This window comes from Microtus pennsylvanicus, chromosome 14 (assembly GCF_037038515.1).
Source record: "Microtus pennsylvanicus isolate mMicPen1 chromosome 14, mMicPen1.hap1, whole genome shotgun sequence".
NCBI classification, from domain to species: Eukaryota; Metazoa; Chordata; class Mammalia; order Rodentia; family Cricetidae; genus Microtus; species Microtus pennsylvanicus.
The window spans coordinates 42,230,215-42,302,303 of record NC_134592.1 but is presented as its reverse complement, the minus strand read 5'-3'; the positions used below and the strand labels follow the sequence as shown (position 1 = coordinate 42,302,303).

Below are 72,089 nucleotides of genomic sequence, written 5' to 3'. Positions count from 1 at the left end.
TTATCCTTGTTCAGCTCATGTGTAGGTAGTAATATTGGTAAGACTTTATGTCGGAGACACAATCTTACAGCAAATCTCTGTTCTTCTGACTCACAGTCTTTCCTTCCCAGGGCTCCCTGCACCCCAACAGCTAATTGGACTTAAAGGCTATTCTATAGGGGGAAATTGTGTCTGGTACTGTAAACCTGGCCAAATGCCTGTGGTTCTGGAGGTCATAGGCCCTATTGCTGGTGTTTCCCTAAAGGGAGATGATATCAAATCACTTTCTAGATAGTTATCCTTGTACCCATAGACTAGCACAGCTCTCACCTCTCATCAGGGAGCATCTTCTGTGCAGCAGGCTCCCTAAATGGGACATGTGTGCCACCCTCCCCCAGGCTGGTGGTCCTGGGCATGAAAGCAGAAAAGAAAGCCATGAAGAGCAAGCCAGTCAGTAGTACTGCCCCTCTGGCCTCTGCATCAGCTCCTGCACAAGGTTCCTGCCCTGACTTTCCTGGATGACCGGTTACAAGCTCGTAAAATGAAATCAACCCTTTCTTGCTCAGGTAGATTTTGGTCTAAGAAAACCTACTTAATACAATATACATACATAAAATTGTCAAAAGATAGACAAAAATTTAAAAAAACAAATTCATTTTCTTCATAAGATTTTTTTCCCCAGAACATTCAAATCACTTAAATAGTGATAATTCTGTTTGGGGTTTTATTTTTGTTGTGACATAATAAAATTTCTTAGTAGACTGTCAAGTTTGTTTTCTTTTACTTAAAAAAACTAAGCAAGAAAATGAAGATTTATTTAAAATAAGACATTAAATAAAACCCATGTACAAACTTTAAAAAGCTGAATTCTACCACAAACACAAAATGTAGAAAATATAATTTTAAGATTACCTGAAATTCTTCAATAATACAACCCAAACTGATATAGACATGAATAATTTGCATTAGTATAGATTTTGCTTTATTGATAGAGATTTACGGTCAATTTTGTTATATGTATAAATGTTTCTGATGTAACTTTTACTTGATAACTTTTGTTATATGTAATTTTGCTATGTTAAGGTTAAAGCCTTCCTTTTTTTGTTTAAACAGAAAAAGGGGAAGTGATGTGGGAGTGTCATATATCAATCTGTTGATTTCACTGGCTAAGAATAAAGAAACTGCTAGGCCCATTGGATAGGTCACCCTTAGGTGGGTGGAGTAAACAGAACAGAATGCCGGGAGGAAGAGGAAGTGAGGTCAGACTCCGCAGCTCCCCTCTCCGGAGAAGACGCAAGAGAGACGCCATGCTACCTGCTCCAGGGAAGACGCACACCATGCCCCAGCTCCGACCCAGGATGGACATAGGCTAGAATCTTCCCGGTAAGCGCACCTAGGGGCGCTACACAGATGATTAAAAATGGGCCAGAGCAGTGTTTAAAAGAATACAGTGTCCGTGTAATTATTTGGGGCATAAGCTAGCCGGGCAGGGCCGGCGGCTGGGGTATTGGGGACACAGCCCTGCCGCCGCCCATATTACTACACCAAACCACTGAATTTTTCTTTTAAAAAACTTATATGTATGTCTATGAGATGGTAGTCCATGTGTGTGTGGGTCCCTGACTTTATATTACCATTCTTCTGTTATTGTTATTTTATTTGAAAACCTCATCCAAGGGGACACTCTGCTCTGGATTTGCTATTGAGAACTACATCTGGCTGCCTTAAAGGAATTCCCTAGTTGATTCTGCTGGATGTTCTGAGTGCCTGGTCATCAGAGAGCAGGGTAACTGCCAGTAGCTCTAGAATTGACAACATTTGCTTACCACACATCAGGTATTGTTCTAAGAGTTCCATATATGTTAACTAACTTATAATGTACATGGATTCTCAGTGGAATCTGAAGGACAGAGAAGCTAAAGAAGTTGCCTAGGAGCATGTAGGCTTTTGAACCCATTTGTTACTGAAGCTTTTAAGCTCGCGATAAGTTTGGAATATGCAGTATGCTCAGTATCTACAGTCTTAACTAGTTTATGTCAGCTTGGCACAAGCCAGAGTCACTTGGGAAGAGGGACTCTCCACGGAGCAAATGTCCCAGAAGACCGGAGGCAAACCTGTAGGGAATTTTCTTAACTAGTAATTGACATGGGAGGGTCCAGCCCACTGTGGGTGGTGAGAACCCTGGGTTAGTGGTACAGGACTCTATAAGGAAGCACGTCGAGCAAGGCATGATGGAAGAAGCCAGTAAGTAGTATTTCTCTATGCCCTCTGCATCAGTTCCTGCCCTGGCTTCTCTCAGTGATGGAGTGTTACATGGAAACTCTAAGTTGAAATAAACCCTTTTTCCCCAAGTTGCTTTTGGTCATGGTGTTTCATCACAGCATGGAATCCTAACTAGGACACATACGTATGTTCATATATACAAACTAAGCATTTATTCACTGATATGTAGCTGTGCACATGCCACAGCCTGTCAGAGGAAAACCTCTAGTTGATTCTTCCCCACCATGTGGGTTCCAGGCATTGAACTCGGACCTCAGTCTTGGCAGCAAGTGCTTTTATCCACTGAACCATCTCGTTGGCCCTCAACCTATGTACATTTAGAAAGACCAATAGACTTAAAATACCTCTGATATGCTCAAATCTTCAAGAGAAACAGGTCTGGGAGTGACAGCAACAGCTGGTGACTGAGAGTATCTCAGGGAGTGCTCTAGAGACACCTTGAGAAGGTACTGAACCCAAGCCAATGTAGAAAGAGACTCCAGTGAAAGAGGCAGGAAAACCAGAGTTGGGCTAACCCACTCTGTCCAGGTCCCTTTGGGGATCCCATCTTTGGGGTCTGCCTTCAGAACAGACAGTCTGTAAGTATCCAGCGTTCTAATGTCTGGTTACTGATAAAGGGATGGTTTTCTGTCTTGCCTGGCAGATCAGAGGTATAACAAAGAAGCCAAGACATAAATACTTGCCTAACATGTATGAGGCACTGAGCTTGATTCCCAGCACCACAAAAAACTTATTTATTTATTTTTGAGACAGGGTCTCTCTATGCAGGCCTGACTTGGAAATCATTATGTAGATCAGGAAGACCTTGAACTCACAGAGGTCCACCTGCCACTGCCTTCTTGGTTCTGGGATAAAATTTTATACCATCATGGCTAATCTTTTTTTTTTTAAGATTTACTTTTATTCTTTTCTGATTATGTGTCCGTGTGTGGGCATGTGCCGATGCCTAAGGAAGCCAGGTGCACTGGATCCCCCAGGAGCCGGAAGAACAGATAGGCGTGAGCTACCCAGCATGGGTGCTGGAACCGGAGCTTGGGTCCTCTGAAAGAGCAATATGCACCATTAGCCCTTGGCCCATCTTTCCAGTCCATTATTTTTTTAAATAAAGGGAAACACAGACTTTGCAGGCAAACAAAAGCTGAGGGAGTGTTCATCCACTAGAGTGGATCTATAGGGAGCGCTAAAGAGGGCTCTGCAAACTGAAAAGAAAGGAAAGTAAACAGCAACCTCAGGCCAAGCACTCTTAAACACAGAGGTCAGGGGAGGGTGTGGGATCCCTGGAGCTGGAATTCTAGACAGCTGTGAGACATGTGGGTGCTGGGAACTAAACCCCGTCCTCTGCAAGAGTAACAAGTATTCTTAACTGCCCAGTGTTTCTCCAGCCCTGTTCAGGGTATTTTACCTAGCAATAGAAACTCACTAAGACACTTTGAAAACCCATCTAAAAATAAGGAAGAAATAAAAAGCTTTCCCAGAAAAACAGAAGCTGGAGGAATTCATCACCTCTCAGACAAGAGGGTCTCAAGTGAACACTTCAAGTGGGAAAAAAAAAAGGATACGGCAGGGGAAAATAATAGCAACAGAAGGCATTAAACTCATGGCTGTACAAACATCATGGGCACAGCACTGTAATGCTGTAATTGTAGTGGGGTGAGAACTGCAATTCTTGAATGGGAACTTTTTAAAAAGTAGTAAAAACTACTGTAAGCATGTTTAAAGATGCATGGCATGATTAGGTTCAAACTGCAGCAATGCAGAGAAGAGCTAAAATTCAAAGCCTTTGTGTCTAACGGTAAGGTTTTTGTGTTCAAACTGTTATTTGATTAAAATACATAAGTAAAGCTATAGATATTCTACTTACGTTTTAAGGCAATTAATAAGGCAAGTAACTTAAACACATGGGAAAAGACCAAAAAAAAAAAAAAGATGCCAATAAAAGAAATCAACAAAATAGAGAGGGAAGAAAAGGAAAGACAGAAAAGAACTATTAGACTAACAAACACACACTAGCAATGGTTACTATTTTCCTATTGATAATTACTTTAAATATAAATGAATTAAATGACCAGGTCAAAAGATAGAAATTGGTCAAATGAACTTTGACAATATGACTAATTATATGCTGTGTAAAAAGACTTACCTGAAATAGACAGATTAAAAGCAAAATTATAAAAAAGAATAGTCCATGCATATCAGAACCACAGGAGAGCAGAGGCAGCAATGCCACCATCAGAAAAATCAGACTTTAATATACCAATAAAAGTCAGTACATTCCTGGAGGGCTGGCTCTGGAACTAAGGTCACTTGTCACTCAGAGAACCCAAATTGATTTCCCAGCATTTTCAAGGAAGCTCAACCATGTAACTCCAACTTCAGAGGATCTGACAACTTCTGTCCTTCGATGGCACCAGTGTGCATTTGATAGACATGTATACATGCAGGCAAAACACTCATACACGTAATAATAAAACAAATATTATAAGTCAATACACTTGATAGACAGAGTGGTTATAACAAAATATGTGTCCAATAGTGAGTACTTTAACATGCAGAGCAAACACTGACATACCCAAGGGGAGAAATTCATGGCAAATATGGTAGTTAAGGAAACAATTGTTCTATATTCAATAATAAATAGAACACCCAGCAATGAGATCAATAGGAAAACAGAGGGCTTGAACGTGATGGACTAAGTGGACCTGGTGGACACAAATAGAACATTCAGCTCCATGTTAACAGCGCACACCTCTCAAGAGTCAGCAGACTTTCTCAATGGTCAGTCACAAAGGAAGTCGCAACATTGAAGAAATCTGATATCATATCAAGTGTCTCTGCCGACTGCAACAAAGCAAAACTGGATAGGACTATCATTTTTTTCTCTTTTCCCCTTTGAGAGCCAGAAGTTAAAGTCTAGGACATTCAGAGAAAGCATGTGCAAGGGACATTAGACTGTGACCATGCATGTCCCAAGAAAGGCACAGGCTCGGGAACGTCCTGAGAGGACTACAACTCTCAAGTTCATGTCTCAAGCTCATTTTTGTAACAGGCAGACTAGAATAACTTAAAAAAAAAGAAGAGAGACAGAATGGAAGAAAGGAAGGAAGGAAAGAAGGAAGGAAAGAAGGAAGGAAGGAAGGAAAGAAGGAAGGAAGACAAAGAGACAATAATAACACCTCACTACCAGCTAAACCAACCCTGAGAAATGAAGAAATTCCAATTTACAGAATTACAGTATTGGGTTCATGTTTTTATGTTTTTTTTTTCAAGATAGGGTTTTCCTGTGTAACAGTCCTGACTGTCCTGGAACTTGCTTTGTAGACCAGGCTGACCTAAAACTCAGAGATCCACCTGCCTCTGTCCCGCCGCCACCCTCCAATGCTGGGATTAAAGGCATGCACCATCACTGCTGGGCTCTGTATCTAGTTTTTAACAACCCCACAAAAGGCACAAAGAAACAGGTTACTGCCCGACTGAAAAGATAGAAAGGTGAAGTGGATGGAACTATTTGGTGGCACAGCTAATGACAAAGGCTCTGAAACATCTGGTTTCAGGTTTCTCAAAGCATTAGAGAAAGTCATGGAGACCATGTGTTGACAAATGGGAGTGTTTGTAGTAAAGAGACAGGAAAGCCTATTTTAAAAAAGGAAATTCTGGAATACAAGAGTATAAACATTGGAATTCAAACTCCACCATCAGGATTCCACAGCAAGGCTGTGCAGGCAGGAGAGTCAGTAAGCTTTAAGATGGGAGAGCACAAGCCTAGCGGACGGTGCTTATGCAGTCAGATGCTCTGGAGGTTAAGACTAGAGGATCTCTTGAGCTCAGGAACTCAAGGCCTCCTTGAGCAACATAAGCAATAAAGGCAAAACGAACAAACGGAACCCATAGAGAGCACAGAGAGAATTCTGAAACCCATGGAAGGCCTGGGTTGGAAAGTTCAAGCCATGTCAACAGAGCAGCACGTGTACGGCAGGCCTGAAGAGACAGACAAGACGGAGTGTTCGAATGGAACAACTGGAAAAGTCCCCAAATAATAAAGGACATGAAACTGAAGAGATTCTGGGATAAACCCAAATACATCCATACCAAGACACACAAAAGTCAAGAAGCAGCTCGAGAGCAGGGGGAGCTCCTTGCATACAAGAGTCCCCAGTAAAGACATTGGCAGGTTCTCATCTGAAATATCAGCTGCCTACAGGCAAGTGTAAATCTAGTCAAAGAACTGTGTAAAAAAAATAATAATAAAAAAATACCTGTTAACCAAAAAGCCTATAAGCAGTGAAATTTTCCTTTAAGAATAAGTGAGAGATTTAAATGTTCCCAGGCAAACAAAAGCCGAAGGGACTGTTCTGAGCTCCAGGGAGTCCTGGGAGTGTGGTGTAGCAGGACACTAGACAGCAACTTGAAGTTATATGCAGAGAAGCCACCTCAGCAAAAGGAATACATGGAAACTTACAAAAGCTACCATTATTGTCAGAGTGGCTGCCATGGCGCTTTTTGTTTTCAACACTGAGACTAATACATTTTATAAAAAACAAACATTGGCTTAAAAGCTAATGCTCCTGTAAGTGGTTTGTAGCTCTACCTTTGTTTTCTATGTCATCTAAAAGACTTAATACTTTTCAAAGTATTACTAGTGTGCATTTTGAGGCACACGATATATAAACACACCATTTTGTGACATCAGCTGAAAAGGGAAGAGATGGAGTTGTTAAAGACATAGAGCTAAGTTTACAGATGGCTGAATCAAGCTGGTAAAAGTTAAATTCGGATGTTAGGCCTTTGTATTCAAATGTGAAGTCCTAAAGAAAGCAGCTACACACTCGCTCATTCACCCATTAAAGGGGAATGGAAAAGTTTCACTGCAAGTTATCAGCTAGACCCTGAAGAGCACAGAAACCAGGAAAGGAAGGACAAGAACTATAGGGCACAGAGGAGACACACAACAAAATGACACAAGTCCCTCCTTGTTGCTCACCACTTTGAACTTTCTAACCCAAAGACAGAGATTAGAAGATATTTTTGTTTGTTTTGTTTTTCAAGACTGGGTTTCTCTGTGAAACCGCTCTGTCTGTTCTGGAATTCACTTTGTAGACCAGGCTGGTCTCAAACTCACAGAGATCTGCCTGCCTCTGTCTCTGCCTCCTGAGTACTGAAATTGAAGGCGTGTGCCATCACTGGCCGGCAAAGAGATTTTTAAAATATGATTCACCTACACACTGTTAGAAGAGATTCAAGTTAGATCTAAAAGATAGAAACAGATATTCCACACAGAAAACCAAAGACAGCAGAAGTGACCTAGGTAATATTGAACAAAATCTATTTTACATAAAACATTGGAATAAACATATATATATATATATATATATATGTAAAAAGTTCAATACAGCATGAAGACAGAGTAATTGTAAACATTTCCATACCACTCCTCAAAATACATGGGACAAACTGGACAGAACCAAAGGAAAAATGACAGAATTTTATAATAATGAAAGGCTGTGGCACGTCACACTTAGTGATAAATAAAACAACAAAACCAAACGATGACTAAAGAAACAGAGGGCTAAGGGGCTGTCTCAGTTTGGGTTTCTATTGCTGTGACGAAACACCACGACCAAAAGGCAGGTTGGGGAGGAAAGGGTTTATTTGGCTTACACTTCCACATTGCTGTTCATCACTGAAGGAAGTCAGAACAGCAACTCAAACAGGGCAGGACCCCAGCAGCAGGAACTGATGCAGAGGTCATAGAGATAAGCTGCTTACTGGCTTGCTTCCCGTGGCTTGATCAACCCACCTTTTTATAGAACCCAGAACCAACAGCCCAGGGATGGTATTACCTAGCATGGACTGGATCCTCCCCTGTTGATCACTAAATGAGAAAATGCCTTACAGTTGGATCTCACAAGGGCATTTCCTCAACTACTGAGGCTCCTTCCTCTGATGACTCTAACTTGTGTCTAGTTGACATGCAAAACCAGCCAGTACATGGACAAAGAGAAGGTTCAGTGGGGAAGTGCTGGCCACGTGAACGTGAGGACCTGTGCTCAAGCCCCATCAGCACATAAAGAGCCAGGCATGGAGTCTAGACTTCCAATCCCAGTGCTGGGGAACAAGTGCTGGGGCTCACGAGACAGCCAACTTAGCCTCATTGTTGAGCTCCAGGTCCCAGGGAAAGATATTGTCTTATAAAAAATAAACTACAACAAACAAAGGTGCATGGCTCATGAGGTTGACCTCTGGGCTCCACATGCATGCAAATGAACGTGCACCTGTTTATCCATTTGGAACCGCACACACACAAACATACATGCACTCTCATACACAAATACATGGAGGGTTTAACACAATAAACTCAGACATATACAAATGTTCTATCTAGTTAAAACAGTATATATATTCTTTTCCAAGTATACATGGGATACTTTTCAGAATAAAGCAGATTTTAACCCACAAATGAAGCCTTGAAAATACAGATATCATCCAAAGTTTTTTTCTCTTACTAGTAGATAAAATTAGAAATCAATTCCTAGAAAAGTTAAGTACTCTTTAAAAATGGATGAAAAAATAAACCACCAATACAAATTTAAAATACCTATAGAAAATGAAAATAAAAACACCACAGCAAAAGTTAGGGACCAAAGAAGACAGTGCAAAAGCAAGAAAAGATAGCTACAAGTGCTTACATTAAGAAAGATGAGGGCTGGAGAGATAACTCAGTGGCTAAGAGCTACTCTACTAGAGGACCAGAGCTCAGCTACCAGCATCCATATGGCAGCTTCACAACTGTCTGTAATTCCAGGCCCAGAGGATCTTACACCATCTTCTGACTGCTAAAGGACCAGACACAGATATGATGCACAGACATCTATGCAGTTAAAATATCCATACACACAAAATAATGAAAAATGCCACCTTGATTGTATATGTAAGATACTAGAAAAAGAAGCTATTAAAAAACCCAAAGCTAGCCTAAGGAAGGAAATAATAAAGGTTGGAGTGGGAGCACATGAAGTAGGAAAAAGATAGGCAATAGGCAAGAGTAAATTATACTGAAAGTAAGTTCAAATTGACATTTAGCTATGTATACTGAGGAAAAAAAAAGAGAGAGAGGGCTCCATGGCTAAGATCCAAAATGAAAATGAGTTTTTGCTGTTAAACATTAGAGGACTGATTATAATACAATAAAATGATTATAAGACAATCAAAGGATCATGAAGCTGTGTTAGAAACAATTTTATGCTAACAAATTTTATAACCTAAAAGAATTGCACAACTCCTAGAAGCATAGAAATAATGGGCATTAAATGATAAAGAGATGGACAATCTGAACAGACTGGAAATGGTAAGAAGAATGAATTGGCAGTCAGTTTCCCAACAAATTACAGTCCTGGGCTTACCGCCTCATTGCTGAATTATATGGAACATTTAAAGAAAGAGGAACCAAATATTTTTTCAAATTTGATCAAGCAATGAAAGAGAAGAAAATAATCCCTTACCTAGACACCAAAGCCAGACCCCCCCCAAAAAAAACCCCCAAAAAACCAAACCTATTGACCAATATCTGCTATAAGCATTAATGTAAAAATAACAAATTACTATCAAAACAATATATTAAAATAGACTATACCATGACCAAGTGGGATTTGTTCCTAGAATACAAAGATGATTCAACATATTATTTAAAAAATCAATCAACAGAGCATTTCACATTAACAGAATGAAGCGCAAAAACTACAGGATCCTCTTAATTCATGTGAAAAAGTATTTGATAAATTTTAACACTCCTTCATGATTGAAAGAGACTGAACAAACTAGGAATAGAATCATCTTCAACATACTCCAAGGTACCACGAAAAGCCCACTAGGAACACCACACTCAACAGTGACAAACTGGCAGCATTTCCTCCTAGGCAAAATACAAAGTAGGGATGTCTGTTTTCACCACTTCTATTACAGACAGTGCCGGAAGTGCCAGTAAAAGCAAAATAATAAATAAAGGCATCCAAATTGAAAGAAAGATAAGATTATCTCAGTTTATATACGATACACTCTTGTAGGTAGAAAGCCTTAAACAAAAGCTTGTGTGCATGAGTGTGTTTGCACAGCACACATGTACACACATATGCACACATCCACTAAGGGCTCTTAAATGAATCCAGTGAAGTCGAGTAATAGACAAGAAGCAAAGGTCAGCTGTATTCCCCTATATTGCCAAGGAACATTCCAAAAGGCAACTACAAAGATAATTTCACTTCTAATAGCAACAAAAAAGAAAATGCTTAAGGATAAACCCAATCTAAAAGGATCCACAGATGTGTATACTGGAAACTGCAAAACGTTGCTGAAAGAAATCAAAGAAGACATAAAGAGATGGAACCAATCCCACTCTGTGAACTGAAAGGCTGAACACTAAGATGCCAATACTATCCAAAGCGATGTACAGACCCAGTGGACCCCTATGAAGTCTCAGTGGGAATTTTGTACATAAATAGAAAAACATAGCATAGAATTCCAAAATGCACTCGAGTGGAGAGAGTCAAAACAATCTTGAAAGAGAACAAAGTTCGAAGATTCCCACAACCTGATTTCAAAATTTGCTACAAGACTCAAGTGGCTAAGTCATAAGAGCCAAGAGGTAGGAAACTCCACCAGCAAAGGAATCAATCACCCACAAAAGGTGATGCATACATATAGAAGTATTATTTGGGGCTCAAATGGGAGTAAATTGTGGCAAATTTCCTCAAGGACATTAAGCTAAGTGAAATAACCTTTCTAGTCCCAAAAAGACAAAAATTGCATTCCACTTACAAAGGAACTTAAAGTAGACAAAATTTACAGAGACAGAAAATGGAAATGTTACTGGCCAGAGGCTTGAGAAAGATAATGGAGCGTTGTTTCATGGGGGTAGAACTTCAGCTGTAGTGTAAAGAGAAGGTCATACAGTACCACAAAGGACTTTAGCTCAGATGGAAATATTCCTGGGAAATATTTTCCAAGAACCCTGGATATATGCCTGAAACTCATTTTCCCCCTGCACATACATCAAGATATAACTCAATTCATAAAGTAGGCACATAAAGAGATTAACAGTAGCAGTAACAAAATGGAAGAATTGTAACTATGTATTATAAAACTGAGTGGCTGCCAGTACTCTCTCCCTAAGGAGATGAAAAAGCTAAGACAGTGAGCCTAGAGTGGACACGCTGGAGAGGAATGATTCATCCCTCGTGAGGCGGAACCAAGTGATAATGACACTCCAAGATGCTCAGAACAGGACACTGTCATTTAAGACTCACTGACTGTTTATATATGGAATTTACACTTAATATTTTAGCTATGGTTGACTGCAGTTAACTGAAAACATAAAAAATGAAACCCATGGATAAGAGGGGACTAAAGTGATTAGGATAGTAATTTTACTATGTGTATATTTTACTACAATAAAACATTGTTGGAAGGGGCTAAAGTTTTGTTTAAGTAATTGTATTGTCTATTGAAAACATTCTTTAATGCAATCATAATAACATTAGAAATGTAGTATAAGAACACTAATGTTGAATCTATATTTTAAAATTAAACACAAAATAAAAAGTAGTGGCACAGTGTTTGCCAAGTATTAATGATTACATAAAATAAACACAGTATAGCATGATCACAGAGAGTAATTTATTGTCAACACTTTTCATTTTGATCTTCCTACATATGTGTGTACAGACATGGTTGAGAGTGAGTTATGCATAAGCATGTATGCCTTTTAATTGTTTTAGATAACAGGGTGTGACGGTTCTATGAGAACATTAAGCATGCCTTACAAAAAGATGTTCTAGAAGGAACTGTTGAGCTGCAGACCACGTGGCTGTGAGTCAGAGGCTATTAGGACAAGGCTTGTCCACCAGGAATACAGATTTGATTACATGTGACTCGTGTCAGCTTTGGAGAAATCAAGAGCAAAATGCAAAGGGAGGCGACAGAGGGCTTTCTAAATGAGCTGCTGAGCCTCTGAGGCAGGTCACATGGCGACAACTGAAACTCAAAGGGAAAGCATGTCAGCTTTACTGCCTTTCAGTTATATATCAGTCGTTCATTCATTCCCTCTAAAGGTCAGACAGTTTACAGCGAGTGGTGGCACATGCCTGAAAGCCCTCAGGAAGCAGAGGCAGAAGGATTACAAGTTCGAGGCACCTCAGAATACATAGGGAGACTGTTTAAAAACTAATCGGACCTGGGAGGACAGAAGTCAATAATAAAAGCGACTAGGCATGGAGGTGTGCATGTGCAATGCCAGCACTGGAGAGCTGCAGCGAGGCTCAGTGGCCAGCAAGCCTGGCCTCCTTGGTCAACTCCAGGGCATCAAGAGTCCCTGCCTAAAAAAGAATGAAGGAAAGGGTGTGTGTGTGAACCAACCTGGGGAACAACACCTGAGGTTCTGAGATTCTCCTCGGGCTTCCATATGCACATGCACATATGTTCACATGTATATACACTCATACTTCTAGCACCTGAAATCTTAATACCTATTCAACTGAAGTGAATTAAAATAAACAATCTTTATATTTCCAGTCATCGAAAGGATTAGCAACCCTGAGTGGACAGGGTAGTGAAGGCTCACTGCTTTTAGCATTCCAAGCTATTCCGCCAAGAGCATTTATATCTCATTTCCTGAGTCGACCAAAGTGCACTGATGCTACTATATACAAACAGATCTTATTCCCAAGCTTTAAAGTCAATATAGTTTACACTGCTTGAAACCTAGCAGGATACTGAGGAAAAATTCAATTAAATAGTGAATTACCTTAATATCCATACTGAATCAAATGCTCAACTACAGTCAAGCAAAGTGGTCTCAGAATCGTTAGTGGCCATATGGTTTGGAAACTCCAAAGAGAGTTCATCCAATTTAAGTAAACAAACTTCAATGTAAGCATTTCAAATTCCTGCCTAAATTTAAAGGAAGCTAATTGTTTGAGAGCATTCTCTAATTTGAATAATTGAATAATTGTTGATGAACTGCTACATGGTGCTGGAAATGGAACCTAGATCCTCTGGAAGAGCAGTCAGTGCTCTGAGCTACTAAGTCATCTCTCTAGCCCTTAAACATACTTTTATATGAAAATAAGAATACAAAAATTTGATAAAGTAGTAATTAAATATAGAGAGAATGATATATATAGAGATATATAGATATAGCTAAAGTCGCACCAAGAAGAAAATCTACAGCACAATGTAGTAGAGAATACATCAACAATTTAATTATTAGAATTAGAGAATGCTCTCAAACAACTAGCTTTCTGTAAAAATTTTAAGACAGACAGATCTCTGTCAGTTCCAGGAGAGCCTGGTCTCCATAATAGGTTCTAAGTTGGCCAAGATTGTCTAGTGAGACCCTCTCTCAAAACAAAAATTATAAGAAACTAAAGCAAGAGAGAAAAATAAACCTAAAACAAAGAAAGAGAAGGTAGGAAATGAGGAGTATAAATTTATGGAATTAAAAACAGAAAATAGATAAAACCAATTAAATCAGAATCTAAATTTTCATGGGGTAACAATAACAAACTTGTAAAGCCCTCAACATTAAAAAGAAAAAAAAAATCAATGTCAGTTGGGCTTGGAAGTTAGAGGCAGGTGGACCTCTGTGAGTTCAAGACCAGTCCGGTTCACATAGCAAGTTACAGGACAGTAGGACTGCATAGATAGCAAATTGTCATCACTTATAATAAAAGAATTTTAAAGAGGGGGATTGGATTGATACAGAAAAAGAAAATTCAAAGTCATTCAAAATAAAAAGTCTCGGCAAACTGCGTCTTGAGCTCAATGCAACCCAGGCTGGCCTGGAGCATGTGACCTTGCTGCTTTGGCTTTCAAGCACTACAGGCATCACCACATCTGGTCAAACAGCATCGAAAACAATTTAAAACTGATAATACTAAGTGCTGTCAAGGCTGGAATGCTCACACAGTGCTGGCGGGAACACATGATACGATCACTTTAGAGGACACCCCTGGGCACTTAAGGATGTGAAATAAACACTCATTGATCAGAAGGCTTACATCCCTGTAACTTCCATATACAACCCTAGAGGTGATTGGGAATGCGGGCTCTCATCAGATTAGACAGACCTTCTCTACCATGTGATGGCATAGCTAAAATGAATCATACATGACTAGAGGGCCAACCTCCATCAGACACCAAATCTCCCCATGTGTTGGATGTGGTCTTTCCAAAACTATGAGAAACAAGTATCTGTTTATAAGCTTCCCAGCTGATGAGCTTCTAGAGATAAGTATCTCTTCCTATGTTGCCCAGTTGGTGGCCAGCTTCTAGCATACACATACACTAAGCTATCCATAGAAATCCTGAACAAGGTATTTATAGGAGCTTTATTTATAATAATCAGAAATTACAAAGGTGGTTAAAGTGACCCCTTTCCCCTATCAACAGGCTGACAGATAAGCTATGTTATAAACATACAGTGGACTATATCTAGCAATAAAAATGAACTATTACTATGCAGTGCATTTTGCTATGTGAAAGAAGCCAAATTCCAAAGAATGTGTATTCTATATTTCTATTATATGACATTCTGAAAAAGATAAAACTAAATAAACAAAAAACAGATCTGTGGATTCCAGGCATTGGAAGTAGAAAGAGGAGTTGACTAAAAGGGACTAGGGGAGTGACCTTCACAGGAGCAGGTACAAGGAAGCAACTGCCCAGGGAGCAGGCCCAAGCCAGAGACCTCTGTGGGACAGGGCCCAAGCTGGGGACATCTGTGGGAACAGGCCTGAGCCAGCAACCTCTGCCAGAGCAAGCCTGAGCCAGTGAACTCCAAGAGAGCAGGCCCCAGCCAGTGACCTCCAACAGAGCAGTCCCCAGCCAATGATCTCCACTGGAGCAGGCCTGAGCTAGTGATCTCTGCCAGAGCAGGCCCAAGGCTAAGAACATTTGCTATGCAAGTTTGGGGACAGATGTAAGATCAAATCCCTGGCACCCATGTAAAAAGCTAGGTGTGGCTGCATGTGCCCTGTAACTCTAACATTTCAGGGAGAAGACAAAGAGGATCCTGGGAGCTCAGTGGCCATCCATCCAAACTAGCCAAATCTGAGAGCTCCAGGTTCAGACCCTGTCCCAAGACAATTCAGTAGAGAGAGACGAGGAAGGCTTCCACACATGCATGGGCATATTACCTGAACACTCATTTATGTATCATTATTATAAATACATAATAATTTTAATTTTATTATTTATTTTTAAATTATTAATAATTTTAATGCATTTAAATTTACATTATAAATACTCATTATGTACACATGCCATCAACTCAGAGCTGTAGGTACAGTTTAGAGACTACATGAGCAAGATTCTGGACCCAATCCCTGAAGGGTTGATGATATGAAGGCCTCAGATGGAATGAGAAATTCCAGACAGAAAAGTTGACTGATAAGACTTGTGTAAGCTTCTGACAAGAAGATCAACATACCAATCCCCACTGGTATCTACCACTTCAAGACTGGAGGGGAAGTGACCTGCAGATAGAATCTTCCATCCCTTTTCCCTTTCTGTACAACCCCAAACCCCGATACTACATGAACACAGTCTTTAGGCCATTCAGCTACTGGAGATGACTGTCTGCTTTCTATTATTTCCATGTTGCCTCCATCAGTAGTGATCTAACAACAATCCCCAGTGCTCAGTTTATTAGCTAATTAACTAATATGTATGCTTAGTGGCATCAACTTACTTTGGAACATTTTATAATTTACATACCTTTATAATCCTAATTAAAACCCACTTCTTCAATGAATAATTCCAGCCCATGCCTTAATTTTTTTAAAGAAACCAGTGTCTTCTACAATATATCAGGATAGTCTATGAAAACAAAAGATAACTGTGTAGAATATTATTTGAAGACGTGTTACATTCTTTTATGTTGTGGAACATTTGTTTAATGATGCAAAGATGTGTTGCATCCTTTTATGTTGCATTTGCTTAACTCTGTGGAGCTGTGTTAATTTACCTGCCTGAAACACCTGCTTGATCTAATAAAGAGTTGAATGGCCAATAGCAAGGCAGGGCTGGCAGGCAGAGAGAATAAATAGGAGGAGAACTCTGGGAGGAAAAGAAGAGCAAGTGATGGAGGGGCAAGAAAAGAAGGGCTCAGCAGCACAGCCAGCCATGGACCAAGAATGAAAGTAAGACAGACAGAAGTAAGATAAAAGGCAAAAGGTAGATGGAATAATTTATGATAAGAAAAACTGGCTAGAAACAAGCTAAGGCTGTGCTTTTAAAGTAGTAAGACTCCAAATGTATTTATTTGGACGCTGTGTAGTAGAACCCCCCCACCCCAAAAAAGTCAAAAGAGCCAAAGAGTAAAAAAAAACCTAACAACAGACAACTATTTCATTGTAGAGTTTTTTGTTCCTGAGTTTTCTTTTTCAACCATGTTTTTTAGTTCAAAATTAAACTATTTGTATGCTCTCAAGATGACATGAGCACTTAGATATTTTTAAAATACCATTTTTGTCTTGCTTCATTTATTGACTTACAATAAATTGAACCATACCAGTATGGTACATATTATTAAAATAAAAACAAACTATTAAATTGTGATTCAAGGCTAAGATGAGTTTTGAGTCTCTTTTAAAACAACCCAATCCCAGTTCTTTTTTTCTTTCTCATACAGTCAATATCTTTATCATATCAAATTTATGTCATGTCATAGAAAAGGTATCTGATACAAAAACCAAAACCCTGGATTTTTAAAGTATATATGAATTATACAAATGAATCTCACTATGACATTTTCATCGGTGGATCTAGTTAGTGTATTTTGATCATAGTCATACACACACCAATTATCTTGTCTTGAAAAACTCTAACTTTTAAAAAGTACTTTTTTAAAAAAAGATTTTCATTCATGTCATTTAGTTTCATATTTATTCAGAGAATGTCACATAACTGTAAAACTCTACATTTTAAACTATAATTCCTTTTCATATTTTAATCAGTTATTGAAGGTTTAGATATTAAGAAAGTTTATAGTCTGGATAAAGGCACAGAGGTTAAGAGCACTGGCTGCTTTTCCAGAGGACCTGGGTTCAATTCCCAGCACCCAGATGGTGGCTCACAACCATCTATAACTCCAGTCTCAGGGAAATTTGACACCCTCTTCTGATCTTTGCAGGCACCAGACATAGTGCACATAGTGACATATAGGCCAGCAAACATTCATACAAAATAAATAAGTAGATATTTTAAAACATATAACCTAAAATGTTCTTAAATTCTATCAGTTAAATCAGCCTCCTGAAGTCTTTAGAAAGACTTAATTCAATAAACTGTGAATGTTTTGGATATTCTGAAGAAGCTAGACAGACCTTCACTCAAATTTTGTTTTGCATGTTGAGAATGATGGATGATTCTACACACAAACCCAAAATACATTAAGAAATAATTTTCTGCTCATATAGCAGATTTCTGGAGGGAATTCCAGAAATGACTTTAGAGATCATTTGAGTTTTAAACAATGACTAAGGATGAGGGTTCCAATAAAGGCTTTGAACTTCCTGTTGGCAGCAAAGAGAAACCAAGAGGATTTTCTCTGAAGCTTGATCAGATGTAGGGGAAAAAAGTGAAGATTTAAAAATCTGTCAGCAATTACACATTAAAATGCGGAGCTATACTCTTTATTACTTGATAACTGAATCTAAAAAGCACATAAAGATATTGAGTAAAGTATATAATTTCACCAAATTTTAAATATCTTAATTCAAGCTATATCTAGTTGACAAATATGGAATATAAAATATAAACACGAAAGCCCTGTCTCAAACCCCCCAAAACCAAAAAACTACAAACATGAAACAAAATATAAAAACTAAAAATGTTAATATAAATGTTCCTTGTTGAAGATGGAAAACAAAAAAGTTTTTATTAGTCAAAAAAGCTTTAACCAAAGCCAAGCAGAGATAGAGCAATACAATTTTCAGATATTAGTCTTTCTTTCACATTTTAGTAACATAATTAGCAAAAGTATAATTTTACTGTTGTTGCATTTAAAAGAAAATAACATAAACTTTTATTGTCATTGACATGAATTTTTAAAAATTACTATCAGAATTTTGTATCCTGCAATAATGAAGCATAAATAAAACCCAGTGATTCCAAGACTTTTAATTGCTAAAGTATGAATTCTGCACAGTTATTATTAAAAGGTCTTCTGAACATTTGAAAATATCCTTGTTACTATCAAAATAACTAAAATATTACCAAACTAAAACTCAAATTCCAGGGAGAAATGGACTTAATATTATACAAAATTAATGGAAAAATATTGATAGAAGGACCGTCTGAAAGGGTTTACAAAGTCAAAATCAAATTAAATAATGATTAGCTTATGCCACAGTAAAAATAAAACATTCAATACTTAAATAACCTCATTTTTTGATTCTATTCAAAAGAAAATGGAAAACTAAAGTCATCTTTTCCAGTTCCAAATGTATGAGTTGAAGAGTTTGAGGGAAAAGAAAACGTGAAGGTATCGTCTCCTTCTGATTTCCCAAATAAGTTTCCTAAAGAATATAAATATTAAAATATCATTGTATTCATGTTATATAAAACAATCTACTAGACTACAGAGTACTGCACACAATAAATATAGATGAACATTGAATCACTTATATATTTAGCATATATTTAAATGTATTCTTCATATACATAAGGCATTGTTTGTGGTACTATGGAAAGGTACATTCTAACTTAAGCCCTACTTACAAATAATCTGAACTCAAGTATGTAAAGAATTTGTATAAATAGCAGGAAGTAGGGTAAGCCATCTCAAAGAGAATAGTATATAGGCCCAAAAACAGCCATGCATAGGAAACAATAGGGTAACATAAATCCATTCAACTTAGCAGGACACTGAAAACAATAACAAAGATATAGTAAACAAGAATTAATGAAGATGAGTTTGCAAAGACTACTGAATGTCTCACTAATGTAGACTTAGATAACAGGAAACCATTAAAATATTTTTGAGCACAGATATAACATGACTTAAACTGCTTTATAAGGTTACTTTGAAAAACATGTACAGAATCAGTAGAAAGGAGCAATTATAAGTAGTGATAGCTAAAAGGGGAAAAATATATTTTTCAGCTATTATTTATTGAGTAATTAGAAAATATGCTGATAGCAGCATCCAAAACCTTTGACAAATCTGTTTAGAGTTTTCCAGTTTTGAAAGAAAATTTATAAATCAACTTCATGTGTACATTTGCTTTATGTCAATTTTCATTCATTACTCATTTAAAATAGAGAGCAAAAATATTTTTCAGTATCTTCAATATCAACTATTACTAAATAATTTAAAATCTACAGCAATACAGTGGCTTAATTGAAATAAGTGGCATAAAACAATCAATGTCAAATAAACTCAGAATGAACAGATTAGCAGATATTTGTGTTCCTCCACTTCCCTTTTTATTTTTTACTAACTTCATTTCATAACCATAAGAATTAAACAGACAAGAATATACAAGCTCAGAAAGAAACACAGCCTTGAATTTCTTTTTGCATAAATGAGTTATATTTTCTTTTTAATTTAAGAAGTTCCTATGAAGTCTTTGTAAAATTCCTAAGCATTCTATAAATAAGTTTATCACTGTGAAAGGCAGTATTTTAAGTGCTCTGAGAAATTCAAAGGTAAATATAAAACAAGTCCTTGCCTTCAAAGTTCCAAAGGATACTTTATATGTAATAAATACTTAAAGATATTATGTAGAATATAAACATTATTTTAAAAAGAAGAGGTTCAGAAGAGTAAAGGAAAGTTTGTTGTTTTTTTTTTTTTTGGTGGGATGGAAGCTAGAAGGTGGAATAAAGCTTTTATGGAGGAGAAGGTAGTCTTTTTTTTTTTTTTTTTTTTTTTGGTTTTTCGAGACAGGGTTTCTCTGGGTTTGGAGCCTGTCCTGGAACTAGCTCTTGTAGACCAGGCTGGTCTCAAACTCACAGAGATCCACCTGCCTCTGCCTCCCGAGTGCTGGGATTAAAGGCGTGCGCCACCACCGCCCGGCTGAGAAGGTAGTCTTTAAAGATGGAAGCTGGAGGTTGTAAAAAAAGCAGGAAAAAGTGTCTAGGGATATGACATATGCTTAGTCATATATCATATGACTCTTCAGTCTGATGAAAGCAAAAGTAATTTGTGTTTAAAAAGAGCTTCAATGTTATATTGAATTTAAAAATTAGAAAAATAGGAAGACGATATATAAATGACAATCAATGAGAGCCACTTAAGAATTTAACTATGGCAGAGGACAGAGTCAACATTATGCACAAAGAAGATGAAACTGATCTAGAGGTAAGCCTTGTCTCTAATGTCTAGCTCTGCACTCTGATCTCCAGGTAAGCTTTATTTGTTAAAACACAAACAAATTATCATTACAGGTTTACTTTCCTTCCTAGTAGTATGATCAATAATAAGGGTTAACTCAAGCCACAGCTGAGTTAGGCCCACATGGAAGGATGACTTAGGAGTTTTACTTCTCTTAATACCATTTTCTTAGAAAATACAGGATCAGGGCAAATGTAGAATGTTGTGCCAGCCAACTGTGCTGTGAAAAACTATACCTGAATTAGAGAAGTTTTGAATTAGCATACAGGCCTTGAGCTTCATGACTAGAATGGGATAAATGACTGACAGAAAAATAATAGTGTAACTTTTGTGGGTCAAGATCACCTGCATGCACCACGTGTCTTGTTTATGGCAGCATGACATGTTCCATGTGGATGAAGCAGCAAAAGAAATCTTATTACTTGGGTAGCTGATGGGCTTTCAATGAGACAAAACATACTATATGTGCTTGTTATTTATTATTTTGCATCCTTCTACAAAGTAAATATATTAAAAATTATAATATAAATCTGACTACCACTTCAAGTCTACAAACTATTTAGTGCACTAATATAGTATACATTGATTTATTTGTCTGTCTTCTGTCACTCCCAACAGAACATAAGCCCTATTAAGATTTTGATTCTTGCCTACTATTCTTTGATCAAAGCCAAAAGTAGTACCTGATAACTTGATACACACAGTTGTATCCAGTTTGTATGTGTGTTAAATACACATATTATTTGATGATTAATCAAATAATAAATGAAGAAAGTATTTCAATAAAAAATATGCACCAGAGAGATAGGAGAAGATAAATTTTTCCCAAAAAGATGGGAATAGTTAATGGTAAATTATTAAAAAGTATTAAATATGATAACAAAAGTGAGATACCCATGTTTGATATCCAGTTTGATATACTAACTTCTCAATAATACAGGAGGAAACAAGTTTGACAAGTTGTGGAAGTTGCTGAAGTGCTCAAAGAATGAAGAAGAAGAGGGACAAAGGGCAGGAGGACAGGAAAGAACAGAACACTGACTGACTGCTTTCTGTGTGATGAAATTGCAGCACTATCTCCTTAGTTAACATTGTCTAGAAGTAAGTAGTTTTAAATAAATAAATTAAGGAGCTAAAAGATCAACTGGAGATAAACCAAGTACCATGAAGAAGAATTAAAATGTTTTTATATGTAGAGAACTTCAAATCACTTACCAATTTCTTGTTGTGATGAAGGAGGATTTAGGTTTACTGCAGAGTAATGTTCATTAAACTGGAAAATAATTTCCATTAACTATTACTTGTGAAATCTAAAGTATAATTTATATAGCATTTATATTTAACATTAGAGTCTGTACTTTTAGTATATAAAATTAGAACAAACACGACAGTAACTTTCTACATACCACAGTACAAGACTTAAAAAAAAAAAAAAACCTCTTGTCTTTGGGCCTGGGATGTAGCTCAGTGGTAGAATCCTTGTTTAGCATTGATGAGGTTTTTGGTTCAATCTCCAGCACTGGATGGATAAATCTGTCATTTACTTATCTTAAAACAAGGGCTGGTCTGGAGGGTGTGACTCAGTGGTAGAATGTTTGTCTATAGAATTCCTGAGGCCTAGGGTTGGATTCCCAGTATTGCAACAAATAAATGAAGCCTAATAACTTGATTTTAGCAATATATAAAAATATTTACCCCTAGAGAATCATCTCTATATTTCTTTTGAATATTTTATAGTTAATATTTTTTAAAATTTAATTTAATTCATCTGTTAAGTTTTATTGGTGTAATGTGTAAATGCCTAATTTATTCTTAAAACAAGTGGTCCCACCTTTATCATATTCTAAATTCTTTTGTTTCAGGACTTTCTAGCCTATACCACTGATTATTTGATCAATCCTTATATCTTTATCAATTAGATACTATTAATTTCTAACAGAGGTAAATGACTTTTTTGACAATCTAAGTTGGTCAGTTTCGTTAATCATTTTCAAAGAATTAACTTGCAATTTCTAATTTTCTGGTTTTATTTTTTCAGCTTGTTGACGTCTAGTGTTTTTTATTTCTTCATTCTCTTTTGATTTGCTTTTCTTTGTTGTTCTTTTTAATATCTTTTCAAAAGAAAATCAAAGATCATTACAGTTTTTTCTATTAATTATTTATCTTATAACTAAATTAAATAACTACCATCTTTGCTCTGGTTGTGTCATTACTCTACAATTTTGAAATGCAGAATTTTCATAGTAAGTAATTTTAAAATCTTTTCTGGTTTCTCTCACGACTATTTTCTTGCCCCACAGCCTAACTATTTAGAATTCTTCTAGATATCTTAAGTTCCAATTTAATTACACTGTGGTCAGAGGATACACAATTCTCTGATTCCGATCCTTCTATATTTATCATGATTCATTTAATGAACCAAAACATAGTCTATCTTGTAATTATACCATTAGTGACTGAAAACTTAAAGAGTTTTTGGATAAGGTGTTCATTAAAGTCAATGAAACCAGAGAGACTGGTTATATCATTTAGATTTTATAGGACTTGTTTATTATGTTACCTAATTTTAACATCTGTTGAGAAAGGGGAGTATAAAACCTTCATAGTTGGGTAATCTATTTACCTCATATGCAAATTTGATTAATTAAATATTCAATTGACTCATTAATTTTATAACTTGGAACTGAACCCAAGATATTGCAAATGCTAGGTAGACACTCCACTAAGCTCAATACATAGCTCTCTCTGTTACATGTTTTAAAGCTGTTGCTAGACAGAAACCATAATTGTGAATGTTCTATCTTCCTTATGCGTTGAACTTTTCAGTTTTATAAATTATCTCTCATTTTTAGCAATGTCTTTATAATGAAGAGTACTCCAAATAATAATCATATAGCTACTGTGGCCTTCTTAAACTTAGAATTTTCATGAAATCTAATTCACATCTATTAATTTTCAATCTATTACCAGCTCTATACTGAAATATATGTCTCTCTCCTTTCTTCTTTTCTTCCTCCCTCCCTCTGTCCTCCTTTTCTTTTTTTCAAGAGAGGGTTTCTCATTCCAGAGTGAACTCATTCTACAGATCAGGCTGGCCTCAAATTCAGAGATCTCCCTGCCTCTGCTTCTCAGTGCTGGAATGAAAGCCATGAGTCACCACCACTGCCTTTATGCTTTCTTATTCAATTCCTTCTTTATTGTCTTCTTTTGAGTTAAATACTTGTTTAGAATTCCATTCTATTGCCAATTTTACTTTTGGGCATTTTCATAATGCATCATGATGTTTGTACTAAGAAATATATTGAGTGGTCTCCTTTCCCAACTCACCACAACAAAACAAAAATTAAAAATACACAGTTCCCCAGGGTTTTTTTTTTGTTTTTGATTTGTTTTTATTTTTAGAGACAAGGTTTCTCTGTGTACCCCTGGATGTCCTGGAATTCACTTTGTAGAGCAGTCTGGCCTCAAACTCAAAGAGAATCACCTGCCTTGTCCTCCCAAGTGCCTGTATTAAAGGTGTATGCCACCACCGCCCAGCTAATATCCAGATTTTCAATTATATTAAAACTATATTACATTTAAATTGCATTAAAAATAAACAGATTTTCATAATATTTTCTTCCCATGTAAATACCTCATGTTTTTATGCTTTCAATTATTCAGTGGTTTTAGTTTTCTTTAAGCAAAACTTAAAACTTCCTGCTAAAGCAATTTAATTTTTATGGTCTGCTTTTTCTTGTCTAGATGTTCTTTTTAGAAATTACTTGCTTATTAAGTAAATGTATAAGTAACAAAATAAATAAGACACATTAAAATAATATAAAATGTATAATACCATATCTTCTATCAATAAATTTATAAGCCTTTCAATTTAATGTACTGTAACAAAACTTAGGCCACATAAAATGCTAGGTATGATTATTTAAATGAACAATAACAAGAATAACAAAAATTTACATTTGTACTATATAGCATTAGTAAGTAGCGCTTTTGAAAATACTTTTATATATAAACTCATTTAATAGTCTTACACTCTATGGCAGTCACTGTCATTATTTCTATTTTACAGATTAGGAAATTAAATTATTTTCAACTTCATACACTCTACATGTCCAAATATTGAGAGGATTCCGTGTCTTATTTTAACTTCTATATTTTATTGTATACTCTTACTTTTAAAGCATGAGTTAATATTGGGTTTTATTGCTAAATTCAGAAGTAAACAATTTATAGTGATTTGCATCACTGAAAAGCAGCAATACTCTTGAAAATTATTTAGGTCTTTTAAATCTAATTAATGAAAGAGTTACCATATACATACATAACTAAAAACACTAATGTAACACAATAGCATTATGAATTAAGTGAGAATGTGTAGGTTATTTTTACCCCGAAAATGTGTAACATGTTAGTTACAAAACCAAATTCATTTTAATCTGCCTTTAACTACAATTTAGATCATCCCTATCTTAAGGGTTTTGTTTTTTTTTCTTTTATTTATTTTGATTTGGGTGCTGGAAATCAAGCTCAAGACTTCAGGAATAGTAGGCAAGCACTCTACCATTATGTGAGCCATATCCCAGATGGAGATTTTCTCTCTCAAGATTTATTTGTATTTCTGTGTATATGTTTGTGTGCCATGTATATACAGATGCCTTGGGGGGCTGGAAAAGGCTGTTGGCTCCCCCAAACTGGAGTTACAGATGGTTGTGAACTGCCTAACATAGGTGCTAGAAACTGAACTCAGCTCTCCTGAAGGGCATCTAGTGATCTTAACTGCTGAACCATCTCTCTGGACTCAATGTTTTCTTATAATAAATAAATCTGAATCAGTATTGTCTGAAGTTAAGAATGAAAAAATACTCAGACCTTTTTCCATGTTGGAAGTGGAACCCAGGCCTCAAGCACTCTATCACTGAGTTATATTATAGCATTGTTTTTTAAGTTGCCTCTGTACATATTCTGTCCCAAGAAAGCTTGGTACTAAAGAACTAAAACTGTCTAAAGCTCCGATGTAGATTTTTAGAAATAAATCACCTTACCCGATCTGATGAGACTTCTGAATCAGAAACAAAGGAATCAAATAAATTTAGTCCAGGTGATCTAGAAGTATAACTCGTAAGAAATGAGAATCCAGGAGAATCCTTTTGTTTTTGTCCATCAGGTACTACATTTCTTGTTCTGTTACAGAAAAGATTTAAAAATCGCCAAAATGTTATAAATGTTCACTATAGGCAATGGTATACAGGTAAAAATTTGTAAAGAAATAGCTGGAAGTAGGCTTTAAAGTAACAAACTTACGGAGAAATGATGGCTTGAGTAGGGAATATAAAAATCTATCTGGGGATAATAACTGTGAATTCTTACTGAGAAATGCTGTCAGCATTATTCCAGCTACTTATGTAAGGGTAATTTACTTCATGCAACAATCGATCAGAACAAGTATTACTGTTATCACTTTCATTTTACAGCGAATAATTTTGAAGTTTAGAAATGTTAAGTGATTTGCTTAAAAGAATAGTGAGTACCAAAGTTAAAATTTAGATGCAGCAATTCACATTCAAAATCTAAGCTCTTATCTCTGACACTGTCTTCAAAGATCTTGAAAATTAGTCACAAGACATGTTTTAATGAGAAGACATTATCGAGTGTTACATAAGAGAAGATAAGCTAGAAATGATCTTGAATAAATAATTAAACAAGACAGTATATAATATAGAACCAGAATGGTCTGAATTTAAAATATCAACTTTAAGCCAGGCGGTGGAGGCGCACGCCTCCAGCACTCGGGAGGCAGGGGCAGGCAGATCTTTTGAGATAGAGGCCAGCTTGGTCTGCAAAGCGAGTTCCAGGAGAGTCAGGGCTACACAGAGAAACCCTGTCTCAGAAAACAAAACAAAACAACTCAACTTTAACACAGACTGGATGTATCACCTATGGTTCTGTTTCCTCATCTATAAAATAAAATAATAGTGTACCCATGATTCACAAAGTAAAATAAAAGGAACAATATTACATAAAAGGAACAATATTACAAAATACCCAACTGTTGCTTATACGCACAGCACTAGAAAGTGTTTTTGTTTTCTTTTATTTGTTGGTTGGTTAATTTTTCAAGATAGGGTCTCACTATGTAGCTCTGGCACAGGTGTGCACTACCACCATCTAGCTTATAAAGTGTTGGGTTTGGTTTTTTTTTAAGATGGAGTATAGCTCTGGTCAGTGTGTACTTAGAGTGAGGCCTTAGGTTCATTTCCCAGCCACCCCAATCACAGATAAATATATATAGTTATATATAAGTCTGACAAAACTGTCATAGCAATCTCTATGATCATAAATGAATCATGTATCTTTACAGATCATAATGTTCTCACCCAGAGTTTTAGTGTACAATACAGCATTCATTTACAATTTTAGGATTTGATGTTAAGTTTTATTTTGAATACATTTTACTTAAGCCAAATGCATGGCACTCATATATAAAATTCTTAGTAGTAATTTAAAATACATGAGTAGAACACAGGTGAGAGATACCTGATAAAGCAAAATTTAGGTCTAAGAGGAACTTAGGGTTCTGTTTTAAGCAACAGAATCAACTAAACCCAAAGGCTAAATGCAGCTTTGCTTTCTTGGCTGAAAACCCTCAGTCGGTGCTTTTCAATGTTGTATATTTATATTAGAGACACTTAATCCCAGCACCTGGGAGGCAGAGGCAGGCGGATCTCTGTGAGTTCGAGTTCAGCCTGGTCTACAAGAGCTAGTTCCAGGACAGGCTCCAAAGCTACAGAGAAACCCTGTCTCAAAAAACAACAAAAAAAGGTGTGGGGGTTCTTGCTTCAGACACTACATATATGGAAAACTGACTGACTGCTGAAACATTATTCAGTAAGTGGTCCACAACCACTACATGTATCAGGAGTTCTTGAGCTTGATTTTTAAAAAAAAATTTCCACATTTTTACCCTTTGTAAAATCTGAAACCTATATATCGTCACACTGGATACTCAGAATCTTTATCACTTTACCAACAAACCCCAAACAAAAACTAAAACCAGGGAGGAGAGTCTATGAAACAAGAATGGCAGGACTCTAAGAACTGTACAAATGTGGTACATGGTCTCTTCCTTGTTTTCATGACTGAAATACTAAAATCTTTTCAAGTTCTAATTAATTAGATATTTTACTACTCCTATAAATTATTTATATAACTCAATGCATAAATAATTCAATTAGAATTATTAATAGAATTCCTACATTTCAAAGAAGGGGCTGTTAGGGAACTGCATTTTCTCTACTGACTCAGGTGTCTTCACAGTGTCCAGAGATTTTAGAAATAAAGGAGTTTCAGGAGTTTCTGGATAATTCTCAGCCCTTTCTTCATCTTCAGTACTTTTATTTTCTATTGACTTTCCAAAGCGTTCTATGTGCATTGCCTACAGAAGGAAAGCAAGAGAACACTTTTCACAATGACTGTTAATACCTAATAAAAGAACACACATATAATGCATAAGATAGGATGCATTAGCCTGATAACATTAGCCTGTTATCACTTCATAGATAAAGAAAATAAGCACTGGTGAAGTGACACATATTCTTAAAAAATAGAAAACCAGTTATTTTGTCAGTAAATTCTTCTCCTCTTCTCAGCCCCACCTCTCTTATCTCTACACGAAAAAGCAAATGATAACCAAAACGTACTAAAATCAAAGGAAAATACTGAGGAATGGTTTTTCTTTTAAAATTTCCACATTATATTCTGCTAACTACATGAAAAGGAGATTTTCTTTTAATCAATTTTGTTTATTGCTTTATGCTATAATCTTGATCTATGTTGAAAGCTTAATCCCAACCTGGCATTCCTGGGCGGTAGTGAAGAGTTTAGGAGGTGGATCTGAGAGTTCTTTAGATCATGGTGGGTGGCATGCTCTAAAAACAACTGTGAGATTTCTTCTTTAAAAACATTCTTGGTCAAAGATGAGGGGTTTGACTCCATGCACTCTGCCATGATTTGTACACTACTACTGGCCCAAAGCAATGGGACCAACTAATCATGAACTCTCAGATTATGAACTATAATAAAACTCTCTTATGAAGTTATTCCAGGTAACTGTGCTTTAAGGTGAATATTTTTTAAAAATATTTATTTATTATGTATACAATATTCTGTGTGTATGTCTGCAGGCCAGAAGAGGGCACCAGACCTCATTCCAGATGGTTGTGAGCCACCATGTGGTTGCCGGGAATTGAACTCAGGACCTTTGGAAGAGCAGGCAATGCTCTTAACCGCTGAGCCATCTCTCCAGCCCTTTAAGGTGAATATTAACAGACAATTGCCTACTTTTCTATTTTTTGCCATTATAATTTTATACTACTTTATCTCTAAAGATGGAGAACCTGAATACTAACTTTTTAACCTCATTTTTGTACACACACACACACGCAGAGAGAGAGAGAGAGAGAGAGAGAGAGAGAGAGAGAGAGAGAGAGAGAGAGAAATTTATCATATATGACGATACCAAATCCTACTACAGAAAGAATTTGGGTTTGTGTAAAAGAAATATAATGTGCTCATTATCTGTATTTCCTTTACAATAGAATACTACTTTATCATTTTTCATTTTAATCCTTGGTACCTTAGTCAGTCATCACTAAAGCTTTCCATATATTATAAAGTATATTTTACTATATTGTCAAAATACTTTCATGGCAATCACTGCTCTTGAATTGCTATAACAAATCATTCAATCACATCAAACAAAATTATTTTCTTCAGTCATGAATTGGTTTCCATCTCAATATGTATCATCACTTATGAGTGAAAACCTTTTGGTATTTGTTTATATAAATTTTTATGGATTCTTTTTTCAAACTGAAAAATAAAATTTCTAACCTTCTAGAACCTGACTTCCAAGCTAATAACATCTTACATAATTTTATTTGTAAAAAATCTAAAAAAATAAATGGGCACAGAATAATTTTTTAAATTACAATACTATGCTTAAAAACTAAAAACCTAACATTTGACTTACCTGTGGAGTATAATTTGAGTCTCTTAGTTGTCTTGCTGTCTCTTTATTTCCACACCCAGCATCTATTTGTTATACAAGAACGAACTACTTTATTTATGCAATTTTATTATGAAATTAAACAATTTACTTTTCTGCTTTAAAATGTCATGGCAAATTATACATACATCTTATGTCTCTCTTTTGTTTTGCATATGCTTATGCAATTCTTCCATATCACTGCATGCAGACACAGTTTTCTCATTACTTGTATAAATATTCCATATATCGATGCATTCTACAACAAATGGCACTCTTTACATATAATCCATATTTCTATTTCACCAAGTATATATTTAAGATGTAACTGTGAGACACAGAGTATGTATGTGTATCTCCCAATATCAGGTATCAAACTTTTCTAAAATGACTGTATCAATTTTGGCTGAAAAAACTAGTCACTGTAAAAATCATGAAATCTCAGAAAATTAGCTATAACTTAGCTAATTTCAATATACAGTGATCTATTAATTATGATTCATATCACCAGCTTATGAGAGCACCTATTGCTCAACACTCTCATGAATAATAATATTGATAGACTTTTTAGATTTGCGGATCTGGCAAATGTATAACAGTATCTCACTGTAGCTTTACACTTCCATGATTTGCTAAGCATCATTACATGTTCATCTGCCAGAAGTTTCTTTCAAAGTGTCAATTCACATATTTCTTTTTTAATAATTTATTTATTTTTATTTTATGTGCATTGGTATTTTGCCTGCCTGTTTGTCTGTGAGGGTGTCAGATCCTGGAGTTACAGACAGTTGTTAGCTGCCATGTGGTTGCTGGAAATTGAACCCAGGTCCTTTGGAAGAGCAGTCGGTACTCTTAACCAATGAGCTATCTCTCCAGTCACAAATAACATATTTCTATTTCCCAAGTTTTAATTTTCTTTTCTTTTCCTGTATGTCTGTTTAGATATTCACATGTATGTGAGTGTGTGTGTGTGCACATATGGAAGTCAGAAGACAGTGCTGATTCTCAATCACTGCCTTTAATCTTGTTTGAGACAGGGTTTCTTGTTTGTGGCTACATATGCCAGGCAAGCTGGCCTACAAATTCCAGGAACTGTCCTCTCACCACCTTCCATCTCATTATAGCAGTACTGAAATTAAAGACACATGTTACTGTGTCCAGCTTTATGTGACTTCTAGTGATCCTAAACAAGGTCTTCACATTTGCATACCAAGTAGTTTACCTACTAAGTCACGCCCAAGCCTCTATTCTGACATATTCTGCTTTTATCTGCCTGATTTGTAAAAGTCCTTTACACCTTGTGGAACTATTCTGGACAGATTTATGTATTATGAACATATCCTTTGGCTTTGTGACTCATTTTCTTTCTTTTTTATTGTATCTTTTTTTTAGGTATTTTATTTTACATGTGTCTTGCCTGTATGTTTGTCTGTCTACTGAATATGTGCAGTGCACACAAAGGCCAGGAAAGGGCGTTGGATCCTCTGGAACTGAAGTTACAGGTAGTTATTAGTGGCAATGTGGATGCTGGGAAACAAACCCAGATCTCCTCTGCAAGAGCAACAAGTACTCTTAACCCTGAACTATCTCTACAGTCTCCTTTTTATTATATATTTGGATAAACAGAATTTTTATTTAATATAACCAATGATCAGTTTTTATTAATTAGGCTTTTAGTTATTATTTGAGAAATCTTTTCTCTTGAGAGCTGGAAAGATGGCTTAGCAGTTAAGAGTGAGTATTACTCTTCAGGAGACCTGAATTTGTTTCCCAGCACCCATAAAGGCCACCTCACAACTGCCTATAACTCTAGTTCCAGTAGATCCAACACCTTCTGGCTCCTGTGGGCACCTCCATTCATGTGCACATACCCACACACTCTGATACAAAGAAATACATAATTAAAAATAAATCAAAAGGTAAATAAATCTTTAAAAATTGGAAATGCCTCTCTTGAAGTCATAATTGAAACCTACTTTCTGAAAGCTTTGTACCTTTTGCCTCTTGCACTTAAATCACAGCTATTACTTTTTACCACATATTAATTTCCTCAAATATGGTTTAGCGATTGTTGAAAGTCTGTTTTTTTTCTAAAATAATTACAGGTCTTCTTAAGTATGAAGCTTCACTACACATGCTTAACACAGGTAGTTCTATGCCAATTATATACATTTCCCAACATCTCTATGTCAAAGGTACATTGTTCTTAAGAGATTAATTATATTTTCCTGTCTAGTGCAATAAGCTTAGCTCATGCAGAGGATTATATACAGCTGGAGCAGATCACAAGCACAGAAAAGGCATAATGGCTTTTTTTTCTCTTAGAGAAAAGTAAAGAAAGTATTCAGGTGTATAGGATACACATGTTGTTTCAGTTGAACAATGGAAGTGAGAAAAACAGGCTGATAGAAAATGACAACTCTGAAAAAGAATGTATCTAAAAATATTTTTAGAAATTTATTTTTCTTTATGGGTATGTATCTACATGAATGTATGTCATATGTGTGCCAGCCTAAGGAAGCCAAAAGAGGTCAACAGATCTCCTGGAGCTAGAATTATGGGTGTTTGTAAGTCGTCATTGTGGGTAATAGGAATTGAACTTGAGTCCTCTTAACCACTGAGCCATCTCTCCACCCCCAGTTTACAAAATTGTATATAGTATCAGAATGACTCGTTGGAAACATCAAAAAGGTAAAAAAAAATGATTACTTCAATATAAGCATGATACAGAGGATAATGTTACTCATTAATAGGTTACATATATAGGTAAATATATATGTATGTGTAATGATATTTTGTTTATGTTTTAACAAATAATGTTTGCCTGAAGACCATAGTGCTGAGTTAAGCTACTAGAGGCCAGGGAGTGGTGGCACAAACCTTTAATCCCAGGACTCAAGAGACAGAGGCAAGAAGGATCTTTGTTAGTTCAAGGTCACCCTGGGCTACTGGAGATTGAATCTGTCTAAAAAAGAAACAGAACACACACAAAGGTGATCCCAGCACTGGGGATCCCACAACTTTAATCCTAGTACAGGGAGGTGGAGACAAGAGTGATATGGTTGGGTGAAAAGAAGAATATAAAGCAGGAGGAGACAGGAGCTCAATGTAGTCTGAGGACTTTTGGTCTGAGCACTGGTAGAGGTAAAAGATCTCTCTAGTGGCTGGCCACACTGCTTCTCTGATCCTTCAGCTTTCACCCCCTAATATCTGACTCTGGGTGTTATTTATTAAGACCCTTTAGTATTTGTGCTACATTTGGCACCCAACTTTTGGGCTATGAATTCACAAAAAAAAACCATACTTGCTGTGACTTTGCAACCACTGGCATAGGCAGAAGCTATCACATTCGGTGTCATCACCTCACCAGCTAGGTTTTCCTTTTTTCACTCCTCATGGGTTTTCCCTGGATCCCCTTCTTGGGCTGCTGCCAAACTAGGTAGCTGCCTTGAAATCTTGTCAGACTTTTATTGTTCTATGCAACAGCACTCAGCCTCATGTTGTCATCATTGGCAGATTTGGTGAGAAAATTGGGAATTCTTAAAAGGAGGAATTAGTTAAATGAGGCAGTTTTTTCCCATGTTAGAAAATGGGAAACACAATTATGATAAAGTTAAGTTTCTGTATGATTATGTAATGCATGCTTCAAAAATGGAACAATTAAATAAAGAGATAATTAACTGGGATTGACATACTATTAATGATCATTTTTATAATCCTTGTTGTCATTTTGATAATTCTTATTTTATCTCTTAGGAAGTTGTTTGGTATGAGTGCCAAGATATAGGCCTTAGAAAAACTTTTTTTTTTTTTTTTGGTTTTTCGAGACAAGAGTTTCTCTGTGGTTTTGGAGCCTGTCCTGGAACTAGCTCTTGTAGACCAGGCTGGTCTCGAACTCAGAGATCCGCCTGCCTCTGCCTCCCGAGTGCTGGGATTAAAGGCGTGCGCCACCACCGCCCGGCTAAGGCCTTAGAAAAATTTAACAAAACAGATTATAGAGATATTCAAATCCAGACAGAGGAATTTAAAGAGAATCAATTTCAGCATTGCATTATAAAGTTAGAGAGTAACAGCCTAAAGTTTTCAAACAACCAACCTTAATATATCCAGTAACTTTACAGGACTTGCCAAATGACAGAGGCTCTGTAAGAGCTGATTGGACTCCTGTGGCAATGTTAGATTTAAGGAGATTCAAGGAAGCAACAGTCTTATATTGCATGCATTCACCATTTGCGAACAGATGTTAAGTTTGTGGTGAACTTGTAATAGAAAGTCTCCTAAAGACTGGAGAGACTTGGTTACAGCAGTCTTGGAGCCTGGTCCACAATGACAATGAAGGACCTGGTGAAAACAGGAGGCTAAGATCACTGAACAATGGAATAGAGCTAGAGGTATGAAAATCTCTCAAGATCAACTTCTTGGAGAAGGAGATTATGCTAATGAAGAAAGACAATCACAGTATGATGGCCACATCCTGGCTTTATGCCATGCAGCAGCTTTGAATGCTTGCAACAGAATTGAAGGACTAGGAAAGAACACTGAGTCATTTATGGAAGTCATATAGGGTCCAAAAGAAACCTTCACTGATTTCTTACAAAGGTTGACATTAGCAGTAAACAGTGACACCAAATTCAGAAGCTAAAAAAAAAAAATAACAATAGAATCTCTAGCCTTTGAAAATGCTAATTCTCAATGCAAAAGGATAATTAGGCCTTTAAAGACAAGATCAGCGCCCTTGGAGGAATGAATCCAATATACAATCAATATTGAATCTCACGACAATGATGATGCTTGGATAGGAGAGGTGATTTTTTGAGAAAAAAATCAAAATGTCATGTGTTTCAATTGTGGCAAACAAGGTCACCTAAAAAGGGACTGTAAACAGGGTATTCCTAAAAACAATGTTTTCTCTAAGCATAATCCAAACAGAACACCTCTCTGTTCTGTATTATGCAGAGGGTGTGGCAAAGGTAGACATCAGAAAAATGAATGTGGATCAACAAGGGACATTCAAGGTAATCCTTTGTCGTTGGGAAACTCCATGAGAGGCCTCTGGCAGGCGCCTATGCCAAATTCAGTTCAGCTGTTTCCTGTCATTGTGAAGTAAACTGCTTCCCAGAGCAATTAAAGAACCTAATGCCTATAGTAAGAAACCAAACTGTTTTGGATGATAGAACAGCTATAGAAGAGAGAACAAAAAGTTTAGGAGGCCATAAAATGTGTATTTTGGCAAACTTCTATTAAATGAACAAAGACCAAAATTAAAAATATGAATAAATTATGTCATTGAAGGTCTGGTAGACACAGGTGCAGATGTAACAATAATTTCATCAGAATCTTGGCACCTAAATTGGCCTCTTCAGGAGGTAAATGTTTAGCTTTTAGGGATTGGAACTTTATGTCAGATAAAGCAGAGCATGAAATTTGTCGAATGTATAGGGCTAGAAGGACAAAGAGGAAAAGTAAAGCCATATGTGGCTAAAATACTAACAAATCTGTGTGAACGTGATTTGTTACACCAATGGAATACTCAGATTAACTGTGCAGGAAAAAAAATTAACATGTTTCTGGGGAAAATGTAAGAAGGAATTATAAAGAACAGTCACCGACCATTCAGATTGTACAAGAACAGGCCACAACAGCTACTGATCTTTCAAAGGCACCAACAGCCCTACCTTTAAAATGGTTAATAGACAAACTTGTATGGATTAAGCAATGGTCTTTAACAACAAAGAAACGGCAGGCCTCAGAACAGCTAGAACAGGACCAGTTCTAAGCTGAGCTTATGAGTTAAATGCTCAGCATATTGAAAAAAATCAACCAGCCTTTGGGATTCTGTATTTTTTGTTAAAAAGAAATCTGGAAAATGGAGAATGGCAACAGATCTGAGAGCTGTTAATAAGGTGATTCAGCCAATGGGTTCTCTACAGTCTGGCATTCCTCTGCCTTCTCTGTTGCCTAAAGGATGGCCTCTTACAGTTATTGATTTAAAAGATTGTTTCTTCACTATACCTTTACAAGAAAAAGACAGAGAAAAAATTGCCTTCACAGTGTTCAATTACAATACTTCTCAGCTTGCTATTAGATATCAATGAAAGATTCTCCCACTGGGAATGTTAAATAGCCTCACCTTGTGCCAATATTTTGTGCATCAACCATTGGAAATAATATATAAGCAATTTCCTGAATCTATACTTTATCATTACATGGACAGTATTTTGTTATCTGATTCAAATGTAAATACTTTAGAAACAATGTATAAAGAAGTAAAAAAAAATTTTGCCTTGTTGGGGATTACAAATTGCTCCTGAAAAAAAATACAAAGGAGATTCTATTAATTATTTAAGCTATAAAATAGGTTTACAAAATATTAGACCTCAAAAATGCAAATTAGGAGAGATCAATTACAGACTCTCAATGACTTCCGAAGATTGTTAGGAAACATTTCCCATCTACAGTGCACTATTGAGAGAGGTCCTGGTGACCTGATTAAATTTAAACAAAACCTTAGACAGGGAATTAAATATTACCAGAGAATTATCAGCTGAAACTGAGAGAGAATTGGCTTTGATTGAAGAGAAATTACAGAAGGCACATGTGGATCATGTGGATCTGAATCTTAACTGCATTCTGGTCTAGTACCCTCCAAACATTCCCCTACAGGAATTTTAAAGCAGAGGGAAGATATTATCTTAGAATGGATCTTTTTACCATATAAGCCAAGTAAAAAAATTAAAAACTTATGTGGAAAAGGTCTCTGAGTTAATTCTAAACAAAAATTGAGCAGGAATAGACCCAGCTGAAAATATTGCAATAATTTCTTTTAATAATGATGAAATTGACAAATTATGGGCAGAAAGTAAACCCTAGCAAAGAACTTTTATTAATTTTTTGAGAGATATTAGCAATAACTATCCCCAAAATATGAGAGTTCAACTTAAAATGAGAACTAGCTAGATCCTTCCTCACATTTTATAGGACACACCAATAACTAGAGCCCCTACATTTTATACTTAATGCAAATAAATCAGGAAAGGCACATTACAAATCAGAAAACTTAAGTAAAGTGGATTCTGTCTAAAAGTAAGAATTATATGTTATTCCCATGGTACTAAAGCATTTTTAAAGAACTTCTCACTATAGTTACAGATTTGCAATATGCAGAAAGAGTTGTTTTGCATATTGAAACTGCTGAATTCATACCAGATGACACAGAAGTGACTTCATTATTTATTCAGTTAAAAGATATAATAAGAAATAGGCCTCCTCCCATATATATATTCCACAACACACATCTGATCCATACAGGTCTGCCAGGTTCTCTAGTATAGCAAGCATATGCCAACAAAGCAAAAAGCAAGCTCATGCAGTAAAAATACTTCTGCAAAACTAAGGCGCTCCCACAAAGCTAGTTTCATAATCTTCCCAGAAGCCAACAATGACTGACACAAACCCAGAGCCTATCACACAATGCTAACATGACAGATGATAGCACAACCTCCAATCACTGCTATTTCTGCCCTATATAACTTATTCCCTTTTGTAAGAAACTGAGTTTTGCTCACCAACTCCTGGTGTCTGTGTCGTAGTACTCTGTTTTGACTCACCCTCTGCTCCCAGGGAGATTAGATTCAGTTGGGAATAACGGTCACACTCTAGAACAAGGTAATGCAGAAATCGATCAATTATTAATTGGAAATGTGCTGGAGGCATTAGTATTTCATAAAAAAAATCATGTCAATAGCAAAGGTAAAAAAAAAGACTTTTCTATCATGTGACAACAAGAAAAGGAAATTTTAAGGAAATGTCCTACTTGTTCTTTATACAACCAAACACCACCACTGCAGGAAGTAACCCAAAGGGTACCCCCCAAAAAATGAAATATGGCAGATGGATGTGTTCCATTTTGTAGAATTTGAGAAACTAAAATATGTGCACCACACAATTGATATTTATTCAGGTTTTCAATAGGCAACTGCTTTGAGTCCTGAAAAAAGTTGATTTGGTAATCACACATTTGCTAGAAGTTATGGCCATTATGGGTAAACCTGTTCAAATAAAAACAGACAATGCTCCAGCATATGTCTCTAAGAAAATGAAACGGATTTTTGCTTATCATAATATAAAACATATTACATGTATACCACACAATCGTACAGGCCAGGCAGTTATAGAAAGATCAAATCAAACTATAAAGGATGTGTTAAACAAACAGAAAGGGATGGTAAATACTGCCCAGAAATAGATTGTATAATGCTTTATTAACTTTAAATTTCCTAACTGTTAATGATAAAGGAACAACAGCTGTGGCGAGGCATTGTATAGTAGGAAAAACTACAGAATTAAATCAGTCAATATAAAGATGTACTGACCTCAGAAAGGAAACCAAGACGTGTTATGTTGGGGAAGGGTTTTTGCTTTTGTTTCCACAGAAGAAGAAAAATTATGGGTACCATCAAAATTGATAAAGACTTGATTTGAACAACAGACAACTCTTAATTAGAGAAGATTATAGTTCATCAAGCAGCATGGCCATTTAAACTAACCTATAAAACTAATAAATGCTTTTCATTTGATCAGACATAACTTGCCTAAAGAGAATCTCCCCAAAATTAGGGTTGGAAAAGGGTATTGTTTTAGTCTTTTCAGGAGAATAAAAACATCCAGCTAAGAAATCTGAAGACTACTGGACAAATGAGATAGCTGAAGTAAAAGGACAAATCCAGAAAAAAAGTCTCAAAGAATAAATTGGCTGATAGGTGTATCACATTTCCAAATGTTTGTTTCTGCTGTTCTCTCCAGACATATAATGCAAACGGTCTTTTTGTAATTCTAATCCAGTTAAAGATTAAAGCTGGCTTTGGAGTTGGAGTGTGGCTCTCTCCTTCTCTAAACCCAACCACACTTATTAAAGTGAAATTCAAAATTTCTGTTTCATGCCAGAAGAGCCACCTAATATGGGACAGAAGAAAAACAAAATTTTAAGAACTATTTTATTGCTACCAATCTCATAATCCTTTAGGTTTATATAGATTCTTTAACAGATTTTCTTAAGGTATAAGATATATATATAAAATATAACATATATATTATATATATTTATTTAAATTTTTGTCATGATATTACTGGTCATATAAAGTACTAATTCTAGGAAAAGGTTTCATCTACCTTCCTGAATATGATTTTGGGGTTGAGTCTCTATCAGTTTTCTTCAGTGAACCATGAGCATGCCTAACAGTGATCTTTGAAGTCTCCAAAAGAAGGGTCCCACATTGACAATTTCTCTAGAACTATGATAACACCACTAAGATGAAAACATCACCTAAAGTTCAGTGATGTGGGAATGTCATATCAATCTGTTGATTTCATTGGTTAAGCAATAAAGAAACTGCTTGGCTCATTGGTTAGGAGATAGGTGGGAGGAGTAAACAGAACAAAACGCTGGGAGGAAGAGGAAGTGAAGTCAGACTCCTCAGCTCTCCTCTCCTGAGCAGACGCCTCAGGAGAGACGCCATGCTACCTGCTCCAGGGAAGACGCACACCATGCCCCAGCTCCGACCCAGGATGGACTTAGGCTAGAATCTTCCCGGTAAGCGCACCTAGGGGCGCTACACAGATGATTAGAAATGGGCCAGAGCAGTGTTTAAAAGAATACAGTGTCCGTGTAATTATTTCGGGGCATAAGCTAGCCGGGCAGGGCAAGCGGCTGGGGGTTGGGGACACAGCCCCGCCGACGCCCCATATTACTACAAATGACGCCCAGACGTGTGGCTAACTGAGCCCACTGAAAGCCTGAGAAAGCTTGGGAAAGAGTAAAACATGTTTTCTTGATTGTGACAATTTCTCTGGTCTACTCTGCTTGCCAGAGGCAAGCAAGCGCCTCATCTAAGAGAGGCTTCCTGACTCAGCTTTAGCTGCAAAGCCTGCAGCTCATTAAGAGGTCCTGCCACGAAACACTTAAAAGGTGTTTACAAAAAGCTGAACGCATGCTTTTCTGTTTTCAGCCGTAGCAGGAAAAAAGCTGCCCGTTTAAAAATGCCGGCTTTCTGGGCCATCCTGCCAGGGCAAACTCTGACTGTTTGAGGCAGGAGGGCCGGCTACCGAGAGAGGATTTGAGTGTTGTCTGTTGTAGCTTGCTGGCTGGCAGGGACCTTGAGCCATAGAGTTGTGGCTATAAACATGGCTGCAGCCTGTATATCCGCCATGAGGCTGGAAAGCTAAGGAATGGACTGGATCTAGCTGGCAAAGCCACGCCTTTAGTCCTACTGATATTGCTTGGTAAATTAAAGACTCTTGTGGTCAGAAAAAGAGAGATATACAGTAAAGAGAGATTCAAAGACAGAAAAAAATCTCTGAATGGTTTAAACTGTGTTAAAAATATATGCAGACTAAAAGTTAAAATTCTTAAAGTAAACCTCTGTGACTTCAAGGTGTGGTAGTACACGCCTTTAATCCCAGTGCCTAGAAGGCAGAGACAAACAGATCTCTGTGAGTTCAAGGTGTAGTAGCAAACACCTTTAATCCCAATGCCTGGGAGGCAGAGACAGGCGGATCTCTGAGAGTTCAAAGACAGCCTGGTCTACAGGGTTATTCCAGGTCAAAGATTTACGCTCAAAAAGCAAAGAGTTAACTTAGGAATGTCACAGCTTAGATTCTTAAGCGCCTAGTGATTTAAAGGCGCAAATCAAAAGTGCTCCTGGATAGTAAAAAATTGCAGATTCACAATGGGACAGATTCAGACCGCTAAACGAGTCTCACTGTTGGATGAATGTATGTAGGCTTGGGAGAGAGAAGAAAAAGAATATAGAGAATAAAGTTAATGGTTTAAAAAGAAAAAAGTAAAAGTAAAGTCTTTAAAGAGACAGAGTACAGATAGTTATAGATATAAATAAAAATAAGCCGCGTAAAGATGGAAAATTCACAGAGAGTCTGGATTATGTACATTGTGTTTTCTTTAAAATTTTTGACTGTGAAGGAGCTAAGTACAGAGAGACATTTCATTATATGGGCTGCCAAGTGGAACCAGAACGGATATCATGAGGGTATGATTTCAGAATTTGGGTCTAAGGATATGATGCTTTGGAGAGAGTCTTCTTTTGTTTTCACAAGAGGATGAGACCCTGTTCATTTCTTCTATTCCGATTTGGTATGATGGACCACGTCCTCCTGAAGGGTTGCTGTGAACATCTTCAGAAAATTGCCTTGCTCAACTGCCAACTGAGATAAACCTGGCACACAGGTTACACCCTAAAATCATTAACGACGCCCCCATTCAGCAGGAAGCAGTTTGGAGAGAAAAAACTGCGCCCATGTTCCCAAATATAGTTTATAAATGTTCTTTTACATTTAAAGGGGGATATGATATAGATATGAATAATTTGCATTAGTATAGATTTTGCTTTATTGATAGAGATTTAAGGTCAATTTTGTTATATGTATAAATGTTTCTGATGTAACTTTTACTTATAACTGTTTTGTTATATGTAATTTTGCTATGTTAAAGTTAAAGCCTTTCTTTTTTGTTTAAACAGAAAAAGGGGAAGTGATGTGGGAATGTCATATCAATCTGTTGATTTCATTGGTTAAGCAATAAAGAAACTGCTTGGCTCATTGGTTAGGAGATAGGTGGGAGGAGTAAACAGAACAAAACGCTGGGAGGAAGAGGAAGTGAAGTCAGACTCCTCAGCTCTCCTCTCCTGAGCAGACGCCTCAGGAGAGACGCCATGCTACCTGCTCCAGGGAAGACGCACACCATGCCCCAGCTCCGACCCAGGATGGACTTAGGCTAGAATCTTCCCGGTAAGCGCACCTAGGGGCGCTACACAGATGATTAGAAATGGGCCAGAGCAGTGTTTAAAAGAATACAGTGTCCGTGTAATTATTTCGGGGGTAAAGCTAGCCGGAGCCAGGCGGCTGGGGTATTGGGGACGCAGCCCAGCCGCCGCTCCATATTACTACAGTTCAGTTTAGTTTAGGACTAAAAACTGCTCAGAACAATTTCGAGGTGACAAGTTGAGATGGTCAGGCTTCATAGACTACTCTAGCTAGGGCTTGAGACAATTCGTGCACCTTCCCATTACACAGAAACTGGACAACAAATGATAGAGCTACCTGTCCCAGGACTTGACAATCCATTTTTTTCTTTTCAGGATCCCCTAAAGATGCTGCCACACCCAGACAGCAGGAAGCAAATTTAAGAACACGACACCCACATTCCGAAGAGATGGGGTGGGTGGTTTTTGTCATTGGATTATGGATATTTGTTATTGTTTAGGGGGTCTGGTTAGAAATTTTTATTGGTATTGGTCAGGAAAAAAAGCTAAACAAAGGCAATTAGATTCAAGATTCTTGTTCTTAAAAAGGAAAACGGAGGATAAAGATATGCTAGGAAAAAAGTGTAGATTATTTAATCTACTTTTAAAAAGCAATTACTGGTTTTAAATAATTTACATGGGATTGAATTTTTGTATATTGTATACAAATTTTAAAAATTAATACAAATACAGATTCAACGCAATGTCCATCAAAATCCCAGAAAAATTCTTCAAAGACCTCAAAAGAACGGTACTCAACTTCATATGGAAAAGCAAAAAACCCAGATTAGCCAAAACAATCCTGTACAATAAAAAAAACTTCTGGAGGCATCACAATCCCTGACTTCAAACTCTACTACAGAGCTACAGTACTGAAAACAGCCTGGTATTGGCATAAGAACAGACAGGAGGACCAATAGAACCAAATCAAAGACCCGGATATCAATCCACACATCTTCGAACACCTGATTTTTGACAAAGAAGCAAAAAATATCATATGGAAAAAAGAAAGCATATTTAACAAGTGGTGCTGGCATAACTGGATATCAACATGTAGAAGAATAAAAATAGACCCATATCTATCACCATGCACAAAACTCAAGTCCAAATGGATCAAAGACCTCAACATAAAGCCAGTCACACTAAACTAAAGAGAAAGTGGGAAATATACTTGAACGCATTGGCACTGAAGAACACTTCCTAAATATAACCCCAGCAGCACAGACACTGAGAGAAACAATTAATAAATGGGACCTCCTGAAACTGAAAAGCTTCTGTAAAGTAAAGGACACAGTCAACAAGACAAAACGACAGCCTACAGGATGGGAAAAGATCTTCACCAACCCCACATCTCCAAAATATACAAAGGTCTGATCTCCAAAATATACAAAGAACTCAAGAAATTGGTCACCAAAAGAGTACATAATCCAATAAAAAAGTGGAGTACAGACCTAAACAGAGAACTCTCAACAGAGGAATCTAAAATGGCTGAAAGACACTTAAGGAAATGCAAATCAAAACAACTCTGAGATTCCATCTTACACCTGTAAGAATGACCAAGATCAAAAACACTGATGACAACTTATGCTGGAGGGGTTTGGGGAAAAGGGAACACTTCTACATTGTTGCTGGGAATGCAAGCTGGTACAACCCTTTTGGATGTCAGTGTGGCGATTTCTCAGAAAATTAGGAAACAACATTCCTCAAGACCCAGTAATACCACTTTGGGGTATATATCCAAAGGATGCTCAATCGTGCCACCAGGATGTTCATAGGAGCTTTGTTTGTCATAGCCAGAACCTGGAAACAGCCTAAATGCTCCTCCATCAAAGAAGGGATAAGAAAAATGTGGTACATTAACACAATGGAGTACTACACAGCAGAAAAAAATAACGACAGCTTGCATTTTGCAGGAAAATGGATGGAGCTAGAAAACATTATTCCGAGTGAGGTAACCCAAACATAGAAAGACAATTATCACATGTACTCACTCATAAGTGGTTTTTAATCATAAAGCAAAGAAAGCCAGCCTACAAACCACAGTCCCAGAGAATTTAGACGACAATGAGGACACTAAGAGAGACTTACATAGATCTAATCTACAAGGAAAGTAGAAAGTAGAAAAGGACAAGAACTCCTGAGTAAATTGAGAGCATGGGGACCTTGGGGGAAGGGTTGAAAGGGGGAAGAGAAAGGCAGGGAGGGGAGCAGAGAAAAACGTAGAGTTCAATAAAAATCAATAAAAAATTGATACAAATTTGAGATTTTGTTAGAACATACTGTATATGTTTCTAATCTTGTTCAAAATATTGTACCTATACAGCTCATTTAACAATGTAAGCAAATTTCTAGTCCTTCAAAACTGTTACTACCAGCTATTTATGATAATAAGGAAATGCAGGTCAGTAATTAGTCACCTATAACAACTGAACTTGTAGTCATATTAGGTATGTTTACATAGAAAAATCTGTTGGATATTCTAAGTCTTTAGGCCAAAGATTGGTGTCCCAACGTTGCGGAGAAACCTTGGGTGACTGTCCAGGCAGTCAGCTGTTTCTGTCATTTCTCACATTCTTTGGAAGTTGCTTGCTCATACTTCCTGCTTACTCAATTAATATTATTTCCTTCTCAGGTATCTGAGGGAGTTGAGGACTTTATAGTTATAATCTTCCTTGTTTACCAGATCCAGAAAAAAATTCACTAAGTAAATGTAAAGTATATAAGGTTCAGAGACATGAAAAGATAATTTTGAATTGGTAATACAAGCTAGAAAAAAAGTGAATTATGTACAACACTTTGGACAACCAAAATAGGATAGATAATGGAGTATTTTATCTGAATTTGTCAAATGCAAATGGACTAGACATTGTTGATGTACATATTATATTGTATATATTATATATAGTTATTTACTTAATATATAGTCTTTCTTATATTCATTACAGCCTTTTTATTTTAGAAAAAAGGGAAGATGTAAATTTTTTTTATGTTTTAACAAATGAAGGTTGCCTGAAGGTTGGAGTGCAGAGCTAAATCATTAGGAGCCAGGGAATGGTGGCACAAACCTTTAATCCCAGGACTCAAGAGACAGAGGCAGAGTGATCTGTATTAGTTCAAGACCACACTGGGCTACACACGATTGAATCTGTCTAAAAGAGAGCAGGTCACACGAAGGTGATCCCAGCACTGAGAATTCCACACCTGTAATCCTAGCCTAGGGAGGTGGAGACAGGAGTGATGTGGCTGGGTGGAGAGAGGATAGAGAGCAGGAGGAGACAGGAGCTCAATGTATATATATGTATGTATATATATCCAGTAGCATTTCTATTAAATGGATCCAAATAAAATAGTCAAAGCAGCAAAAATTAATATAAAATAATATAAGGAGCATTATTTATATTAGCAAAAACACTTGGAAACAAGTAGATACGAGAACAGTTGAAATCTGCTATATTCATTCAATGGAATACTACGCAGTCATTACAAATAAAATTAATGATATGAAAAATAACCTCATGTTATTTTTTATTTGTAATGATTGTATATTGTTGAGTAGAAAAATGGTACATAAATTACATATATAATTCAAATTTTGGGGACTAGAGAAAAAATACAACCATGTTATTAAAAAGACTATGAAACTATATAGATGAGACATATACATCAGGATGTATTATCTCAGTTATGCCTGGCTAGTGATATTTTGTTTCCTTTATATTTTTCTGTTTTCCAAATTTTCTATAAGTCAATGTATTCATTTTATTTTCTAATAAAAATGTATCCTTAAACCACATTTGTGTCCATTAACCAGAGATGAAAAATTCAGATAATTTTTTTAGTATAAAACTGATAAAACTTGTATTAGGAAAATCATAAACAGTAAATACCTGTATGTCCTTGTTCAATCCATTGACTGCAATTTGATTGATTCAACCTAAAATGCAACAAATACAATTTTTATTATTTCAGAGTCAACATTTACAAATTATCTCAGATATGATAACATTTCTTTTCTTTGGGGGAGGCAGTGCTAGGAACTGAAAGCAGACATACAGTAGCACTGAACCATACCCCAACCCTTTGGGCATTTTCTTATTTTAAAAATTACCTGAATTGCATAAAACCTTGTGAAGTTTTAACAGCTGTAACATGTGAACATTTTGAACTATTATCCATATCAGAGTCATTAAATATCTGAAAGAAAAAAAATAAGTATTAGATTTCCTATACAAAATAATAATCATGTATCTTAGTTACACTGAAGTCTCTAATTACATTAGCATTTCATTCTCATAATCATCACCATTATCAGTATCTACAACTACACACATTAGCTGAAATAACTACATAGGAAACATAAAGGCATATATGCTGAGAAACAACAGGATTTAGGATTATTACATAATTTGATGTTTTTGACAAGTATTTTTTGACAAGTATGGCAATTATTTGTGTTTTTTTTACACTGAAGGTAAACTTTAAAAATTTTTTCTTACCCACATTCACTAATCAAGTATTAGAATATTGTTTTCTCTTTATCGACTACCTTATTTCTATGTCCTTTTAAAAATGTATGAGATAATACAAATATTCTGGGATCAGTGGTGACAACTGTGCAACCTGTATATGAAAAGTCATTGAACTTACACTTTATTAAATAGTACATTTTATGGATGTGGATTATGCATTTTACTTTTTATGCAAAAAGTGAATTAAATTTTTGATGGCTGACAGTTCTTGGAGTATCCTCTCCTTTTTTTTTTTTTTGGTTTTTCGAGACAGGGTTTCTCTGTAGCTTTGAAGCTTGTCCTGGAACTAGCTCCAACTTACAGAGATCCACCTGCCTCTACCTCTGGGATCAAAGGCTTGTGCTGCCACCACCTAGCAAGGATAGTGGTTTTAAGGAAATAAAGCAGGTACTGGAAAGATAGCTCAGTGGTTGTGAATACTGGCTTGAAAAACAACAACAACAGTCAGGACCATCATTCTGATGCAATCCAGAAAGCTTTCTGGAGTTCCCCTGAGAACCCGAGTCTAGGTCTATATGCTGAGAAGAGTAGGGAGAAGGAAAACACTAGCTATTAGAGATTGCATTTGTTCTGCTTGGGAGACTATATACTTGTGGTTTTCTTTTATTCGTTTTTTTCAGACTGTTTATAACTTAAATTGTCTTACAGAAATATCCATCTTACCCCAAACTTAGTGCTTAAAAAGTCTTAGGTAGCATTTTCCCTGGTTTTTTTTAAATTATCTTCCACATTTAGGATGATCTTCTGTTTATCCAGAAGATAAACACACTATCTTTTCTTTTGCTGCCACTGTTTTGCGGGGACAAGGGTTATTTTTTTAGACTCATTAACCAAACCTTTTAATATCACTAATTTTTGCTTTTCTGCTTACTAATCTCTATTGTATACATTTTGAAGTAGAAATGCTTGACATCTAAATTTTTTCACTTTCTGCTGTTTATTTTTAAAATACATTTTGCTCGGAGAACTAGTTTGTTTCATGTTTTATAGTACTTTGTTAAATCTTATAAATTCTATTTTCTTTTATACTCTCCCAAATTATCTGAAATGTAAATTTCTTTTCCCTTGGCAGCCTAGTTTTCCCAAGAAAGGGTTCTTTTTTTTCCTCCCTAAGACAAGGTTTTACTAGCCCTGGTTGGCCTAGAACTTGCTATGTAGACCAGGTTGGCCTCAAACTCACAGAGATCTGTTTGCCTCTGTTTCATGAATACTGCAATTAAAGATATATACCACTATAGTGAAAATGGTTCTTTTTTTTACTTCTATTTTTCATTATGACAAGGCAGCAAATTATTTAGAATTAGTTAAGTGGTGTTTGTGTGTGCGTGTGTTTTTGGTCATGTATGCCTATAATCCCAGTACTTATAAGACAGAGGCAAAAGGAAATTGGGTTGGAGACCACTCAACACTATATCTCAAGACCTGTCTGTCTCTGTCTCTCTGTATATACACTATACACGTACTTTTTAGGGGCTAGGGAAATGGCTTTTGGTAATGCACTTGCTGTGCAAGCATGAGGACCTGAGTTTGAATTTCTAGCACCCAAATAAAAGTTGGGCATAGGATGCTGGCACAGGCAGGTCCCAGGAGCTCAATGAGCCAGTCACCTTATCTGAAATATCAAGCTTCAGATTCAGTGAGAGACACTGTCTCAATGGAATAAAGCAGAGAGTGATATACACCTCTTTGTTGTGGTTCATAGGCCTTATTGGATGTAGTAATATTATTTATTTTTCTCCCTTGGCAGCTTAAATAGCATCTTTAAATACCAAGAGAACTAGTTTTCAGCAGGGACACTTCCAGGTTAGATCAAACTCAAATCTTCTAAGTCCTGTGTTGGAAATGTATGGTATCTTCAGCAATAGGGTCTTGAACCTTTAAGCTTTGGTAGTGAACCAAAATCAAGAGCAACAATCTATATTGTTGTAGGAGTCACACTTTTTTTTCCTCTTTATAAGTAAATTGTCGCCAGGCCTGGTTGTGTGTGCCTTTGATACGAGCACCTGAGGCAGAGGCAGTCAGAGATTTGTGAGTTCAAGGCCAGCCAGACCTACAAAGAGAGAGCAAAGACTGTTACACAGAGAAACCCTATCTTGAAAAAACAAGAAAAAAAATTGTTTCTGATATTTTGCTAGTGACAGAAATCTTTATGAAACATTGTTGGGGCTACAGCCTTTGCAATCAGTACTGTAATGAAGGGTTTAACAGACATTTCTCAAAAGTTTTGATCTACTAACTACCAGGTTTGATAATTTTAAAAAATTTTTATATATTTAGTCACAAGGGGAAGTTTATACTGAATGCCATACTGAAACTCTACATGTTTTAAACAATGAGGAAATAGTAGTGGCTAATTTAATATGTACATGCACGTATACACAAGCACACACATACATCCTTGTATCCTACCTACATTTATTATCTCATTTAATGGAAACATTTATGATATTAAAAACAGAAAAACACACCTGAGAATCATTTTCCTTTTGTCTCAAATCACTACTAGAAAACTTTGACTGATTGACTGAATTTTCTTCTTGATTGACTGAATTTTCTTCTTTTTTATCTAGATTAAATATATTACTTCAAATTAATTCCAAAAACAAAACCAAACACGATCTTAAACTTATTGCCTACATATGCTAAGCTTACACTCTGTCATTGAGCTACATACCTGGACCAAGCCTTCACCTCTACAACATTAAGAGTATTTATCTTAAAATATGAAATTATTTCAAGCCTTCTAATTCACTACTATATACTAGTTATTACAATAATTATTAATGTGAAATGACAAAATGGCCAAGTGACAAAACTACTCCTAAAATTCTAAAGAAGACAGAGTAGTGATATTAATGAAAAAAATTAAAATACAATGTGATTAATCTGCAGACCACTGAATGAAATTTATTTAAACATTTCAACAACCATCACTATATTACAATTGTCCATTTAGTATAGAGTTAATCATCCTCGTCTGACATTCGTGCTACCAGACTATAACACTTTTAAAAAGCATTACACAAATGATTTCCTTTCCAAAAATGAAAAGATATGTGTACAAGTAATATGCTGTTGGCTCTCAAGAATAGTTAAAATGTTACTTTACCATGCCTATACATCTTCAGTATTGTTTGCCATTGCTTACACCAAGTGATAACTAAAATTACTTTTTATTTTCTCTCTGTCAAGTAAAAAAAATGAGGTTTCTAAATGATAAACAAATTCTGTACCTTTAACTATTGGTTCTGAAGAATGCATCTTTATAAGTCTTACAAATTTCTGAGACTCACAAGGTGATAGTAACTGGCTACTCTGAGACGATCTGTTCAATATGTGCTCATCTTTTTCAAAAATTCTGAAGAGAAAAGTTTACATTCACTATTAGCTAAGTAAAAATTAAATTTAAGTATCCAGAAGGGATACTTCAATATTCTACAGTTAAAACTCTTAATTTTTGCAAATCATGATACTGGTTTTGCAGAGCACTTAACAGATTTTATCACAGAATTAAATTACTTGGTAATAGTATAATTAATAATAGTAATAGTATAATTAATAACAATAATGCCAGAACTGTCCTGATTAAGTACAATGCTCTTCCCAGTGTACTACATTCTTCCTCTTAAACACAAATATTTTTTAAAGACCAAAACCATTTTATACACTTTCACTATAAATTACATAGATTTCAGAGTACTTCAAATTTTAAAAAGATTTATTTAGAAACAAATCAACTATCATGAATACAAAAATTAGTAAAGCAATATAATATTATAGCCATAAATGTGTATTTTAACCTTTTTTCTGTAAGAATAACTTTATTTAATTTTTCTAAATCAAGTAAGTATAAACACTATCAAAAATATATCATTCTCCTTTTGTGAACAGAAGATATATTCTATGGCCCCTAACCCTCAATGACTGCTTAAACAACAACTAGTACCAAAGCTTACATATTTTCTTATACATAGTAGCATACACATTCTTAATGTCTTTTCCATCTTAACTAAGAAATTATTGTACTCTGTAGGTATAACTTCTATATTAAAGTATGAGAATAAAAGTGGTATTTATTTCTTCCTTCTTCAGAGTTTCTCAAATAAATTTGATATCACAAATCTTTTTGTTTTGTTTTTGTTTTTTTCGAGACAGGGTTTCTCTGTGGCTTTGGAGCCTGTCTTGGAACTAGCTCTTGTAGACCAGGCTGGTCTCGAACTCCCAGAGATCCGTGATATCACAAATCTTAACAACCAAAGTATATTGTTGTTTTCATCCCTTAAGTTGAAACTATCACTTAAAGAAAACACTTAATAGTCTCTCTCTGACATATCACAATTGCCAGCATTGCTACTCTTCTATGTAGAAGCCAATTTAAATATAAAGGTTATCCTTGACATAAACACAGGATACCACCACAGTTATTTGATAACTGCGATGGATACTAAACAAACAACAGGCAGGAAGTGCATCTAACACTGATTCACTGGACAAAGGAATGATTCACAATTTAGGTGGAAAGGAGCAGCATGGCATGAGACTTCATCATTCTATTTAGAATGGTGTTCAATTTGTTTATTCTTGGAATGTCCCATTTAATATTTTTAAATCACGATTGGGCATGGGTAACTGAAACTATAAAAAGCAAAAACATGAGTAGTAAAGTAGTATATAGTGAATAAAAACCACTAACTAATTATATAAGTTCCTCTTAATATAAAACATTTTTATAATATTATATTGAAGTGTACACAAAATAAAATTCTATATATTTGCAAATACATAGACTATATAAATACATAAAATTAATGACAAACTGAAAGAGGTAATAAGTAATATGTAGGAAAGACGGCATCAATATAACAGTGCCAAAGAAGTAGGATCATGGAAATTAACTCAGGAGGAGAGTATGCTGGAAATATATTAGGATAAATGTAATAGAGTCCAAGGAGTGAAATTTAAGAACTAAAATAGGCTATGTGTCTTTTTCTTCAAAAACAAGAAAGTTGATTAGAAACAGCATCAATAAGTAATACAAGTATTTTCCTCTCTTATAGTAACAGGTAAAATCATTGTGTTTTTTATGCCTCATTGATCCTTGTATTATCTCCACAAGTATCAATAAAATACACAATGATGCAGATTCAGAAGAATTTGGAGTCTCGTCTTCACTCTTTAAGGTAAGAAAGAACTAGTAAAGCTGGTAACAAGTCAAGTTTTAAAAAAGGGTAAAAACACTGCTTCTCTATTGTGTAACTGTTGCAGTCCTACTAAAGAAACTGGATAATTTTTTTGTATACTGACAGGTTATAGAACAGATGAACCTGAGAGGCAGAGGCAGGCAGATCTTTGTGTGTTCGAGGCCAGACTAATCCACAAAGCAAGTTTCAGGACAGTCTGGGCTGTTATAGAGAAACCTTGTCTCAAACAACAACAACAACAAGAACAGATGAGGTGCTCTTACCCTATTTCTTGTTGTATGCTATATTTGGTCTTCCTAAACACAAGCAGTTTTGGATATTAGTTCATAATAGTTACAGAAATAATAATTTCATAAAATTAATGGAAAAATTGCTTGCATAAAATAATATCAGATACAGACTGAAAATTTTAGCTGTAGAATTCATATTAAATTCAGTTTTAAAGTTTACCTATACATTTCTTTACTTTCTTTTCTCTTTTCTGTATTTTTATTCTTTTCTTCTAGTGCTTCTGAAAAATTCTTACTTTCAAAAAGTCTTGCAATCTGCTAAAAACAAAAATGAGAAAAACAAGATAATTAGCTTCATGACGGCTCATACTTGCAATTCTTAGAACTTGGAAGACTATGGTAGAAGCACTGCCTGGAATTTAAAGAGAGAAAAATTTAGTGGGCAAAGAGTTTGTCCTGAAAGCATACGGATCTCAGTTCAGATCCCCAGTGCCCACATACAAGCTAGGTACAAGGGGATGAGCCTGTAATCCAGTACTGGGGAGGTGGAGACAAACAGATCTCTCAAGTGCACTAGCCAGTCAGTCAAGCCAAATGGATAAGTTTCATTTTCAGGTGGAGAAGATTAGAGGAAGATACCCAGTGTTGATCTCTGGCCTTTATGTACACACACACACACAGAGAGAGAGAGAGAGAGAGACAGACAGACAGAGACAGAGAGACAGAGAGACAGAGAGAGACAGAGAGACAGAGAGAGACAGAGAGAGAGACAGAGAGAGAGAGAGACAGAGAGAGACAGACAGACAGAGACACAGAAACACACAGAGAGAGAGAGAGAGAGAGAGCCTTCAGTGCAGTCAGACATATATACTTTTCTTAACTAATAAATACACTTTGGGTTTTTTGTTTGTTTGTTTGTTTGTTTGCTTGTTTGTTTGTTTTTCCCCTAGAAACTCAGATTTGTACTTTTGGTAGTATTTAGTGAAAACTGCTGTGTCATAAATGGAGAAATGGCTAATGATTAAGCGCACTGGCTGCTCTTAGAGGGGACTTAGGTTCAGTTTCCAGCATTTATATGATGGCTCACAACCACCCAAACTCTAGTTCTAGGGAATCTGATGCCTTTTTTCACCTCCACAGGCACCAGGCCTGCATGTAGTGCACATATATGTAGAAAAAAATATTCATACAAATAAAATAAATAAATCTAAATTAATTAAGAAAATCAACAACTCAAGGGATGATACAGAAATGTATTACAGAAAAATTCTAAAAACTATTTTTATCCTAGATTTTTAAATGTTATAAACTATAATTATAAGTTTTTCCAAATCGCTCAACTATTTACTATTTTGTTTTCTCTTTCAAAGACACTGTTGTTCTTTAAATTCTGGCTGAGGGTGCACCCAGTAATGCAATTGCCTGACAAGCACTGGTGCCTAGGTTTGACCCTTCACCGAAAAAAATAAATCAATTCTTACAACTAAGTTACATCCTGTTCTCTCTTCATCTTCTTTCCTCATACCTCAAAGAAATCCAAACTATTCCCCCAAACTAAGAGTTACATAAGTTCAGAACCTGAAATATATTTTGGCTTCACTAAGACAAATAAATTGGCCTCTCTCTATACTTAAACTGTCTTTTAAAAACTGTTCTTCTAAGACCATAGACTAATATTATCATCATATTTATACATTAACAATATATTAAAATATGATATATACCTTATTTAAAGAATTAATTTCTATTTCCATATCATTTGCTTCTTTCTCCAATTCAAGTGATCTCTTGGTAAAATTGTTGGCACATTTAAGAATGTCTTGTGTTTTATATCTCAAATTAACTCTTTTTATGTTAAGGAACAGGCACAAAATAAATTTTACATTTATTATATAATTAATATATACTATTTATATGTATTTTCCACAAAATTGATAATTAGTATTTGAAAAGACAGGTAATGCTAATACAAATAGTTTACCTATAGTATATTAATGAACTTAAAATTTACATTCTATCAAGAATAATTGTTGGGGTTTTTTTTCTTTCAATGAAATATTTTTACAAGGTACAATTCTCTTCTTTTTCTATGCAAGTTCATTATATCACTTGGCATAACTAATAAAATATAATCAATTCAAATTTAATTTAACATAAGTTTCTATCATTTATTTATTCCAAAGCCAACATTAAAAACCCACTCAAATTTCCCTTTTCTTTATCCATAATGTTCATCAGTGTATCCTGTATAACTGAAAAGAGCTCCCCATCTGGTCTTCCTGCTTGAAATAGTTTATACCTATAGAGTATTTCCCAGCTATTAACATAGTTTATTAAGTTACTGTATAATCCACTTAGGAAAACTAGGACTAATTATAATAATAAACCATGAATAAAACTCTTAGGAAACTTTTTAAATCCTTTCCTATCTTGCCTTATACATGATTTGTATGCTACAACCAAAACTTCAAGTGAATAGTCTATCAAGTGTATTACCAAAAGTGTCTATTTAAAAATTTACATATAAAAACTTAAACCCTAATTCTTCAATTCTTCCTACCTCCATCTACCTCTTTGTCATTCAAACTTTGTATGTCCTCCCAAATCATACTCAATCCCTTAAACTCAGCTGCATCTTAAATTACCAAGTTCTGATCCTTCCCACTGAGAATTTAATGCACAGCAAATAAAAAACTAAAACAGTCTAAAACCAAAGCATGGAAAAAGCAAGTAGTAGAGCCATTAAAACAATGGCTTTGGAATGGGAATGGGAACAAAACAGAATGCATGGATAAAAAAGACAGCACAGTAGAATTATAATCCGATAAACAGCATATAAAGGATTCTAAGGGTTTAGAGAAGATTAAAGTTTTAAGCTCATCATCACAGATCTTTTTGACAAACAGGTGAGACTTAAACTATTTAAGAATTACTTAACTATCTATTATAGTGGTATTTATCAGATTTATTTATGTATCTATTTCCCATGCTAAACTCAAGTTCTTTTCAAGGGAGTTCTGTAATTGCAGCATTTCCCAGCACAAGACAGCTACCCAACACATTTCAAAATGAATAATTATGACTCACTTTCTTACTACCTTCTGTCCTAAAGCGAAATTAAAAATCAATTAATCTGGAACTTTTTAAAAGACAGAGAAAGATAACATTCTTCATTTGGTTGCTATTTTAAAGCCAGATGCACATACTATTTTATTTTCTCTTAAGTTATTTGCTTTTGATCACATGGGTATATAAGGAAACTAACCCCAGAAGACTTTTAAAGTGATTTTTAAAATTTGACTTAAACTGGGGCTGGAGAGATGGCTCAAAGGGTAAGAGCACTGGCTGCTCTTCCAGAGGTCCTGAGTTCAATTCCCAGCAACCACATGGTGGCTCACAGCCATCTGTAATGAGACCTGGTGCGTTCCTTGCCAGCAGTACATTGTATGCTTAATAAATAAATAAATCTTTAAAAAAATTTGACTTAAACTGAAAAACCAACAATTAATAACAGAAATTATACTTATCTAATAAAATTATAAGTGAAATCTGCTTTGGATACATGTGTAATGTCCATTTAGTAAGTGATGAGAACGGAGCAGGAACTGCAAAACAAATTTGTAGTTGAGAATTATATTCTTTTCATTGTAAAAATGCAGTAACTAGAGCAATATATAATAAAAATGTTAATACCTAGAAGTTCCATAAGAATAGTTTCATAATGTTTTAGTTGTTCAGTACATGCCAACACTCTGTTTTGAAGTTCTTCATGTTCTTTTTTCTTCTCATAATATTTACATGAAAAACGTGTTTCTGAGTATTTTAGTTGGTATTGTTTCAAAACATCTTCATACTGACATATATAACCATGATACATTTTTCTGTTAAAATTAAAAGAAATTATATAGAAATCTAAAAACTTATCAAATATCACTTATTAAAGTCTATTCCATTAAGCATAAATGGCAATCATTTACTTATCTTTATTTCCCTGGATATTCTGTCTTTCAAGCTCTCTTTAACTCCTCCACCATACTTCTGTTTTATTACCTGAGTTATTCATGCACTCCTTAATCCTCTTCAATTACCATACATTCTCATCATTTTAATAACATTATTTGAGAATTTTATGCAATGCATTTTGATCATATTCACGCTGAATTCCTCACAGATCCATTTCCACTGTCCCACCAACCCCAATGTTGTGTCTTCTTTTTGTTAATAATTGATCCAATTGGTACTGTCCATAGATTTCTGGCTGTGCAGCCATCCACTGGAGCATGGTCAACCTACCAGAAGCTACATGCTTAAAGAGAACTGACTCTCTATACCCAGAAAAGCCATCAACTATCCATAATTCCTCAGCAGTGGGTGGGGCTCATGAACTTCCTTCTGACTCCATGCTAGAAAGCTGTCTTGACAGTGTGCAGACAACCAGAGCTATTATTAATAACTGTGGCAATCCGGTCTTGTCCAGAAGACACTATTACTAAACTCTGTCCTCTTTAACAATATATGAAAGTTGAGCCTCTAAATAAGCTTTTCCCAAATTGTGTATTTGCTAATTAATCACTTATCACTTGGAGGAACTTGGGAAAACAGTAAAAGGGAATAGAGAAATACCTTTAAGAAAGCTAACATACCATATGAAATTAGCATCTATCCATCTTGTTCACAACACATATTTATTACCAAACATACTCCAGATAGTAATCCCAGAAGACCACATAACTTCCTAAGTGATGATTCAAGAAAAGTCATCATTATCTATCAAGTAGTAGCAATATTAGTTCTCATGAATGACTTAGGCAGGAATAAGAGATTAGAAGCAAGCAACTGGCAGAATGAGACTAGAGAATTTAAAGTATGAAGCAAGGGTGGGCTATATACCAAGCTGAAAGCTAGTTGAGAATACATAGTGAAACCATGTCTGAAAAGTGAGGTAGATAAGAAAGATAGAATGGCTGGTGCATTATTTCATTTCCTTTTTTTAAATGTCTGATACTGAGTCATCAATTCAAATTATCTGTATGACTGGTTTAGAAAACAAATGCTTCCACTTAAATACCTCTGTTTAGCTTGAAAGGTTATCTAGAATAAATTCTATTTTTAAAAGACACATATTTGGATTGATTTGCTTTAGCTTCTCATTGAAACATTTTTCTTTAAAAATTATATATTTGTGTGTGTGAATGTATACATAATATACACACACATAGAGAGAGGGGGGTTAGAGAGATGGAACAGCAGTTAGGAGCACTTAACAACTCTATAATTGCAACTTCAAGGGAGCTGATGTCTTCTTCTGACCTCCAGAGACATTGGGTACATTTGCAGTACACAGACACACATGCAGGCAAAAAAAAAAAAAAAAACAAACAAACCAAAAAAACAAAAAACACGCACATTAAATAAATTAAACATTTTTAAAAATCTTAAATGACCATGAATTACATTTAATGATATAAGCACACATGCATGTGCATGCACACATACAAAATTTTAATTACTCCATTCTCCATTTCCTCTTTTTGAAGACCCAGGAAAGAAATTTGTTTGAAGTTTCAGGAAAAGATATTCATCTTAGGCAACTGAACTGTTTTTACATGAACAGTTTGAGTCCCAACCTGATGATATTTCTACATTGCCTTGACCATTAGGAATTTCAAAGTCTAATCTGCACCTATACCAAATAAAATATGTAGGGCCACCTGTGTAAATTTCTAACTCAGTTAAAGGTTTCCTACATTATTGTTTTGGAATATTATTTAAAGGTATGTTATGTTTGCTTATGCTGTGGAACATTTGTTTAATGATGCAAAGATGTACTGCATTCTTTTATGGTGCATTTGTTTAACTCTATGAAGCTGTGTAACTTTGCCTGCCTAAAACACCTGACTGGTCTAATAAAGAGCAGAATGGCCAGTAGCTAGGTAAGTAAAAGAAGGGTAGGTGGACTGGCAGACAGAGAGAATAAATTGAAGGAGAAAAAGAGGTACTGGGAAGAAAGAGAGGACTGAGGAGCAAGAAAAGGAGGAGGACATCAGGGGCCAGCCACCCAGCAAGCCATGTAGTAAAAAGTAAAGAAGGTATACAGAAATAGAGAAAGATAAAAAGCCTAGAGGCAAAAGGTAGATGGGATAATATAGATGGTATACTCCAGCTTCCTCCTTGTCTTAGTTACTTTTCTATTGCTGTGAAGAGACAACATAACCAAGACAACTTATAGAAGAGTTTATAGGGGGATGACAGTTCCAGAAGGTTAAAGTCCATGACGACAGAGATGATGAAGAAGACGAAGAGGGGAGAAGAGGGGAGGGGAGGGGAGGGGAGGGGAGGGGAGGGGAGGGGAGGGGAGGGGAGGGGAGGGGAGGGGAGAGGAGAGGAGAGGAGAGGAGAGGAGAGGAGAGGAGAGGAGAGGAGAGGAGAGGAGAGGAGAGAGGAGAGGAGAGGAGGGAGAACAAGAGCTGACTGGGAATGGCATAGGCTTTTGAAAACTCAAAGCCCACCCCTAGTGACATACCTCCTTCAACAAGGTCACAGTTCTCCGTCCTTCCCAAACAGTCCACCAAGTATTCAAACATATGAGCCTGTGGAGCCATTCTCATTCAAACTATCATGCTCCTGGTTTTGCTCCATACATTTCCTTAAGACATCTTACATATTTTCATGATTTCTAATTACAGAAACTCCAAATATATAACTTTCACCCCTACTTCTTTTAGGGTTCATCATTGAAAATAAAGTATTACAGGTTTTTTATATGTAGAACCTAGATTTAATCTGTATGTGTATTTTTATATAAAGGTGTGTGTGTGGCTAACAAAACTAGAAAGGGGAGGAAGAAGTGAGAGAAAAGGAAGAGATCTTAAGAGAGGTGGGAAATAGCAATGACTTTACAAAGTAGGAGGGGGACTAACTAGTGAAGTGGGGAGGGAGCACAGGGTGGATTAATGAGGGAAGGAAGCAAATGAAAGCAAGGAATGACGCATATGTGTAAACATGCCATGACGGATACCGTTATTTTGTATGCTAACCTAAATTTTTTTCAAAATTCTTGCATGTGTATTTTTAAATTAAAGTATTTAAATACATTTAAAGGTATTGCTTCCACCCAATTACGTTACTGTAATTTCCAAAAAAGTCAATATCCCCAAATTTTCATGAGCTAGCTCTACATGTATTTCTTTACATGGTTTCCTATAAGAATCACTGAATAATTCTGCTACAATAGCTGCTTCTGATAAATAATTTATATCTGAGATGGTAGCTGAACACACCCAAAATAGAGATTTACAATAAATAAACAGACCTACAATGGAACACAGCATTCATTTATTTAAAACCCTCAGAATACAAACTTGCTCCATTTTTCAATTACCATTCTTACTAATACTAATTATTAGTAATTATATAATTAATTAATAAATATAATCCCTGACAATACTAATTTATGGAACTGATATATTTAATATATTATATATAAATATATATACTGTACTTGTCTTTTTCATTGGTTTCTTGATAAATAGTAAGTTGATCTTGTATATAATCTTCATGTTTATGAAAAACATCACATGTTGGCTTCCAGCTGTGAAAAAAATTATAATTGTGATTACCATTTCAATGTGATTACCATCTCAAAGTGATAAATGAATATAATGGGATGGCTATAGGAACAAAAAAGAATGTAATCATTTAAAGAACAATGAATCTCCAAAAACAAAAAAACAAAGGCCAGGTGGTAGTGGCACACGCCTTTAATCCCAGCACATAGCAGGCAGATCTTTGTGAGTTCGAGGCCAGTCTGGTGTGCAAGAGCTAGTTCCAGGACATGCTCCAAAGCCACAGAGAAACCCTATCTCGAAAAACCAAACACCAAAAACAAAAACAAAAAACAAAGGAAAAAAATCTAAAATTACTGAATACCATGGCACCTCTGTTCTAAGTAGTACGTGAAATTTTCTGTTTTCTTATATTTTTTAACTTCAAACTTAAGCATGTTCATTCTGTAAGTACAGAAAAGTTATATAGAAAAATAACTATCTACATTCTCCCTCCCCCCTTTTTTTTTAGTTTTTTCTGAGACAGGGTTTCTCTGTATAACAGCCCTGACTGTCCTGGAATTTGCTCTGTAGACCAGACTGGCCTCAACTGAGAGATCTACATGCCTCTGCCTCCCGAGTGCTGGGATTAAAGGCCTGCAGCACCAGTATCTGCATTCTTAATATTAAGTAACTAGTATTACTACTTTAATAAGTTATCTCCAGATTTTACTATCATTTTAACAATATTGAGGTCATAATCACATATAACTTATCCTCTTTTATCATTTGCTGAGCAGAACTTAAACATTTATTTGTCTATATTTCTGATCAATTCTTAGAAAGTTTTCTCCAGAATAGAATTAGAGGTTCAAAGATTACATATACATATATTCTGTGCATTTAAAAATGCTCACACTAATCACTAAGGAAATATTCACTACAAACATTTTGATATACAACCTCTGGATCTTCTTAATTTTGGAAATACTGATATATAATTATTAGTTGGGTTCATACTATGAAGGATGTTTTATTATTGCTTTGTTCTATTTCTAATGTACTTTTAACTTCTTTCCATATCAAACATGCATGTCATAATTCTATTGACTGTTGAGTAATAAGTAAATACCCAAATTAATGAGACCACCTAATGTTGGATATTGGCAGTTATATATAGTGTTTTCCTACAGCTAAACCTTAAATAAGAAATGCAACTTAATTGCAACCAAGTAAGATATGAGTGAATAAATCCAAAGACATATTTCTTAAAAGAAGTTTTTACCTTGAAAATTTTTAGATTGATTTTTTTTAATGTATGGGTGTTTTGCCTTCATGTTGGTTTATGTACCAAATGCATTCAGTGCCCATGGAGGCCAGAGAAGGTATTGGAACCCCTGAGACTGGAGTTACAGCCTGTTGTGAGCCACTATATGAGGGCTGGAAATCACCCCTGGGCCTCTGCAAGAGCAGTGAGTGCTCTTAACTCTGAGCCATTTCTTCAGTCCCTAGCTTAAATTTTTACAGAAATCTAAGACCTTGAAAAGACAAAGATCAATAGCAATTTTACATACCAAGCTTACACCCAAAATCATTTATTTGTTTATTTGTAGACAGAATCTTATATCTCAACTTGGCCTGGGAATCTATGTAACTAAGGACAAACTTGAATTTCTGATTTTTCTGCCTCTATCTCTCAAGTGCTAGTATATAAGCATGTGCCAATACTCTCAATTTACAAAATTCTGTTTAAACTAAGTATTAGTGAGATTATAATAACTCTTATTTCTGATTTTCTGTGAAATCTTCTGTAAGTCCTTCTGTAGTTGCATATAACTAGATAATTTAATTATTTTGCTAATATGGATACTAACTTGGGAGTTTGGGTTTAGTTCAGTGTGAGGGAAGAATATACAAGGCCTTGGGTTCAATTCCCAGTGGGAAAAAGGGAGGAAAAAGAGAACGAAGAAGGAAGACAAGGGAAGGAAGGGAGAGAAGGGGGACAGAGAAAACACTGTTACTTTAAAATAGGATTTTTGTCTGTGGTTGTCAAAAAAAGTCCTTGCACATGTTAAGCAAGTGCCCTACCATTGAGCTATACTCCCAACTCAACATTTCTGTAATAAATGGAAGTTCATTTCTGTCAAATACTTACTTACTATAGCAGTCTTTCATTTCTTTACTATGTTTACAGTAATAAGCAATTTCCTCATCTGTTTTATTAATGGCTTCACATATATTAGAAACATTTGCTTTGTTTTCTTTAATACTTTCAAGGCATGCTGAAAAAGAATATGTTTGTTTTATTTACCTAGAAATCATAAATTCAAAATAAACAAACATACCAGAAAAACAAAAGTATATGGAAACTTACCTAAAAGAAGGAAAATCAGAAAATGGAAAGGAAGCAAGACTTGAGAGAGACAGGCATCTATACTAAAAATTAAGAGAACCAAAGCCAGGTCTAGTCCTAGAACTAGAAGCTAAGAAGGACATAAGACTAAAGAAAAACAAATGGCCCTGCCCCCCATCTTTTACAATGGAGGGCTAGATTAGATGGCATTTAAAGCTATAAATGCTTTAAATGAAACATGTAAACATTTATTCATTAATGATACTATCAAAGGCTTTCATTTTTGATAAATGTTAAATTTCATCCATTGCACATCAATTGTTAAATACATCAACACGCTTATTACTCATGATTAAATGATAAAAAGATACAATTTTAATTGGGATAATTTTTTAAAATTTATGTGTATGAGTATTTTGCCTGACTGTATACACGTGGCTATGTGCATGCCTAGTGAAGACTGGAAGAGGTCGAGACTCCCTGAAACTAAAGTTACAAGAAGCTGTGAATCAGTGTGGATGCTAGGAACGGACCCAAGTCTTTCACAAAAGCAACAAGTGCTTTTAACTACTGAACCATCTCTCCAGTCCTGAAATAATCAATATTCCATTTTTTATTGCAGAAAAGATAATAAAATTCTTTTTAGAATATTAAGAAATTAACAGTTATGTTTTCAAAACTAAATAGAACTAAACTATTTTAAAAATTAAAAGCATTGCATTTATTTACTTAATTCTGATATTTTACTTATTATTTTTTCAAAAATCATTCTTCCTGAAAGCATGTCATTTATCAACCTATGGTTTTCTGTTATTTCAAGAGAAAAAAATTCAAATATTTGAAATTACCTTGTTATTTGAAGGGGAAAAATGCTGTATATAAGGGATTATTTCTGAGAAATTCTTAACAAAATGTTGAGTACAAACATTTATCATTGCCAACACTTGTCACAACTATTACCCCTAAGATAAGCTCATTGTTACTCAAAAGAAAGATCTCACACACAAACAACTATAGGTTGCTCTAAGCAGTGTAACTATAAAATAAAAATAAAAAATGAAAATATTTATTTCATACAAAACTACTTACTATTAATTCTTTGAACCATAGCTTCTTTAGTACTTTTGTCTTGTTCATACTGGAAAACTAAAATAAACACTTCTTTTGTAATTTGACTTCATGGTTAAATGTCAAATTTTAATACAAAAGGCTTTATTTTCATTTTATACCTACCAAATTCTAACAAAAGCCTGTCCAAACTGACAAACAGGCTGTCCGTCATCTTGGATCCTGGGCAAAATAAATAACAAAACTTTCAGAAACCATACATAAAATATCATATATAAAGTAGCCTTTCAAATATAGCAGTCTGTAAACCAGGCTGGCCTTGAGCTCACAGAGACTCCCCTGCCTCTGCCTCCCACGTGCTTGGATTAAAGGAGTGTGCCACCACTGCCTGGCAAATACAGCATTCTTACAAGAAAAATACAGGTGGATTAAAACATGGGGAGGAGAGAGCCTCATCCAGTCGAGGGCGAATTCGTGGCCAGCGCTTCCAGAGTCCTAATGATCAAATGAATGGGCCTTTGAAAGGCGCTGCAAGATGGAAAGTTCTGGAAACCGTCCTTGTGGGTAGTCTGTGCTGGGTATGGCGGGAAGTCTTTGAATACTAGAACCCACAGACCTCCAGACATCTTGACCTAGACTTTAAAACTTCTGTAACAACTGTAAGGGGCGGGGGCCAGTGTGGATTCTTAAATCCTTCACAGGACTGGACCTTGGAGAGACGGGGCGATTTGCTGCATCTGAATTCGCTACCACCGCTCTTTCTTTTCCTTAAGGTTTTCCACAGTTTTTGGTCCGAGACCCGCCCCAGGCCGGCTTCGCATCCCCGGCATCCCGCATTTATGGCGGGAACGCGTCCACGGATGACGACAGCCCCCATAGTCGCTCTCCTCAGCCCAGGCCGCGCGGTCCCTCAGCCCCAGGCCCGAGCGCGTCCCTTCCCGGGTGGGGCGTGCAGTTTGTGGGCCCTGAGCCATGCCCTCCGCGGCCCGCATCCGCCCCGGACCGCACCTTCCACCTAACGGGCCCTACAGGACCCCCAAATATCGCTCTTCGCGGGGGCCCCCAACTCACGGTCCGGTCGACGCCCTAACCTTCGGAGTCTAAACCCTCTGGCGCCGGGCTTGGGAGAGCCACACACGTAAGGGTCACGTGGTCAGCTGCAAATCTCGCGAGATCACGTTGGAGCGGAAGCCTTCTGGAGGTGGAGGCGTCAAAAGTCCCAGGATGGGTGCTGGGGTCAGAAAGCAGCGCCAAAAAGAGTCCATGGCTTTCTGGTGACTAGCAGGGTTCTTTAAACGCCACCCAGTCCTTTCGTGGGAAAACGTCTTGGAAATCAGCAGGAAAATGAACATTAACACACACGGAGAAACTTGAATTCAAATGTCCAGCTTGAATTTGGAACTTCTCAAAACTTCCTGGAAAGCAAATTTTAAGAGTTTTTCATTTGATTTAAAAAAAAATAAGAACTTTTTTTTTTTAAACTACTGTCCCTAGATGTAGGAAAACACCCAGACCCTGATATGACCCCCAAGCCCCAACCAAACTAGGGCCAAGAAACAGAACCCACTAATCCCTGTGCTTCTCTCAAGATAAAGTCACAAAAAATTCTCACCAATCCCAGAAACCCTGCCTTCTGCTCAGCTCCCTCTTGTGTGAGGTTTGTTGTGTGGAGTGATTTTTTCTTTCTTTTTTCCTTTTTTCGGGCGGGGGGGGGGGGGAGGGTGGTTGTTTCGAGACAGGGTTTCTCTTGCAGCTTTGGAGCCTGTCGTGGAACTAGCTCTTGTAGACCAGGCTGGTCTCGAACTCACAGAGATCTGCCTGCCTCCGCCTCCCGAGTGCTGGGGTTAACCACCGCCTAGTATTCCTTGGCTTCCGGCTGCCAGGATGTCTGTCTCTCCATCTGAGCTGTAACACTCGCATTGGGGAAACCTTCCCCGCAGGAGCAGAGCTGTAGCACTTGTGTTGGGGAAGCCTTTCCCGTCAGAGCTGTAACACACTAGATCATTTATGCTTTTGAATTTATGTATCTAAAGTGAACATACGGGGTGGGGGGAAAGAGAATCCCCTAAATTGCCCCTATTTTCATTTTATTACTCTATTATATTTTAATTTTTTGAGACAGGGTTTCTCTATGTAACATCCCTGGGTGCCTGGAACTCACTCTGTAGACCAGGCTGGCCTTGAACTCATAGAGATCCGCCTGCCTCTCAAGTACTGTGATGAAAGACATGTGCCACCACAACCGGGTCTATTTTTATTTTTTAATCTCTTAGTGATGGGGACTGAACCCAGGGACTCATGTTTGTTAACTGTGCCTTCTACCGCTGAGCTATGCCTCTTCTTAATTTTTTTTTTTTTTTTTTTTTTTTGGATTTTCGAGACAGGGTTTCTCTGTAGTTTTTGGTACCTGTCCTGGAACTAGCTCTAATACTTTTATTACCATCCTAAATGATCTCAACAATTGGTGTTTTCATAAATTATTTAAATGAAAAAGCAAACTTCCAGCATTTTTCTTAAATGTCTCAAATTATATACATACACATTCATGTATTCAGTTTTGTTATAACACGTTATATTGTTCACTGGTATTAATGATAGTAACCCATCAAGGCTAATAAGTTTTGATGATATAAGAATTTATCTAATTTATTCTTTTTTGTGTGTGAGAATCATGTTTTTCCAGGCTGATCAGAGTATAACTTATGAATAAAAGTTGCATATATTTACAGAGCATAACAAGTAAACTTGAATGCATTAGTGGATTCGCCGTCTATTGCTAATAACACAGCACTACAGACTAGCAAATTTGCCTTAATGATGTATGTTTTGGCTCAGATTTCCTGAGGCCCAAGGCTGAAGGGCCACATCTCCTGGTGGTCCTCTTAGCAATAATGCCCCCAAAGCAGTGCAAGGCATCACACCACAAGATGTCAGTCAACAATGCATATCAGTCAACCATGTCTCTTCTGGTCCCCCACCTTCTTTTTATATATCTATCAGAATTCAGTTATGAAGGTTCCATTCCAGTAACTATAGCTAATCCTACTTTGATCCCCAAATCCCCACTTCTAAACAAATCTACCACCTTAATATCTCAAAATGGGGATTAGATTTCAACACATGAAGCCTTGAGGGAAACACACTCAGTCTGTAGACAAGCCATATCAATTATGAAATGACTATGAAATGAAATCAAATTAATTTATGTACATATCCACCACCTCCATGCAATTGTTATTTGTGTGGATGGTGAGTCTGTTTAATTTCTACTCTTCCCATATATTAAGTACAAAACATAGTATGATCGTCTCTAGTCACCAGGATGTACACTAGTTTTCCAGAAGTTTCTCATCCTGCCTAGCTGAAATCATGTGCCCTTTGATTTAAAATCCCCTGCTTCTATGTCCCATCTCTCCTAGTCAACCCTCAGCAATCTCTAAACTGCCCTCTGCTTCTACGAGTGCAAACTTTAAAACATTTTTTGAGATTATGATTACATTTTTCCCTTCCCTTTCCTCCCTCCAAACCCTCCCATATACCCATCCTTGCTGTCTTTCAAATCTACGCTCCCATTATTTGTTAGTGCATGCATATGTGTCTATGCATGTAAAGTCACTTGTATGTGTGACATTTCAGAGCTGACCGTTTGATATTAGATAGCGATGTGTTGTGCTCTTCCCTGGAAAGACTCTCTCTCACTCCCAGAATTCCTTACCTAGTGCCACCAACACCAACACCGCGGGTTTACTTTGACATGTTTCTTGCTACCATCTTTGCTCAGCTCATGTTTGGGCAGTCGTTACTGAAGAGACGAAGTCTCTCAGCAAACTCCCTGATCCTCTGGCTCTTCCAACCTTTCCTCCCCATCTTCCACAATGTCCCCTGAACCTTGGGTGTGGGAGTGTTTTGTAGATGTATCTCTTGGGACTAAGAATTTGATTGGTTGGGATTTTCTATAGCTGTCTCTATCGGTTGCAAAAAGAAGTTTCCTTGATAAAGAGTAAGGCTGTACTTATCTGTGGGCACAAGGACAAACGTCTAGATTGTTGTTAGGGATTCTGTTGGTTTAGTAAAGTAGTGATTGTAGATTCCCCTCCTGTATATTAATGACTTCACTGTCACGGGGCAGTTAGCTAGGTTTCCAGTGTCAGTTGTTTTTTTTTTTTACATTATGTATGTGTGTATGTATGTTTGTGTTTTATATATGTGAGTGCTCTATCTACATATACAACTGCATGCCAGAGAGAGCACTGGATCCCATTATAGATGGCTATGAGCCACCACATGGTTGCTGAGAATTGAATTCAGGACCTCTGGAAGAACAGCCAGTGATCTTAGCAGCTGAGCAATATCTCCAAGTGTGAAATGGATCCTTAGTCCAGTTAGAGAGCTGCTGGTTACCGCCAAGGTTTGCATGCCTGTACTACACCTTTAGAGTTCGTGCCATGCTGTTTATTGCTGTGGTTCATAGATGTCATGGCTGGGTAGGACTGTTGGTTGCCTCCCTCTTTGGAAGCTCTCATGAAACCTTCTGGTACCATGAAAGCTAGTCCTCAGGGAGGAGTCATTCAGTTTACTTGCAACTCAGGGTTCTCTGGGACTTGTTTCTAAAGTGCATGGTGTCTTTAGCAATTGGGACTTCCTTGCCACCTCTGGCAGGGGGCAAAAAGCAGTGGGAATAGACTGTATGTTTTGGGAATCTCTTGGACAGCTCTGGTGCACAACATAAAAGGGGATTTCTTGTGTCTGGTATCTGGGTGTTTTTTTAAGGTGATTTTTGGCTCTTGGAAGGAGCATTGTCAGCCCAGAAGAGATAGGTAGAGTCAAGTAGTGGAGGCACATAACTTTAATCCTAGAACTGGCAAGCAGATCCCTGAGTTTGAGACCAGCTTGGTCTTTAGACAGAGTTCCAGGAATACACACCACACACACACACACACACACACACACACACACACAGAGAGAGAGAGAGAGAGAGAGAGAGAGAGAGAGAGAGAGAGAGAGAGAGAGAGAGCTGTAGAATTATAGGTTTTTTTGGTGTGTTGTTAACAGTATGATTCCTTATGGCTTTTCCAGACTCCCTTATTATTATTTTACTCCCCTCCCCTCTTGTTCTGTATATATTTCCCTCCCCTCTCCCTAAAGAGCCCCTCATTTTGCATTTCCCCAATCTGATCACATGACCCTAGTACTCCCTTCCCTATTGCTCCCCAAACCCCTATTCTAGCAATGTTTCTGTTTTACTTTCCTGATTCCTACCATTATTTCAAGCTATGTACTTAACAACTGAAGATTTGGAGGTAAGAACCTCCAAAGAGAGAAGGTATGACATTTGTCTTTCTGAGTCTGAGTTACCTCACTCAACACAATCCATCATCTGCTTGCAAAGTTCATGATTTCATTTTGTTTACAGCTGAATAGTATCCCTTAGTGTATATTGTGGACATAGTGTATATGTACCATGTTTTCATTATTCATGCACTGGTTGAAGAACATTTAGGTTGTTTCCTAATTGTGAAACAATTGTGAAGAGAGCAGCAGTGAACATGGTTGGGCGGGGAACTGTGGAGCAGGATGTCCAATCCTTTACGCCAGGGGTGGAAAAGCTGGGTCATATGATGGATTTGGTTTTTCTACACTGATTTTCACAGGATCGATGAATTTAGTATATATTTATACGTGGAAGGATGGGTGGAAGGATGGATAAAAGGATGGATGGATGGATGGATGGATGGATGGATGGATGGATGGATTTGAGATAAGGTTTTGATGGGCATCTCAGGCTGGCATAGAACTGGAGATCCTTTAGCCTTAACCTCTAGAGTACTAAAACCGTAGGTATGTGCAATTACATCAGGCTCATTTTTCAAGTTACTTGAGGCCCCTTCTCGTTTTTTTCTAGGACGACTTCACTAATTTATATTTCCACCAATAGTGTATACAACTTTTTATTTTCTACACATCATCACCAGCACATGCTATCTTTCCTTTTAAAATGATAATTTTAAACAGGTGTGAGGCGATATCTCACAGGTTTGATTTCAGTTATTTGGGGACTGGTCACGCTGTACATTTTTTCATGTGCCTGTTGTGTGTCCTTGCAAAAAATGTCTACCTAGGTCCTTTGCACATTTTAAAATCAGATTGTTTGTTTTCTTGTTACTGATTTCCTCCTTCCCATTTTAGAAAATTAACCTGGTTTTGTTCTTATCACACTTGCTGTATTCTGTTTATTAACTACGCCCACCTAGGAAAGTTTATGAAAATAACTATGAAAGACGGAGGCACTGAGATTTCTTGGCACCGTGTTGCTATAGCTGCCAAGAAAATGTGTGAAGAGTCGACTCACTTCAACTCAATACTAGACTTCCTAACGAAATTTTGTAGAAAACTAGAAACATTACATTAATGTGATGTAAAAAATATCAGATTATTTGCATTGAAACTCACATCCATGCATATCTTAGTTACTGTCACACACACACGCACGCATGCACACACACACACACGGTCCAGAGTTTTACCAATACCACCATCAACTGTCCCATGCATGAGTAATGAAAAAAATTATTTAAAGTTATCAGTAGGCAGAGTATCTTCCTTGTCAGAGCATCTTCAAAAGAGAATTTTTGAATGGGGCAGACACCAGCTCAAGACCAGAGGCTCCATCATGGGTACTAGCCTGGGAACAAGGCTACCTGAATCTGTCAGAGGCTGCATTTACCAGCTTGGTAGTTAGATCCAAGGTAATAACCTGTACTGACTTTCCCACGATATTACCCAGCAGATGGAGTTTCTCTCTGCGTTGTCTGATTCTGGGAGAAGGAGACAAAGTCCTTTGGTCATAAGCCAAGGCCCCATTCAAAGACTCTGGTCTGGGGACAAGTGCCATTGGACTCTGCTGAATGCTGGGTTTTCCTCTGTTTGGTTCTACCTCTCTGGCTTGGATTTAACGCCTACAGATCTTCTCTCAACAGTCTCTCTCCATGTTAGCCTGCTTGAAATTAGGGAAAGAATACAATCAGCTTCTCATTTCTTCTTGACTTCTCCAACATGTTGTGCTAAAACAGACTTTTCACCTTGTCCTCAGCACCCCTGAAGGTAGTTTTTAATTTTTTTTATACAAATCACCACTTGAATTGGCTTCTGGAGACTCTTCCTCCACAGCCAATTTGCTTGACCTCCAGCCGACACATTTTTAAACAGTCATTCAAGCTCATATTGTCTCCTCCTAGCTGATTCCTCAAGTGACTCCAACCTGCCTTCCAATTCCATAAGCTTCGTCCTTACTGAACATTAAAATGACATTCTATCATTGTTTTAGTTCAGGTTTCTATTGCTGTGATTAAAAAACCATGACCAAAATAACTTGGGGAAAGTATGGCTTATTTGGCTTACGTGTCTGAATCACAGTCAATTGAGGGAAGCCAAAGCAGGAACTCAAACAGGGCAGGAACCTGGAGGCAGGAGCTGATGCAAAGGCCATGGAGGAGTCCTGCTTACTGTCTTGAATCTCATGGCTTGCTCAGCCTGCTTCCTTCCTTTTTTTTTAATTGATTTTTTATTGAGCTCTACATAATTCTCTGCTCCCCTCCCTACTTCTCCCCTCCCCTTCAACCCTCTCCCAAGGTCCCCAGGCTCAGCCTGCTTTCTTATAGAACCCAGGACACAAGTCCAGAGGTGCCCCCACCCACAATGGGTTGGGCACTCGTCATCAATTGCTAATTAAGAAAATGCCCTCCAGGCTTGTCTGCAGACTGATCTATCTTATGGAGATATTTTCTCTATTGAGGTCTCTTCTCTCAGATGACTATAGTTTGTGTCACGCTGACAAAACTAGCCCACCAAGTCAGTAAATCTACTAAACCATGTTTAGTCCTCATGTGACTTGACTTCTCCCCAGCATTTTAGCACATGCTCAGTTTCCTCTTCCTCCCAAACATCTACAGCAGGAATTCTCCAAACAAAAGAAGAAGCATTATATAGATAGTCAAATTGAGTAGCAATTTTCCCATGTTACCTATCTCCTGGGTTCCATGCCTATATATGTAGCAACATGGCAAACTGTCTTATTTCATCTCTACTGTTCTAATATAACAACACACACACACACACACACACACACACACACACACACAAACCAAATGGCTTCCTTTTGTTCCAGTAAAAATAACAAAACTCTTACCATAGTTTATAGGGTCCTTTATAGATCTCTCTTTCTCTCTCTCTCTCCATCTTTGTATCATATTAACTCCATCTGTCTTTTCACAATGAATCTGTATTACAAATCTTTCAATTTTTAGTATACTCTTTTTCACCACAAATCCACTGAACTTGGAGCTCATCAACTGGTTAGAGTGGTTGGCTAGAAACCTCCCAGAATTCTTCTGTCTCTAACCCCCAATCCTGGGACTACAGAAACATGTCACCATGCCCTGTTTTTTTTATTTGGGTACTAGAAACCCAAGTTCAGGTCTTCATGCTTGTGTAGAAGCACTTATCCATTGAATCATCACCTTAACCCTTAGTTTTACCCACTTTTATCCATAATTTATTATATATGTTTTATTTTCCTGGAATTTCTAATTGCATCTCTTTTCCCCATCTATATAGAAGAATCCTGTTTGTCACCATATTGTCAAAACCCTTTGGCTTTTTGTTTATTGTTGGTTGAGCAAACATAATTTCCAGGCCCAGAGGAAGCAAAAACATTCCATCTTGAAAGACCTGTATCTTTCCATGGTCATCACTTAGCTTCATTAGTGGGTGTTTCTCAAGCATCACGTAAGGTTCATTTACAAGATGTGGAAGGGCTAGTTATCACACCCCTACTCCAAGCAATTGTTTAAGTTCTAATCTCATTTTTTATTATCTTTCCTTTCAACTGTCAATATCCACCAATTCAAGGGAATGGAAAAGCTTTCTAGTTCATTATTAGTAATTCTACATGTTAATTATTGTACTACATTATGATACAATAATGCCTTTAAAGTATATAAAGTTCCATAGTACCTAAGACCTTAATCATCACCATCACCGTCAATCATCCTTGTTACTTTCTGTTGCTGTGATAAGGGTCATGAACCAAAGCAACATGGGGAGGAAAGAGTTTATTTCATCTTACAGCTTACAGCCCATCACTATGGGAAATCAGAGCAGAAACTCAAGGCAGGAACCGGAAGGCAAAACTGAAGAAAAGGGTGGAGGTCATGGAGAAATGCTGCTTACTAGCTTGCTTCTGTGACTTGTTGAGACAGCTTTCTTTTACAACCCAGGACCACCTGCCTAAGGCTAGCACTTTTCATAGGAGACCACATCTGTCCGCATGAATCCTTAATCAAGAAAATGCCCTTCTAGATTTGTCTACAGATCCATTTATTCAACTGAGAATTACTCTTCACAGATGACCCTAGCTTGTGTCAAGTTGACACAAAAACCACCACAACAGAGAAACTAACCAAAATAATTGATCCTCTGTCAACTTGGCATACAAACACATCACTAGTAAACCATAATCTTTCCTTTATTATTTTTCTCAAAACCTCATATTAATGTCATAGTCTAAAATGTAGTATGATTTCAAAAGTCCTATAGTCTTTAAATACATTCAACATTATAAAAGTCCAAGTTCTCTTCAAACATCCAACACCTCATCATT

The 72,089-nt window shown here is 36.5% G+C and overlaps 1 protein-coding gene across 1 annotated transcript; it reads right to left on the bottom strand.

Annotated features, from left to right (window-relative positions):
- Positions 1-18,708: 18,708 nt before the first annotated feature.
- Positions 18,709-62,645, bottom strand: C14H14orf39 (chromosome 14 C14orf39 homolog). Its single transcript, XM_075948258.1, has 17 exons — positions 62,597-62,645; positions 62,453-62,509; positions 61,166-61,292; positions 58,968-59,057; positions 55,160-55,347; positions 55,029-55,071; positions 53,191-53,311; positions 51,693-51,781; positions 49,269-49,393; positions 48,504-48,601; positions 45,615-45,700; positions 45,394-45,440; positions 29,679-29,740; positions 27,904-28,082; positions 25,693-25,831; positions 21,866-21,923; positions 18,709-18,830 (listed from the first exon to the last, which is right to left on the bottom strand). Exons 1-17 carry the CDS (start codon positions 62,643-62,645, stop codon positions 18,709-18,711), a joined length of 1,680 nt encoding a protein of 559 aa, XP_075804373.1.
- Between the last annotated feature and the right edge of the window lie 9,444 nt (positions 62,646-72,089).

Coding starts and splice junctions, on each gene's coding strand:
- C14H14orf39 (XM_075948258.1), bottom strand. CDS start 62,645: ATGACGGACAGCCTGTTTGTCAGTTTGGACAGGCTTTTGTTAGAATTT. Junction 45,701..48,503: donor AAAAGGAAAATGATTCTCAG/GTGTGTTTTTCT, acceptor TTTTTCTTTCAG/ATATTTAATGACTCTGATAT. Junction 29,741..45,393: donor GATTGAACAAGGACATACAG/GTATTTACTGTT, acceptor TATAACAAATAG/ATGCTGGGTGTGGAAATAAA.